General features: G+C 38.3%; 1 long non-coding RNA gene and 1 pseudogene across 1 annotated transcript; one reads left to right on the top strand and one right to left on the bottom strand.

Annotated features, from left to right (window-relative positions):
* Positions 1-15,156: 15,156 nt before the first annotated feature.
* LOC116556790 lies at positions 15,157-28,994 on the bottom strand. Its single transcript, XR_004271159.1, has 3 exons — positions 28,969-28,994; positions 27,915-27,923; positions 15,157-15,271 (listed from the first exon to the last, which is right to left on the bottom strand). It is a non-coding gene; the product is annotated as an uncharacterized LOC116556790 (long non-coding RNA).
* A 779-nt stretch (positions 28,995-29,773) lies between these two features.
* LOC116556543 lies at positions 29,774-30,527 on the top strand (annotated as a pseudogene).
* Positions 30,528-72,089: the final 41,562 nt, after the last annotated feature.

The raw sequence follows: 72,089 nt of genomic DNA, 5'->3' as shown, positions 1-72,089 counted from the left end.
GAACTTTGATTCTTCTACCAGATTCCCACTGCCGAAAGTTACAGCCCCTCTCTTTCCATGCCGAGGAGTGGAGCTGGCAAATTCAAACTAATTTATTTTTATTTCTACCTGGATTGACCAAAAAAAACACTGGAAAGCGTTAAGAGTGACATGAGTGAACTGACAAGATTTTGGACTGAAGGCCAAGGAAGCCAGTAGTACCAAAGCCTGGAAAATCATCAGAGCATAAACCACACAATGCTGGTTTATTTTAGACCAGGGGTCAGCAAACTGTTTTTTCTACAAATGGCCAGAAAGTAAATATTTTAGTAGCCCCTGCAATCTCTATCGCAACTACTCAACTCAGCGATTGTAGTGTGAAACAATACATTAAAAACTATGTTCCAATAAAATAGACACTGAAATTTGAATTTCATATAATTTTCACACATTACGAAAAAATTTTCTTCTTTGGATTTTTTTCCACCATTAAAAAAATATTAAAAACCTTCTTAATTTGCAAGCTGGATTTGATCCACTGACTATACTTTTCTGACCCCTATTTTAGATAAAGAAATAGCAATTATTTAGGTCAGGCTCTGCAGAAGTCGATCCTAAGACAAGAATTCTCATATAAGTAATTTATTAAGGAAGTCCTGCCATGGGAAATGAGTAAAGGAGAAGGGGAAGCAGGAAACAGGAAAGGAAGAGAAACTGTGAGAGTCAGTCCTCAGGATGGCCCCCAATAGTTCCTACCTCCTGTTATTTACACCCTTGTATAGTCTCCTCCCACAATGTATCAGGGTTGATTTCTGTGTGACCCATAGAACATGGCAGAGATGATGGTATATGACTTTCAAGATTAGGCTATTAAAAACTATTGCTTTTACTACCACCTCTTCTTCCTCCTCCTCCTCCTCCTCCTCCTCTTCCGCCTGCCCATTTCCCCTCCTCCTACCCCTTTCCCCTCCACATCCTCATCTTTTTCTCCTCCTTCTCCTCTTCCTCCTCTCCTCCTCCTTTCTCTTTCTCTTTCTTTCTCTCTCCCACTCTCTCTCTTCCCCTACCCACATTAGCTCTGATAGAATCGAGGAGCAATAATTTGAAGATGCTCGACCAGCGCTGTATGAAGGCTGATATGGCAAGGAACTGATTGAGGTCTCCAGCCAACAGCCTTGTGAGTGAGCTTAGAAGCAGATTTTCCAGCTTCAGATGACTAGAGCCCCAGACAACAGCTCAATTACAACTTCTTGAGAGACCCTGAACGAGAACCATCCACCTAAGCCACTCCCAGATTCCTGGCCTTCAGAAACTGTATGGGATAATAATCTTTTCTTAAGCCACTAAATTTTATAATAATTTGTCACACAGCAATCAGAATTCCAAAGCCACAGTGTGCAATCAAGTTAGAACTCAGAATTCAAAAACTAACCCAGAACCGCACAGCTTCATGGAAACTGAACAACTTGCTCTTGAATGTTGACTGGATAAACAATGAAATGAAGACAGAAATAAAGATGTTCTTCGAAACCAGCGAGAATGAAGACACAACATACCAGAATCTCTGGGACACATTTAAAGCAGTCTCTAGAGGAAAATATATAGCAATAAGTGCTCACATGAGAAGCAAAGAGAGATCAAAAATTGACACCCTATCATCAAAACTGAAAGACCTAGGGGAGCAAGATCAAAATAAACTCAAAGCCTAGAAGAAGACAAGAAATAAATAAAAGCAGAACTGAAGGAGATAGAGACACAAAAAAACCCTTCAAAAAATCAATAAATCCAGGAGCTGGTTTTTTGAAAAGATCAACAAAATAGACAGACCACTAGCCAGATTAATAAAAAAGAAGAGAGAGAATAACCAAATTGATGCAATAAAAAAGATAAAGGGGATATCACCACAGATTCCACAGAAATTCAAACCATCATCAGAGATTATTACAAACAACTCTATGCACATAAACTAGTAAACCTGGAAGAAATGGATAAATTCCTGGACACTTGCCTCCTCCGAGCCTAAACCAGGAAGAAGCCGAAACCCTGAACAGACCCACAACAAGGTCTGAAGTTGAGGCAGCAATTAAGAGCTTACCACCCAAAAAAAGCCCAGGTCCAGATGGGTTCACAGCCGAATTCTACCAGACATACAAAGAGGAGCTGGTTCCATTCCTTCTCAAACTATTCCAAACAATACAAAAAGAGGGAATTCTTCCCAAATCATTTTATGAGACCAAAATCATCCTGATTCCATAACCCGGGAGAGACTAAACAAGAAAAGAAAACTTCAGGCCAATATCCATGATGAACATAGATGCAAAAATCTTCAATAAAATACTGGCAAGCCGATTGCAACAGCACATCAAAAAGCTTATCCACCATGATCAAGTAGGCTTCATCCCAGGGATGCAAGGCTGGTTCAACATACGCAAGTCTATAAACGTAATACACCACATAAGTGAAACCAAAGAGAAAAACCACATGATTATCTCAATAGATGCAGAGAAGGCCTTTGACAAAATTCAACAGCCCTTTATGCTAAAAACCCTCAATAAGGTTTGAAACTGATAAGCAAGTTCAGCAAAGTCTCAGGATACAAAATCAATGTGCAAAAATCAAATGCATTCCTATACACCCATAACAGACTTAAAGAGAGCCAAAACAAGAATGAACTGCCATTCACAGTTGCCACAAAGAGAATAAAATACCTAGGAATACAACTAACAAGGAACGTAAAGGACCTCTTCAAGGAGAACTACAAGCCACTGCTCAACGAAATAAGAGAGGACACAAACAGATGGAGAAACATTCCATGTTCATGGTTAGGAAGAATCAATATCATGAAAATGGCCATACTGCCCAAAGTAACTTACAGATTCAACGCTATCCCCATCAAGCTACCAATGACCTTCTTCACAGAACTGGAAAAAAACACCTTAAACTTCATATGGAACCAAAAGAGAGCCCACATAGCCAAGTCAATTCTAAGCAAAAAGAACGAAACGGGAGGCATCACACTACCGGACTTCAAACTATACTACAAGGTTACAGTAATCAAAACAGCATGGTACTGGTACCAAAACAGAGATATAGACAAATGGAACAGAACAGAGGTCTCGGGGGCAACACAACATATCTACAACAATCTGACCTTTGACAAACCAGACAAAAACAAGCAATGGGGAAAGGATTCCCTGCTTAATAAATGGTGTTAGGAAAACTGGCTAGCCATGTGCAGAAAGAAGAAACTGGACCCCTTCCTGACACCTTACACTAAAATTAACTCCAGATGGATTAAAGACTTAAATGTAAGACCTACCACCATAAAAACCCTAGAAGAAAATCTAGGCAAAACCATTCAGGACATAGGTGTAGGCAAGGACTTCATGACCAAAACACCAAAAGCATTGACAACAAAAGCCAAAATAGACAAATGGGACCTAATCAAACTCCACAGCTTCTGCATAGCAAAAGTAACAGTCATTAGAGTGAATCGGCAACCAACAGAATGGGAAAAAATTTTTGCAGTTTACCCATCTGACAAAGGGCTGATATCCAGAATTTACAAAGAGCTAAAACAGATTTACAAGAAAAAAACTAGCAAGCCCATTCAAAAGTGGGCAAAGGATATGAACAGACACTTTACAAAAGAAGACATACATGAGGCCAACAAACATATGAATAAATGCTCATCATCACTGGTCATCAGAGAAATGCAAATCAAAACTACATTGAGATACCATCTCACACCAGTTAGAATGGCGATCATTAAAAAACTAGAGACAACAGATGCTGGAGAGGATGTGGAGAAATAGGAACACTTTTGCACTGTTGGTGGGAGTATAAATTAGTTCAACCATTGTGGAAGACAGTGTGGCGATTCCTCAAGGACCTAGAAATAGAAATTCCATTTGACCCAGCAATCCCATTACTGGATATATATCCAAAGGAGTATAAATCGTTCTACTATAAGGACACGTGCACACGAATGTTCATTGCAGCACTGTTTACAATAGTAAAGACCTGGAACCAACCCAAATGCCCATCGATGATAGACTGGACAGGGAAAATGTGGCACATATACACCATGGAATATTATGCAGCCATCAAAAATGATGAGTTTGTGTCCTTTGTCGGGACATGGATGAACCTGGAAACCATCATTCTCAGCAAACTGACAGAAGAGCAGAAGATCAAACACCACATGTTCTCACTCATAGGCGGGTGTTGAACAATGAGAACACATGGACACAGGGAGGGGAGCACTACACACTGGGGTCAGTTGGGGGCAAATAGGGGAGGGACGATGGGGGGTGGGGAGTTGGGGAGAGATAGCAAGGGGAGAGATGCCAGATGTAGGTGATAGGGAGGAATACAGCAAATCACACTGCCACGATTGTACCTATGCAACAATCTTGCATGTTCTTCACATGTACCCCAAAACCTAAAATGCAATAAAATAAATAAATGGGGACAATAAAAAGAATGTTCACTAGGTAAATCATGCATTGCCACCTTCTAGATAATTCAGCATGAAGACAATCAATAAAATCAGTTTGCCAGTTATAGATGTTAAAATACATGATGAAAAATAGTATAAAGCTTTTTGCAGGGCCACAGATATCAACTTTCCCAGTTTCCGTGTTCTAGGCTCTAAATTCCTAAGTAAACTTAGGTAAGTACTGTAATGTTTAACAGAAATTCAATAAATCAAATAACGCTTAAACTATGGACCTACTCTCTAACCAATATTAAAACTTTTAAATCAAACTTGGAAATTTTCAAAGGGAACTGACATAGTTATGATCTCTAAATCTTAAATCTCTTCCTTTATCTCTGCAAATTATTCCACCTTTCATCTAACTCATAAGGAACTCAAACTGGATCGAAAAACTCAGCACAATTTTGCCATGCATTAATCACATAAGAGTTTGCCTGTTAGAACCAGCCACAAGGGGAAAATGAAAATAGCATAGACTTAGCAGGGCCAGACAGCTGAGCCATCAAACTGCCCATATATGACACTAGTAGGTCACAGCTTAGGTCTCCAGGATTATGCAGAACATAAGGGGATGCTGAAGCACCAGGAAAGAAGCCAGTTCGTATAGACCCCATTGAGATCCTTCTCCATCCTCAAGCATCGCTTGCATCACTTACACACACACACACACACAGCCTGTACTTACCATTTCCTATTCACCCGCAGATTTTTTTCTTGTAGTTGTTCTACTCTGCTCTGTATCGCAGAGGCTGACCCCTACAGGCTGACTTCTACCTGAGTTTTGCAAAGTGGAAGCACAGACAAGGAGAGAGGAAGAAGCCAGGGCACTTCTTATCCATTCTCTCTTGGCTAAAGGGTAGCAACTATGTCTTCATGGCTCCAGCTCCACTAGAAAACTCCTTCCCTCCTAGTTCCTGCCAAATGACCTCAGCTTATGCTCCCTGATAATACTACAGGTTCTCATGCCCTTCAGCTACAGAGTGGTAGAGGCTTCCTAAGGTTTCTAATTTCTGTGTTGCCTCACAATCCTGTTTGGCTTTTCAGCTCATCTACCATGTGTGTAATCAATTCCCTGTATTCATTTCCTTCTATCTGAAATACCTGGAGTGGTGTGTTTCCTAGACGGAGCCCTCATCCAAATACTGGGTGTGTCTGGACACTGATAAGTAGATTTCAGCACTGGTGTGTAGGCTTCAACAGCCAAGGTATTCTTATGAATTCAATTCAATATCTATTGAACAAGGAAGTAACAAGCTGTTTTTGAGCCTCAACTATGTGCCTGTCATTTTGCTGGACATACAGGCCAAAAGTTCTCAAAGACTTTGAGAATCATGTCAGTTACCAAAAAAGTTTTTGAAAATAACTCACTTTGGTGCTTCAGGTTCAGGTCTCCAAGGTCTGCTTTTTTGACCTACTGGAAACTGCAGTTTTCCTGACCTTTGCTCTCAATTTCTCAACATCTAAGCTCTTATTCCTATATTAAATTCCTTTGTTCCTAAATTATTTAGAATGACTCTGTTTTATTCAACAACCCGAGAATGATGTATACCATATAAGTGTGATTTAAGTTCACTGTGTCTAAACCTAGCCAAACAATTTGCCATCTGAAATCTGAGTTGTCCTTATATGGCATTCCTTCTTCTCTCAAAGCAACTAATTAATTTCTGTGTTATTGAAGCATATACTTTTGATTGTCCCGCTCAATACTCATTCCAACCTTTTGTTTCTTATTTCCTTTTACTATAAAGGCAGCACAGCAGAAAACTTGCTTTCACAGACTGCCTCATATCTAGCAGTGGCCAGGTGACTCTGCTCTGTCCAGTGAAATACAAGTAAAAGTCAACTGGTGTTCCTCTCCCCTTCCTTCTTCTTGTCTGGATATTATGTGATACTCAAAGTGAAACAGCCATGGGTTATGATGGTATAGCAAGAAAAGAGGAAAAATTGTATTCCTTGATGGTATCTTTGAGCTGCCTCCTCCCAGACTTTCTGAAGCATTAGACAAATAATCTCATTAGTTTTTAATCCACTGTTTGTCAGCTTTTCTGGGATTTTCTGCCAAATACAATTATGTATAGAGAAGAAAATGTGCTTTTTAAAAAAATCACATTAGCTTGAATTTATTGAGTCTCAAGATACATTTCCTGCTGGGTAAAAGCCATGTGAATCTCTAATTTCTCCTTTGTAATCATTATTTAGAAGAATGTGTCCTTACCAGGCATGAAAATAACTTACTTTGCAGTTGGAGTTTACTTTTCAAAATAGAAATGTTGCTAGTAAAGTCAACCCGAAAATATAATAATGTATTATTTTTTAATTATATTTTAATGAAGACCAGAAAAGTTACTAAAGTGAACTGTTGGAGAACATTTTTTTAATAATGGAAACATTGTGTTTTCTTAAATCCAAAAGTTCAAATATCAGATTAGCTTAACTGAGACCTGACTATATGTCCCTGTTTTACAGGTTTTCACATTAAACTAAGAATTAAATAGAAATATGTTTTCTTTATAAAGGAATACCACACAGGTAAGTATACATAGGGATATCCAAAGTCTATGGCAGAATACATTTTCCTACTGAGAGGCTTCTCAAACTAAGACGGAGTTACGAAGCCACTGGATGCCCCCAACTGCTATTAGGGAGTAATAATTTCTCCTTCCCCTTTGGTTTTACCATCTCAATGAGTCCAGCGAACAAAACTTGCAAGATAGGTCAGACAGGGATGGTGCCATTTACATCTAAGAAAGACATCTTTTTGATCCTCCATCTCTCACATCCTGAGCATTTGTCTGCCTTCTTCTTGATAAAATATCAGCCTGCTCCTTGATAACATCTTTTACACTAAGGACTTTGCCCAAATGATATAATAACCTATCTCACTAATAGGAAGTTCTCTACCAGGCCTTATATGAGGACAGAGAAAAGAAGGAAAAACTAAATGAAAAGTAGACAGTGATATCCTCTGTATTAGTCTGTCTGTTCTCACACTGCTATAAAGAAATACCCGAGACTGGGTAATTTATAAAGGAAAGAGGTTTAACTGACTCACAGTTCCACATGGCTGGGGAGGCCACAGAAAACTTACAATCATGGTGGAAAGCAAAGGGGGAGAAAGGACCTTCTTCACGTGGTGATAGGAGAGAGAAGTGTAAGCAGGAGAAATGCCAGATGTTTATGAAACCCTCAGATCTTGTGAGAATTCACTCACTATCATGAGAACAACAAGGGGGAAACCGCCCCCATGATCCAATCACCTCCCTCCCTCGACACATGAGGATTATAATTCAAGATGAGATTTGTGTGGGGACACAGAGCCAAATCATATCATCCTCTAATACAAAACTGGTCTAGTCCCCAGACCAACCAAACTTTTCAGTTGCTCTTCTTAAATCCAGACTTTTCTACCCTTTATTTTGGCCACCATATCATTCTTAAATGAATCTTATCTAAAATGTTATATTCATCAAAATCAGTTTGTTCAAGACTCTTCTGCAGCTCCCTGTGAGCTACCACACCAAATCTCAAGTCTTCCATCTGGTTTTCAAGTCTCCTAATGACATTCCTCCTTCTGACTTAACCACATTTACTTCCCAGTACAGCCAAATATACACTGGCCTCTGTTACACCATTTTGTATGCTTCATGTTGCAAAATATAGAAAAGAAAAGCCATACAATTCTACTGGCTTTATTAATCAAAGAAGTCTAAAGAGACAAATTATAGTATTGATTAATTCAGTGCCTGTACATAATCAGGCACCCTGCTTTCTTCCTCTTCTCTCTAACATCCAGGACGATCAGTCCATTCTCAGCAGGGAGCTTGTTCTCAGGATCACTCTCCCTCTGCTCAAGGCATCACATGCAACAATGTCCAGAACAACAGAGGAAGGTACTTCTGCCTCTTGTTTTCTTTCCAACAGTGAGAAGACCTTTCCCAGAAGCCCCCTCATTGTCCCTCCCGACTCCCTGGCTACCATATCACAGGTGTAAGCCTAAATCTGACCTACACTTCAGCCATGGTGGAGAGGGACCATCACAGCTGTGTGAAAGAGGATAGACACATGAAAAAACTGGGCTTTCCGACCAAGAAGAAGGAATGACTGTAGGATAGGCAAACACACTATGTGTGATACCTCAGCTTCACAGCCCTACAGATTACCCTCATTCCAATGTCTGTGCCTTTGTTCTTATTTTCAGTATCTAATGCCTTCCCTCTTCCTTTCTATACATACAAATGATTTCCATTCCTAAAGATCTCAAAGATATAAGAAAGAGACTTTGATACTGATATGTCAAATATCCAAGAACATAGCCAGAGTGAGGGCATGCTGGAATAAAAACCTAGAACTTTCTAACTCCAGCTCACATGTGCCTTCTTCCACCCTCTAAGACCTACCTCCTCTGTAAAACTGTCAGTTGTCTTATCATTCTCTTAGTTCTGTTTCAAGACAACACCTTGATCCCATGTCATTCACTTCTTTCTCTCCCAAATTTCCACTATTTAATAACCAAAGATATAGAAATAATGGGAAAATCTACATCAACTCTGTAAAACATGGAAGGGCAGCGTGTTGTATACATGGGACTGGGTTAAGGAAAGGACCTACCAACACACGGGGAATAATGGATGGGATTCCACAGAAGCTCTCAAGGTCAGAGCAGCTCCAGATATGAACAGGTAAGCTACAGGCCACATGGGAAAGAGAAAACTCAAACATTTCTGGAAGTGTGCAAGTACTTACACATGGGGAAGAGTGAGACCAGTGGACATCACTGCCAGACTCAGCTTGCTGAGACAAAGGGGCTAAGGAAGGCAAAGGCATTGACCTAGCAGGCTGTTTATAAGGACAACCAAGACCTTAGAAGAAGTGGGACAAGACTCACCATTTGCTACAACAAACATGGAAGAGAAAATACTTGGCCCAGCAGCTCACTCTCCTGTCCCACGTCTGTCTCCTTTATAAAAGACCCTTTCTATTTCTTCCAATCAAATGAAACCCTTATTTATCAAAGTAAAACAATAGAAAATATAACTTTTCTCATGAAGTCTCTGGCATGTCAATCCCAGGAATGGTTAAGCATAGACATCAGGAAGAACAAATACAGGAAACTTACTGAGTGGAAATAAAGGCAGGTGAGGAAAAGGAGAGGGATAGGAAGAGGAAGCGGAAGAGGGAGAGGAAGAAAGAGATGGATGGGGGAGAGAGAAAGAGTGATTCAACAGTTGAAAATATGGAGACCTTCTGAGGATTCAGAACAAAAAAAGTTTTCAGAAACTTCTTTTAAAAAATAAAGAACAACATAAAAACCCATCATTTGGATTTATAATAAAATGTGAAATGACATTTCATCTCCAAAAACAAAAACACGTAAGGTCAGGAAAGGCTGATTTCAGATTAAAAAAAAAAAAAATACACTGGAGCCAGGTGTGCTGCAGCAGAAAACTCCACTAGAGAATTAGGAGTTTGACAAAACTTCCCCACACTCATAGGAAATGTGTGAAGAGATAAATATCATGGGAAAACGTAGGAGACATGCAGGATAAATCTAGGAGATTAAATACCTTAAATTTAAACCAATGTCAGCTGGGCCTGTTGCTCCTTAGAGATCAGGGTATAACTGGCTGCTTGGACTCTGCTGCTTCCAGCAGCCATGAAAGTCCAATGCAATCCACTCAATTTCTGCTTACTAGGGTTTATGTTTCCAGGGTTCCTCCAGCCCATATTTCCATATTTTATATCTAATTCTTGCCACATCAAACTGGACAGGGGACTCAACCCCTTCACCTCCTCCCACCAGAAGCCCACTTGGTAGGTTAGTATATTTTATACTCATGTTTATATACTCCCCTTTTTTCTTCTGCCACCTCTGCTCCTCCCTGCTTCCTTCAAGATTGCTCTCATTCATTCATTCATTCATTCAGTAAATATCCACTACGCTGACATTACAACAGTGACCAATATAGGCAAATGCCTGTCCTCATACAGTTTATGTTCTAGTGGAGGACACAGAAGATATTTATCAAATATATAATGTCAAGTAGAGTGTTAGTTACCTAGGGCTGCTGTAACAAATTACCACAAACTATGGCTTAAAACAACAGAAATTTTTCCTTGCACAGTTCTGGAAACTGAAAGTCCAAAATCAAGATGTCAGCAGGGCCATGTTCCCTCTGATGGCTCTAAGAAAAATCTTTCCTTGCTGCTTCTAGCATCTGGTGGTGCCTTACAACTTTTTTTTTTGGCATTCTTTGGCTTATGACAGCATAACTACAATCTCTGTCTCTATCTTCACATGGCCTTCGTCCATGTATGTCTCCTCTGTATCACTCTCTCTTCTTAATGACATCAGTCATTGGATTTAGGGCCCACCCTAATCCAGTATAACTTCACCTTAATTTGATTACATCTGCAAAGACCCTATTTCTAAGTAAGATCACATTCACAGGTACCAGAGGTTAGGACTTTATTATGGGGCAAATTCATATGTTGAAATTCTGACCTTCAGTACCTCAGAATATCACCATATTTGAAGACAGTCTTTAAGGAGGCAATTAAGGTTAAAAGAGGCTATTGGGGGTGGGCCCTAATGAAATATGACTGATATTCATTATAAGAAGAGAATAGGGCACAGATAGACACAGGAAGAAGATGGCCATCTATAAGCCATGGAGACAAGTTCAGAAGCAACCAACCTTCCCAAAATCTTGATTTTGACCTTCCTAGTCTCCAGAACTATGAAAAAATTAATTTCTGTTGTTTAAGCTGCCCAGTCTGTGATACTTGTTATGGCAACCTGAGCAAACTGACACATATTTCAACATGTCTTTTAGAGAAGGCACCATTCAACCTCAATAGGCAGTGAGAAGTGCTATGAAAATCAATAAAACAAAGTAGGAAGACAGTAAGAGAAATGGGATGGGCAGAGGAATTCCATTCTCCCCATCTCTAATCCCAGCCTTGCTTACCCAAACTAGCAAAATATGCAGCAGAACAAAGACCTTTTTATATAACTGCATGTATTTTCCATGGAAGATGGCTGGAAAACATAGCAAAAAAATTCTGTTAAATTTTACCTAACATCACACCTAGAGTAACTAGAAAAACAAGAGCAAACCAACCCCAAAGCTAGCAAAAGTAAAGAAATAACCAAATCAGAGCAGAACTGAATGAAATGGAGATGAGAAAAATGATACAAAAGATCAACAAAACCAAAAGTTCATTTTTTGAAAGAATAAATAAGATTGATAGGCTGCTTGCTAGACCAATAAAGAAAAAAAAAAGGAAAAAGAAGATCCAAATAAACACAATGAGAAATGACAAAGGGGACATTACCACTGACACCAAAGAAATGCAAGAAAAAAAACCCCTCCAAGACTATTACAAACACCTCTATACACACAAACTAGAAAACCTGGAAGAAATGAATTAATTCCTAGAAATATACAATCTCCCAAGATTGAACTGGAAAGAAATTGAAACCCTGAACAGACCAAAAATGAGTTCTGAAATTGAATCAGTAATAAAAATAAATAAATAAATAAATAAATACCCACCAACAAGAAAAAATCCTGAACTGGATGGATTCACAGACAAAATCTTCTAGACATACAAAGAAGAGCTAGTACTAATACTATGGAAACTAAATCAAAAAATTGAGGGGGAGGAATTCCTCACTATCTCATTTTATGAGGCCAGCATCATTCTGATACCAAAACCTGGCAGAAACACACAGCAAAAAAGAAAACATCAGGCCAATATCCCTCATGAACATAGATGCAAAAATTCTGAACAACATACTAGCAAACTGAATGCAGCAGCACATCAAAAAGCTAATCTATTATGATCAAGCAGGCTTTATTCCTGGATACAAGATTGGTTCAACATATGCAAGTCAATAAATGCGATTCATTACATAGACAGAATTAAAAATAAAAAACACATGATCATCTCAATAGCTGCAGAAAAAGTTTTTGATAAAATTCAATATCCCTCCATATTAAAAAACAATCAACAAACTAGACATCAGAGGAACACACCTCAAAGTGCTAAGAGCTATCTATGACAAACCCACAGCCAATATCATACTGAATGGGAAAAAAGATGGAAGTATTTCCCTTGAGAGCTGGCACAAGACAAGGATGCCTGCTCTCACTACTCCTATTCAACATAGTACTGGAATTCCCAGCCAGAGCAGTCAGGCAAGAGAAAGAAATAAAAGTCATCCAAATAGGAAGAGACAAAGTCAAACTATCTCTCTTCATTGACAATATGATTCTAAACTAGAAAACCCCATAGTCTCTGCCCAAAGGCTCCAAGATCTGATAAACAGCTTCAGCAAAGTTTCAGGATACAAAATCAGTGCATAAAAATCACTAGCATTTCTATATACCAATAACATCCAAACCAAGAGCCAAATCAAGAACACAATCTTATTCACAGTAGCCACAAAAAGAATAGAATACCTAGGAATACAGCTAACCACGAGGTAAAAGAGCTCTACAATGAGAATTAAAAAGCAGTGCTCACTGTTTACAATAGCAAAGACCCGGAACCAACCCAAATGCCCATCAATGAAAGACTGGACAAAGAAAATGTGGCACATATACACCACGGAATACTATGCAGCCATAAAAAGTGATGAGTTCATGTCCTTTGTAGGAATATGGATGAATCTGGAAACCATCATTCTCAGCAAACTGACACAAGAACAGAAAACTAAACACTGCATGTTCTCACTCATAGGTGGATGTTGAACAATGAGAACACATGGGCACAGGGAGGGAACCATCACACACTGGGGTATGTTGGGGGTTGGGGGGCTAGGGAAGGGACAAGGGGGGGCAGGGAGGTTGGGGAGGGATAACAATGGGATAAATGCCTGATGTAGGTGATGGGGCGATGGAGACAGCAAACCACCATGGCATGTGTATACCTATGCAACAAACCTGCAAGATCTGCACATGTACCCCGGAACTTAAAGTACAATTAAAAAAAGAACATATGGGTGTATGTATATGCATACATACATAAAAATATTAGTTGGGTAGAAAAACAATGATATGTTGAAAATGGTTTTCTCTGATCAATTTTCTGAGTATAAATATATGTCATAAATATACATATCATATATATTTGTCTTATCTTTGATTTCTAAATTTATATTAAGTATTTTACCTGTAAAAAGTACATTTTATTTTTAAAAACAATTTTGTTTTTAATTTTAGGAAAGGCTAAATAGACAAGCATTCTATACTATGCCATTGCTTTATAGGAGGGTACATGCTAACTGAATTACTGTCAACACTTTTGATAATTTTGTAATTTTAATAAAGCATTATTTTAGATAAAAACATGAATTTATTTTTGATGTAAACAGTTAAGAAACTTTACTTTCAAACATCCAAAATGAAAGTAAAAAAAAAAAATTTTTAAGCACTGCTAAAAGAAATCAGAGATGACAAATGGAAAACCATTCCATGTTCATGGATACAAAGAGTCAATATTCTTAAAATGGCCATACTGCCCAAAGCCACATACAGATTCACTGCTGTTCCTATCAAACTACCAATTACATTTTTCAAAGAATTGGAAAAATACTATTCTAAAATCATCTGGAACCAATAAAGATCCCAACTAGTCAAAGCAATTCCAACCAAAAAGAACAAAGCTGGAGGCATCACACTACTCAACTTCAAACTATACTACCAGGCTACTACAGTAAATAAAATAGCATGGTCCTGATATAAAAACATATACATATGCCAATGGAACAGGCCGCAGGACCTAGAAATAAAACCACATACCTACAACCATCTGATCTTCAACAAAGCCAACAGTAACAAGCAATGGGGAAAGGACTCCCCATTTAATAAATGGTGCTGGGATAACTGGCTAGCCATATACAGAAGACTGAAACTGCGTCCCTATCTTTCGGCATATACAAAAATCAACTAAAGATGGATTAAAGACTTACCTGTACAAACTAACACCATAAAAACCCCAGAAGAAAACCTAGGAAATACCATTCTGGACATAGGCTCTGGCAAAGACTTCATGATGAATACTCCAAAGCAACTGCAACAAAAACAAAAATTAACAAGTGGAACCTAATCAGACTAAAGAGCTTTGGCACAACAAAAGAAACTATCAACAGAGTAAACAACATATAAAATGGGAGAAAACAGTAAATAACTTACAGGATGGGAGAAAATATTTTTAAACTATACATCCAACAAAGATCTAATATCCAGCATCTATAAGGAACTTAAATGTATTAGGAAATTTAAAACAGGCAAAGGATGCAGCCATGAAAATGAATGTCATTTGTAGTCACTATCCTAACTGAATTAGTGTAGGAACCAAAAACCAAATACCACATGTTTTCACTTATAAGTGGGAGCTAATCATTGGGTACTCATGGACATAAAGATGGCAACAACAGATATTAGGAAGGGAGCAAGTGGGGCCAGGGTTAAAAAAAACTTACCTACTGGGGTCTATCCTCACTACCTTGGTGACGGGATCCATACCCCAAACCTGAACATCATGCAATATAGCCAGGTTACAAACATGCACACGTATTCCTGAATCTAAAATAAAAGTTGAAAAAATGGTGTATTCATCCATTTTTATGCTGCTGATAAAGACATACCCAAGACTGGGCAATTTACAAAAGAAAGAGGTTTATTGGACTTACAGTTCCACATGCCGAGGAAGCCTCACAATCATGGCAGAAGGCAAGGAGGAGCCAGTCACATCTTACGTGAATGGCAATAGGCAAAGAGAAAGCTTGTGCAGGGAAACTCCCATTTTTAAAACCATCAGATCTCGTAAGACCCATTCACTATCATGAGACCAGAACAGCAAATACCTGCCGCCATGATTCTGTCATCTCCCACTGGTCCCTCCCACAACATGTGAGAATTAACGGGAGCTACAAGATGAGATTTGGGTGGGGACACAGAGCCAAACCAAATCAAACAGAAAAAAAAAAATGGGCAAAGGACATAAACAGACACTTCTCAAAGGAAGACATACATGCAACCAACAAGTAACAAAAATGCTTAACATCACTAATCATTAGAGAAATGCAAATCAAAACTAAAAGGAGATACCATCTTACTCCAGTAAGAATGACTATTATTAAAAAGTCAAAAAATAACAGATGCTGGCAAAATTGTAGAGAAAAGTAAATGCTTATATACTGCTGGTGGGAATGTAAATAGTTCAGCCACTGTGAAAAGCAGTCTTGGGATTTCCCAAAAAACCTAAAATAGAGCTACCATTCGACCCAGCAATCCCATTACTGTGTATATACCCAAAGGAATATAAATTGTTCTACTATAAAGACACATGCACATGTATGTTCACTGAAGCACAATTCACAATAGCAAAGACATGGAATCAACCTACATACCCATCAATGGTGGACTGAATGGATAAAGAAAACATGGTACATATACATCATGAAATACTATGCAGCCATAAAAAAGAATGAGATCATGTCTTCTGCAGCAACATGAATGGAACTGGAGGCCATTATCCTAAGTGAATTAGCACAGAAACAGAAAACCAAATACCACATGTTCTCACTCATAAGTGGGAGCCAAACATAGAATACATATGAACACAAGAAGGGAACAACAGACACCAGGGCCTACATGAGGATGGAGAGTTGGAGGAGGGTGAGGATTGAAGAGCAACCTATTGGGTATTATGCTGATTACCTGGGTGACAATTATCTGTACACCAAACCCCCATAACACACAATTTACCCATGGAACACACCTGCATATATATCCCTTGAACCTAAAATAAAAGCTGGAAAGAAAAAAATAGAACAAATATGTTTTGTTCATAAAAAGCAAGTTCTTAAAAATCTTTATAGTTCTCTCATCATTATTTTTAATTTAATGAAAAAATGATGTATACCATCTGTATTTTCATTTGCTTATTGAAAAAAAATATACTTACTTTCCATCCTAGACAAGGTCACTTCTGTAGAAAATAACCAGTTTATTCTTTCTAGGGGGTGGTCCAGAGGCACCCCCTAGAAATCTGTCCTGGTAAACAGTGTACTCCAGGCCAAACCAGTGACTCTTCTCCATGAAAATCTAAAAGATAACTCCACACATTTAGTGTAAAAAGGAAAAGTCCGATAACCTCATGAAGATTCACAATAGTTGTGAGAAGCTTATGCAGTAATGTCACTAGAAGCAAAGAAATGAGAAAGAAAACCAAGCTGTGCTCTACATAAAATATACCACATGCACATGCCTGGTAGCTCCCTGAGCTATGAAATAAAGTGACTATGAACCTGAAAAAAGTTCTGTTAAATTATATTAACAATTATTAAGCACTTATTGTCAGGCAACATGTATGATCTTTCATTTAATTGCCTGATCTCATTTGATACTTAAAACAACCCTATAAGTTGCACACTATTTTCTCCATTTTAAAGATGAGGAAACACAGGTTTAAGGGAACCAAATGGCTAACCCAAGGCCAAATAGCTAGACCCGAGACCTCTAACTACAAAATCCCCTTCTCATCCACTACGACATACCACCTTTTCTTTATATATACGTTATAAATCAGGACATGCTATGTAGAACTGCCTTTGGGGTCAAGAATTTCTTTCAAATATAAGAGTTTTGTGTCACTGCATAACAGATAACATGTATGACTTGCCACAGCTTTCTTCGCTTTCTATTTTCAAATATAAAATAAATTAATGGAAACACTCAGCGTCCTTTCTTATATCATGAATCTATTTCTTTCAGCCATGGAGAATACCCATGTATTCTCAAAGTCAGACCTTCTCCAAAGCCAAGCTCTTTTATCAGATACTTTGCCTTCCTGTGAAACAAGTGACCTCAAGACATTAGTTCTCACCATAGTCTAAACTCTCTTAGGAGCTATCACATGGAGAAGGCAGATATCTTCAAAGAAAGTAGTTCAATAATCAACCCCATACTCCTAAAGTACATTTATTAAATAGCTTAGACTGAAAGAGAAACTCTAACAATGCAGCCCTCCTGGGAGATTCTTCAGCTGATTACATTACTGTGCTGCTGAGGAGGGCTAAAGCAGATCAGGAAACACTAAAATCCCCAGCTTAGCAGGTGCTCTCCCGAAAGCACAAAGTTGGGTCTTCCAAAGGAAGACAAGTTACTCCAGAAACAAGAGAAAACCGAAGTCCTATATGAAGACCTTGAAAATGTCTCAACCATTGTGAAAAAATAACAGCCATAATTCAACAAAAGGAAAGCAATACATTGGCAGAGAAACCCATGCTGTGAAATGATGGAACACCAGTCGCAGATTCAAACTGGAGACTGGGAAAAAGGACCTCCATCCCCAAAACTTCCCAATGAGTAACATTTACCACTATTACTTTCTTGCTGTTTATAGCCAGCCTTTACAGATGTCTTGAGAATATATCTAATATAAAAAGGCACCTGTTGTTTTGCTTTCTTACTGCTAAGCTACTGATATTTTAGGAGAGTAATTGAACTTCTCAGTACTAACTTGTTTTCCCCATGAACTAGTAACCCCTGAAGATAAGTGAATTTTCAGGGCATACACGAAAGTAACCGTAAATCCAGTGCCTAAATGGCATTTGTAGTTTATCGGCCTTTGGGGGAGAAGGAGGCAGCCTAGCTGTAAAGCATTTCCTCTAGTTTAAATTTGTCCTTGCCTCATCTTATGTACACATGCATGTGCATATCTTGCAACTTGGCATTTTTTTAAGAATGAGGACAAAAAAAGGGGATTTATTTTTGCAAATTAACAAGCAATATTTCTCCAAGAGAACTGCCGTGATCTGTTTGCCTGCATTGAAAAGTTGCTTTCATCCCACACAGTCCAGCTGTTATTCTCAGGTTGCTGAAATAATGAGCAACATTAAATAACAGAGTTGAAATCAGCCACCAAGACTCATGGCCACATTTGGTCCTATGCAAATTAGAGTGCCTCATTCAGAAGGGTGGTTTTCTTTGCCACCAGTGCCCCCCTTTCAGCACTATCAGGTTATTAGAACAGCTGGGGAATACATAGGTCAGCACTCCCTCCAGCACTAGGCACCAGGAGAGAAAAATCCTAGTCTTACCTCTCTTTCATGTTTTCCTTCATGCCTCAGCTGCAAAGTGGCCAGTGTCTGAGTTAATGGAATAGCACCTCGTAAAGATTACACCTTTCATCCAGACATATCACTATTAAGAGTCCCACCCTCCTTCTAGTCATGTGACCAGTTCCCTTGTCACAGTGAGTTCACCGCATTCATTCAGCAACTGTGTATCTTAAGCACCTATTATGTGGCAGGCTCTGTGCTACAGGTTATGGCTAACCATGTTATTATCATTCCTAACCAAGTAGTCCCTGACCTCACAGAGCTTACCTCTTAATTGGGACATGGTAATTTAGACAAGTAACCACAACAACATGGACTATGGTAAAGAAGGTAACAGTGGCCATAGAAGCACATACCTAGGTCACTTAACCTCTTCTCGTTCACTATAGAAGTCAGGCTTTTTAAAGGATGTGGTATCTAAATTGAGACCTGAAGAATGAGTAAGGAATCATAAGATGAATGAGGCAAAAAGAGTGGTCCAGGCAGAGGTAATGACACAGGCAAAAGCTCAGCTAAGAAGGAGCACATGGTAGGTGGTAGTAATTAAAAGAAGTTCAACATGGCTGAAGCATGAAGTTGAAATGTGCCATGGGTTAATATACTTCTTTTAATAGCTCATTCTTCCCTCTCAACAGCAAGTTATTTCCTCAAACTTCAGAGGGTCTTATAATCCAACACCCATTACCCACCCCAACTAACCCTCAGAACGTGACCACAGCTAATAATACCTTATAGACAAAATAGAAGTCACGAGACAAGAGCTCCCTCAACTTCCTGCTACCACACATAGAAACCTATGTGTATCTGTGTCCATCCCAAGTGGTTTCCCCAACCCAACCTTTTACCTAGGGTTGAGGTGAGGTCTGCCTCCCATGTAAAGCTAATCCCTTGATGCTTTGGATCTTATTTTCCCCCAGGCCTCCCTGGGAACTCACTTTTTCATTATTCCTTATATATCCACTCCCACATAGACCATTCTCATGAGTTTAAACATGCTTACGTTTTTCCCATTTAATAAAAACCTCCTTCTATCCCATATCCTCCAAGTAAATAATGACCTATCTCCATCGTCTGCTTCGTAGAAAAACTTCTCCCAAGTGTTATCTATACTTGTACTCCATTTGCTCACATCCTAGTCATTCTTCCATTCATTCTAATCTAGTTACCACATCTCCATTCCACTGTGTGGTTCATACTAAAGTCACCAATGACATCCATGTTACTAAACCCAAACACAAAGAGGACATTTTTTAGTCTTCATCTTCTTTGATGTCTTAGGGAAATTTGACACTGTGATCCAATCAATTTTTTTTAACAATATTTTTCCTTGACTGTCCTTTTCCTAGTTTTCCTCCTACACTTCTGTTCAGTTCTTCTAAGTATCCTTTTCATAGTGCTTCCTTTACCAAGCCATTAAATGCCTGAGTTCTTCAAAACTTGGTTTTAGGCCCCCTTCTCTTCCCAACATAAAATCATTACTCCCTATGTAAAAGCATAACCATGACTTTGTTACCTTTATGTATAAAATTCATAAATTTATATATCCAGCCAAAAGCTCTCATACAGGTTCCAAAGCTGTGTATACATTCATCTGCCTACTTAGTTGTCACAAACGTACTCCAAACTCTGCATGTCCAACACTGAACTCATAACCTTCCATGCCCTTCCTTCCACACACAAACACACACTTAAAAATAGTCCTTTTCAAGCACTTCCTATCTCAACAAATGGTACCTCTACTCATCCACTTTTTCAAATCAGAAATATGGAAATCACCTTTTATATTTCTCATTCATTCCCTGCTTCCAGTTTATCAGAGTCCAATTAATTTTGCCTCCAACATGCCTCTTGAACCTGTACTTTTCTCATCATCTATGCCATTTTCTTAATCCAAGTTATTCATCTGCTAACTAGACTACTACGGTGACCTACACATAAACCTCACTGCATCCCCTCTTATCTTGCTCAACAGATCTGAGTTATCAAAACACAAATCAGGACTTCCAGTGCTGACCAAGATGGAATAAGCCTACTACAGTGTCTCCCTCCCAGTGATTACAATGAAATATTCTAGGTAACTGCCTAAGGACTCTGCAAAGTAAATAATAGTAGGAAAATTTAGGACTGAAGTCATAAAGAAGGTTTAGGATCAATAATAAGCTGTTGCTTAAACTTTCCAAAGAATCAGATCATGATAAACCTATGGAAAGAGTACTTTGGTGAGATCAAAACAATTATAAAACAATGTTTAAATCCTCTCATGGTCTTTCCAAAAGGTGAAAATCAAAAGTAGACTGTTAATCTAACCATAAGAAGTAATGAAGAGAGATGCTGAACACAGTGGCTCACATCTGTAATCCCAGCACTTTGGGAGGCTGAGGCAAGTGGATCACCTAAGGTCAGGAGTTCAAGACCAGCATGGCCAATATGGAGAAACCCCATCTCTACAAAAATACAAAAATTAGTCAGGCATGATGGTGGTTGCCTGTAATCCCAGCTACTCAGGAGGCTAAGGCAGGAGAATCACTTGAACAGAGGAGGTGGAGGTTACAGTGAGCCAAAATCACGCCTTTGCACTCCAGCCTGGGTGACAGAGCGAAACTGCGTCTTAAAAAAAAGAGGGAGATGAAGAGAGAAATCCTAACAGAAGTAGAAATTTTAGTGAGCAAATCCCTAGAGATATGGGTCCCATTTACTGTTTCTTTGGTTACCACTAAAGATTGGTGACAGACATTTGGGAACAGTCAGGTTTGATAGGAAAGACGTGACAAGACAAGATTGAATTTACTTCAGATACAGTTAGGCGGACACTGTCAATTTCATGGTCCTGCCCTTCCTAATCTATGTATTTCACCCATGCACAAATGACTTAAAAGAAAGGTGCATAAAAATTAGCTTCCGTATTGCACCACGAAAAATACTAGACAGCTATAAATTTTCATCTCATCTGGTTTCCCAATATTGCTCCCCCAAGGCACTTTAGAGGATCAATGATTTTTCAATTCCTTAAATCATTTCTGCTAATACTGTTGTTTATGACAACTTGCTAGAAGCCTAAATCTGCCATGTTCCTTTCCTTGATAAAAATGCAAATCTTTCCCAACATATTGATTTTATCATTGTAAAAGCAGAGCACACTGCCTGGCATTCTGCATGGCTCTAAGTCACACTGTGTGATGGGAATTTTAAAAAGAGATGCCACCACTTTGCTCATCATTATCATTTCTTCCTTCTGATGGTCCTGGCCAGTACATCAGATCACACCTGGGAAACACCAAAGGTACCAGCCACTCTTTTAAGATTTCATGATTAGGAGCCCATGTGACAGACAGCACTATGACGCTGTGGACAATTGAATTGTTGAATTTGGGGTGGAATTGAATGTTGATTAGTGTCTGTTTCCTCTTTGGGCGAAGAAAGATGATGCTAAGGTGTTCTTTTTCCTGACTTTCCCAGAAAGATGAGTGAAAAGGCAGCCTTGTCATAGCTAACAACTTTCTCAGCTCCATTACTCCTGGCCTAGCATCTAAGAGAGGTAAATGATTTCACTGATTAGAAAATGAATCTTGAAAATGCAAGAGCTGCACAGAACACTGGCCCAGAATTGCACAGGTATTTGAATTGATGCTGAAAAATAATTTCATGTAAAACTACTACCAGTGAAAATGCACTATTAGTGATGTGTATTTTGATCCAATGATCATCACTGATAATATGATTAGTACTCTTTCACAGTGTTAATTCAAGAATTGTTTAGGTATTTAAATATGCATATTTTTTAAATTAGTAATCTAGCTCCATTCACATCAATCCATAGGGACAGCTATGCCTTATTTCTAAAATCAGGCTCCTTTTTTGGTTGAGGAAGTCGTACCTTAATAGTATAATGAAGTTGAAGAGAAGGTGGAAGAGTGAAATGTTAATAGTGATGGCCATGCTGACATTTCTGTAATATATTAGCTGTGATAATATGGGGCATTAGTTGCTCCCTGGGTATAAGGTAGACATTTTGAGAGGTGTATTAACTTGTTTAGTCTACTGGTGGACCATTTAGTAAATTTCATCTCCAAGGCATTAAATAGCATCATAACGGTCGGGAACAAAGTTAAGGAAATGGGAAATACATTATCTACTGTGCTGAGAGTAGTTCAATCACCCCATGAAATCTGGCCCAATGATCATTTAATCCAGTGTACTGAGAATTACTAATCTGATACATAAAATGCATGCAAGATACCTCTGCCTTTGGTGCACTAGAAGAAATATTTCCTTTAATCTACACTCCCACATAATAGCTAAGAACGACATTAGACCACAAATGCTGAACAAAAGATAGTTAAAACTGACGGATTCTGTTTCTGTCTCCTGTCTCATCTCTACCCCTGTTGTCTTTTGTCTTCCCTCCTTTGTGAAGGATGCTAAAGAACTCTTTCCTCAGGATTTCCTCATTGAGGACCTAGCCCCAAAGGATGAACCATGTGCAAACACCACCAAACAAATATGGACACAAAAACTCAGCAAGATGCCAGGAGCAGTCATGCTGCTTACTCTCATTAAAGCTATTACGTATCCATTGATACAGATGCCAAATCATGGTTATTTCATGGCTTACCATGAATGTCAAATAACATAAAGATAAAATATAACTCAGCTAAATAAAGAAGATGACAGAAAAGAGTAAAATTACAAATAAATTTGTCACAGTTTTGATGCCAAAGTTATATGGATATCCAAAGATAGGGGTTTAGATAAGAAAACCAATGCTAGCAATAGAGTTGTAAAGTCACACTTCTTATATAAGATGAGGCCTCAGGGATCCCCATTTTCAATCCCATCATTTATCAAATGAGGAAACTGAGGCTCAGAGGAGCAGAACAACTTGCTTAACGTCACACTGATTATCAGTTACAGTGATAGGACTACAAACTCATATTAGTTGTCTTTTCCTCTTCAGCATTATATGATAGCAATGAAATGCACAAATTGAGGAAATTCGTTCCTGGCCCTGGAAAAGCTAAGTCTTTCTTCCAACAGAGTTTGAATATGTTGGACTCCTTCAACATCACTGTCCCATACCAGAAAAAGTCATATATTATGTACATAACACATCTCTATTTACATGTAATCTTTAAAATACAATTCCAGTATGTTCGTAAATTCCCAGAAATGAACTCAACTTCCTGTGTGAGATAGTGCAGTTTTATGGCTTTGTTGCTGTACTGTGTATTTAGCCCAGGAAAACAAGCAGAATAATACTGCTCTGTGAAAAGACCCACCAAACTGTATTATTCAATACTCCTGATAGATGATAGTCATTTTTGCAAGTGGCATCTGTCTAAGAATTCAGGTCTCAAAGAGTGTCATAACTGTGCTCAATCATTGCATCTCCCTCCATTAAAAAACTGTATTGAGATTTCTAGAACTACAGCAATCAATCTGCTTGATTAATGAAATGTTTTTAAGCTTTTGTTTTCCTGGCACTGGCTCTCAAAAAAATTAGACGCTCATTTCCTCCTCCATTTGTGGTTGCTAGGAAAGTGAGAGATTTGGTGATAAATATTTATTATCTTCCAATTCCTGTCTCCCTTATGGTGGGGTTATTGCTTTATTCAGTTCCAAAGCTAAGGGAAATGTCTGCCATGTCATTAATAATAAACAAAGCTGTAGTGTGTGTGCAATAATGAATTAAGCTCATCCCAGCCCATCTGTGCATCATCATTTACAGGCATCTTGTCAAGCAAAGGTTCTGCAGAATCCACAGGTCCTTGGTCTTCTCATTATGGAAGTAATCTGTGAGAGGAGGTCGGTTAAGTTGTAAAATACTATTATATAAAGTGAGCAATCTCTTTTCCCAAAGAAGTTTCTGGAAATGAAGCAAAAGTCTAGCCATTCTTGCCCCAAGGTTTCTGGGGCAGGGAGAGAGAAAAATCACTAAGGCTCATCTGATATTGGAGAATCAATGGAGCAGCCTCCCTATAGAAATTAAGCAGCTGGAGAGGGAGCAAGCCTCAGTCTGGACTTGTCCACCTTTTTATTTATTGGACAATTCAGAATGGCTCCTTCAGTGTGCCAGTGAGCCTTTTCCAAACTGCTTCATAAAAATTTCACTCACACTATTTCTACTGTTTCCCTTCATTAATCTAGTAAACAGCATTCAGATGATAAACCTCTGTTTCCTTCTAGACAAAGGTCTCCACATTTCCTTAACCTATTGCTAACATAACGAATACCCCAAATCGGAGCTTCTCAAATTTTAATAAGCATTTGAACCACCTACAGATGTCGTTACAATGCAGATTCCGATTCAGTAGGTCTGAGATGGGGACTGAAATTCTGCATTTCTAGCAAGCCTCAAGTAATGCCCATGCTGTTGCCTACAGACTTTCCTTTGAGTAGCAAGATCTTAAGTGAGTCATTTTTTCACTTGGAATTTCAAATAGTCATGCAAAGATAATAAACTTAAAAGCCTATGTATTTCAAAAGAGGAGAGAAAAACAAGTTTTAAAAATTTTAAATCCTACATAACAAAGAAAATATTTTATGTATTTTAAAACAGATGAATTTGACACTTTTATCCAAGGTTACCTCTCAAATATTGTTTCTCTTTAAATTATAACATCCTGTAACCCCCACATACCTGTAAGTTCTATAAACTAGTGTAGTAGATATCAAAATGATCTTACGACCAGTAATGCCATTAAAGTTTTCCTAGTATTTATTGCTAGTATGCCTTCTGCCCATCTAGATCATAAACTCCCTAAAGCTACAAGAGACATCTTACCAGTTCATCCTAACAGTCCCTCACTCAGGATACTGTCTAATCCAATCCAACCAACATGATTGCATACCTACTGTACCATCAACACCATGCTGAGCACTGGAGATTTTGGAAAGAATAAGAAAAAATGAACTTGCTCTCACGGAGTTTAGCAGAAAATGTAATATTTTTTTTCCTGAATCACTTAAGTATAGCACATGTTAGAAAGCTAAATAATGTCAACACTAGACAGGCAAGATCATCTTATGACATAAAGTTAAGTATATTAATTTTTTATTCTAATATTTTAAATCCAAATCTTCTCCTATGTAAATGCCATGTAACTTCTTGAACTCTTTCAAAACTATAAACTTCAAGGATCATAACTCTTTTGTGAATCCAATGCTTTGGCATGTCTATTATATACCAATAAGTAATAGCATTTCAACTGACCAGAGGTAAACAAATGAGAAATAACAAAATTGTATTCTTAATACTTGAGATTTGACAGCTCTAATACAGATGAATTCTATACCACTGGAGCAGAAAACTGTCACAAACCATCAAAAGAAAGATATTTTATCCTACTTGTTACTTAGCAGTCCAGTCACACCAAGGTTAAAAAGTATAATTTCCATATTCCTTATCTAAGAGGACTCAATCAAGCAAGACTCCTTTCAACTCTCATTGGGACAAGAAGGAACAGATGTAAAAACATCTGCCCTGCTTCAAAATGATGAAAACACCAACGTGATATCAAAGACAGCTCTGGGTCACTCCACAAGTCTCTAGTCTCAACATGAAAGTATTTCATTGACTGTCATGGTGAAAATCAAGAATGATACAGACTAACATTTTAATTATCAACCCAGAAACCTTGCTATTGGTCTTCTCTATTCCATCTCACAGCTTTGTCACTGATATTCCTAACTGAAGCTTTCTTATGTGCCTTTTGGGGGACTGAAAAAATGCTCAAATACTTGACATTTTTGGTGCAGCAACAGTGACATCCAGTGGGTAGCAAGATTAACCCCAAAATTCTGTGTTAAATTCAGTGAGGGAGGGTTAGGATATCCCAAAAACTGTTTCTGGCTACCCATGGTCACTTCCGATGAGAATCATGCATTTTTAACTCTCTTGGGATAACAATCTAGTTATTATAGTAGCTAATAGACACAGCAAAACCTGCATCTTGTCTCACTGACCAAGACATTGCTACAATTTCTTCTCATGTCAATGCCAGTCATTGCAACAAAATAAACTATTAGCAAGAAAAGTCTTATTAATTTAACAAATAACATTCTTTCAACATTTGCCTAGCTTCTCATTAAGTTGTTTAACCTGGTTGATCCCCTCAAATGCTGCCAATCCCCAAAAACTTTCTAAAGTTCAAGTGAAGAAATATACTTACTAGGTTTTCTTTATGTATACTTCTTTATCTTTATGAATATTTATAAATATATGTATTTAATATATAATGCATATTTAAAATGTATTTAGAATAAATCTACATTTCATGTTGAGTGGCTAATAGAATCATAAGACATAAATACAATGTTCATGGATTTCCACTTTGTTTCAATAATCCATTTCTATTACTACCGCATGCCATTTCTCTCATTTCAGTTTTAAGTCACTAAGAGTGCTTCAGTCTAACTTCTGGCAAATAGGCACCACAGAAATGTAACAGCTTTGGAGAAAATAATTGTTCCACAGATAAGAATCCCTCAAGCTTAGTGATAAAAAGTTAATTATGTAGACCCTGAGAACCTATCAAGAGAGATACGGATATTGCTGAAATTCCTCTGAAAGTAGAATTAGATTTTAAGGTGTTTTGTAGAAGAAAAGAAAGCAACTATTGAATTCAGCTCATTAGCCCAAATGGGCTCCTTTTGCAAGAAAGAAAGCAGACGCTCTTAAAACAAAATAAAGAGTACTCAGTGATTCATCTGCCTATACTCTAAAAGTATGATGCATTTTTAAAAAACAACAACAAACAGATCAGATTCACTGTATAGAAAAATCAAAATTTATACAATTTCAAAACCAGCAGGAAGCCCAGAAGTCCTGAACTCTGCTATTAACACAACAGGCTTCATAAGGCATTGGAATAGGCCCATCTAATCTCTTAGCCAAACTAAATGACAGCGTATGATGCACATGCAAAAAAAGGCAAAGAAACTCTAAAAATGCATGGAAACATAAAAAATAAGGTCACTCCTAAGACGTTTAGTCTGCTGAGCCTGTGCTGTCCAATATGACAGCCATGAGCTATGGCCACCAACATGTGGCTATGAAGCACATGAAATGTGGCCAGTCTGAATTGAGATGTACTTTAAGCATAAAATACACACCATATTTTGAAGACTTAGTATGAAGAATATAACTCATTAATAATTTGTGTATTGATTACATGTTATAATATTTTTGATGCATGTGGTTAAATAAGACATATTATCAAATTATTTCACCTATTTCTTTTTTAATGTGGTTACTACAAAATTTAAATTACATATGTGCTTTGCATTATATTTCTATTAGACAGTGCTGCTCTAAGCAATACACAAGGATGAACACAAGTTATTTCACATAAACACCTCTACCATTGTTTTATATACAATACTGTCTTAATATATTTATTTACTCTTCAACTGTGCTTCTTGCCTTTTCAAATTCACATACATGATTTAAATATATTTTGAATTAAAATTAGTGATTACAGTTTCTGCAACTACCCATTCATTATTTAGGCACAAAATGGATAGAGGCCTAATTCAGAGGTTAAACTTACAGGTTCTGAAGCCATACCGGCCAAATTCAAATCCCAGGTCTTCTCCTTACTAGATGTGTAACCATAGGCAAGTTATTCAAATCTGTGTCTCAGTTTCCTCAAATGTAAAATGAGAATAACAATAGAATCATTGAGGGGATAAAAATCAGTTATTAAATCACTCACAACAATCCCTGGCAATTAGAAAACATTATTATTAAATATGCAGTTGATTTACTCTTTATTATTGACAGCTAAAAAAAACAATAAACATCTGATACCTTCAGATATTCTGGAACTTTAAAAAGCACTGAGTATACATGCATTTATAATTTCACCCTTCAAACAATATGATTCATACAATAAACTTTCCTAAAGAAATTAGTCACAATATTGACTATTTCTTCATTTTTTCTTTTCTAAAAAAAAAGCCATAATATATTTTCTTCAGGCACACTAATATTTTTTCTATTAAATCCTGCTTTCCCTTTCCTTTGGTTAATCTTTTATAACCATGTTTTCCCTTCTCATTACCCAGAACTCAAAGCTCACTCATTTGGACTCTTCATCTAAGTCTAGCAAGTCGTTTCCTCCCATTCCTTCCATTCCAGTCTTCAAAATCGCTCCTTCCTAAGCACATTAGCCATCTTTCAGACCTGGTCCAAGTTCCATCTCTCCTTCAGGCCTTCTCTATCCACTTCAGCCTGCACTGTTTTCCTCCCTAAACTCTCACATTGTTGCCTGCTTATTCAACTATTTATTGCCTGCCAACATCAGAGAGGCACGCTCAGAAGATACCAAGAAAAATGAGATACACGACCGAGCACAGTGGCTCACGCCTGTAATCCCAGCACTTTGGAAGGCCGAGGCGGGCAGATCACTTGAAGTCAGAAGTTCAAGACCAGCCTGGCCATTATCGTGAAACCCTGTCTCTAAAAAATAAATAAATACATTTAAAAATTAGATACACATATATCCCATTCTCAGGGAATACAGTCTTCATGGGAAGACATACATCAAATAAGTCCTCACAAGATAGATGAGTGTCCTGAGATGTGAGCCAGATAGCTAGGGGTCTAGTTTACTCACATGCCCACGCTTTGCTTCCTTATTTGGCCTGCAAACTACTACATATGTCTTTTATTTCCTTCATAACCACTCCGGCATCCAGCACAATACTAGGCACACAGTAGGGATATATTGATTGAACAGGCAAATATAAACAATATATTTTTATTTAGACCCCATTTCTTTCTTTCATATTACCCGTCATTTTTGCCCACCACAATTTGACTTTCACTCTTCATTATTGCATGGCATAGAAGAAAGATCACTCTACTCAGATGACTTAAGCTAGGCTGCCGCTCCCAAACCCACCAGCTGTATATTTAATCTGTTGGTCAAAGTGTTGTACAAATATAGAACACTGGTGCTTTTGGTCCATTCCTGAAACATCTTCACCTCTTTAGAATTCAGCAACTATCTCCTAAGTCCTTATTTTATACAGCTTTTTAAAAAGTAACTGCAATTCAGCTGCCATCTTGTGCCCCATGTGTGTGCACCTAATCTCAGCTGGTCCACCTGAGACCCCCTGAGCACCAACCCTAGTCCCCTGAGCAGCTCCTTATCCGCTCCGAAAAGATGAAAAAACCAATCATGAACCAGGAAAAACTCACCAAACTGCAGACACAAGTGTACGTCGGTGGGAAAGGAACTGCTCACAGAAAGAAGAAAGTGGTTCACAGAACAGTCACCGCAGATGATAAAAACACTTCGGCTCTCCTTAAAGAAGTTGCGGGTAAACAATATCCCTGGTATTGAAGAGGTGAATATGTTTACAAACCAGGGAACAGTGACCCACTTTCACAACCCTAAAGTTCAGGCATCTCTGGCAGCGAACACTTTCACCATTACAGGTCATGCTGAGACAAAGCAGCTGACAGAAGTGCTACCCAGCATCTTAAACCAGCTTGGTGCAGGTAGTCTGACTAGTTTCGGGAGATTAGCTGAGGCTTTGCCCAAACAATCTGTGGATGGAAAAGCACCACTTGTTACTGGAGAGGAGGAGGATGATGAAGTTCCAGATCTTGCGGAGAATTTTGATGAGGCTTCCAAGAATGAGGCAAACTGAATTGAGTCAACTTCTGAAGATAAAACTTGAAGAAGTTACTGGGAGCTCCTATTTTACATTATTACCATTTTTTAAGACATTTTTGTTTATGGATCTGATAAAACCTAGATCTCTAATATTTTTAATCCCAAGCCCCTTGGATACTGCAGCGCTTTTCAGTTTTTGCTTATACACAATTCATTCTTTACAGCTAATCAAGCCAAAGAAGCCTGGAAATCAAGTTTGAAAGAAAGGTTAATAAAGTTGTTTGCCTAGTTAAAATGAAAATTAACTGCAATTCAAAAACCCAAATACAAGCACTACTGACATTTTCAGGTAGATTTTTCTAATCTTTTCTCCATGTACATATATACATATATTTTGCTTTCTAAAATTGGGGTCCTATGGTAGATACATTCTTATAATCTGATTTTTGTTTGATATACAATGAATGTTTTCCCACACCATTGATTCTTAATCTATACAATGACTTTTTTAAAGTACCATCATCTTTATTCTACATATCAAAAATCAAGGGCCAGAATGGAGAAGTGACTTGCACAAGGTCACATGGAAAGCAAGTGGTGGGACTGAGGTACAAATCTTTTGATTTTTGCTTTATTTGTTTGCTTGTTTTCAACTCTACTGAGGTATTATTGCAAATAAAATTGTATACATTCAAAGTATACAACATGATGGTTTGTTGTGAGTACCATGATCAACTTAATATATCCATCACCTCATATAGTTGCCTTTTTTGTGAGAATGCTTACTGTCTACTCTCCTACAAAATTTCAAGTATACAATAGTGCTATTAACTATTAATATAATTAATATCTGTACTTTAGATACCCAGAAGTTACTCATCTTATAACTGAAATTGTGTATTCTTTGGCCAACATAGCTCTATTTCTCCCACCCCAGACCCTGGCAACCACCATTCTGCTTTCTGTTTCTATGAGTTCAACTCTTATTTTTTAGAGTTCACATATAACTGATACCATACAGTATTTGTCTTTCTCTACCTGGCTTATTTCTCTTAGGATAATGCCCTCCAGGTTCATTCTGTGTTGGCACAAATGACAGGATTTCCTTTTTTTTATGTGGCTGAATATTACCTTATAAACATCTGTGTGTGTGTGTGTGTGTGTGTGTATGTGTGTGTGTATATATATATATGGACTTCAGAAAGTTCATGGAAATGGAATTTAAAGATAATAACTAAAAATATAAACTTTATTTCTCAACATAAGCTCCATCAAGTTAAAGATACTTTTGTAAGTGTTGATACCAGTCATTTAGTCCATCTCTTAGAAACCGATTATCCTGGGGACTTAACCAGGTCAATGCAGTCTTATTTACATTTTTAACTGAACAAAAATGGTGGCCCTTTACAGATTTTTTAAGATTAGGAAACAAAAAGAAGTCACTAGGAAAGTCAGCCAAATCATGACTGTAAAATGACACCTAATGATTTCTCATAAAAACTTGCGTCAGGCTGGTGCAGTGGCTCATGCCTATAATCCCAGCACTTTGGGAGGCCAAAGTGGGCAGATCACCTGAGATCGGGAGTTCGACATCAGCCTGACCAAAATGGAGAGACCCCATCTCTACTAAAAATGCAAAATTAGCCGGGCGTGGTGGCACATGCCTATAATCCCAGCTACTCCGTAGGCTGAGGCAGGAGAATCACTTGAACCCAGGAGGTGGAGGTTGCAGTGAGCTGAGATCGCGCCATTGCACTCCAGCCTGGGCAACAAGAGCAAAACTCCATCTAAAAAAAAAAATGCACAAAATTGCCCTTGTTTAATGAGAGGAATGAGCAGGAGCATTGTCATGGTGGAAAACTCTCTGATGAAGTTTACCTGGGCATTTGTCCGTTCATGCTATGGCTAACTTTCTCAAAATACCCTCATAATAAGCAGATGTTATCATTCTTTGGCCCTCCAGAAAGTCAACAAGGGAAATACATGGAGCATTCCCAAAAAAACTAATCCCATGACCTTTGCTTTTGACTAGTCTGCTTTTGCTTTAACTGGACCACTTCCCCCTTTCAGTAGCCATTGTTTTGAATGCACTTTCAGGATCATTTTGGTAAAGCCATGTTTCATCTACTATTACAATTCTAAGAAATGCTTCAGTATCTTGATCCCACTTAGTTAAAATTTCCATTGAAAGCTCTTTTCTTCTTTGTAGCCAGCCAATCTGGGTGCAATGGTTTTGGCACCCACCAAATGGGTGCCATTTACTCAACTTTAATTTTTCAGTCAGAATTGTGTAAGCTGAAACAATTGCACTGTACTGTTGGCTATTGTTTCTGTTATTAATCATCAGTTCTCTTCAATAAGTACATGAACAAGATTAACTTTTTCCTCACAAATTAATGTGGATAGTCGGCTGTGGTAGTCTTCAACATTGTCTCATTCTGAAAGCAAGTTATCCATTTGTAAACTGCTGAATTCTTCGGGGCATTGTCCTCATAAAATTTTGTAAAACATCAGTGATTTCACCATTCTTCTACTCAAGCTTTACCATAAATTTAATGCTTCTTCCTGCTTAATTTTAGCAGAATTGGTGTTACTCTGATAGGGGTTCTTTTCAAACTGATGTCTTATCCTTCTTAGTGCTTCAAACTAGATCCTGTTCAGATATGTTATAACAAGTTATTATGAGTTTATTTGGGTGCAAAAAAATTGAAATATATGCATAGTCTTTTCATAATATGCATTTTCCATGAACTTTTTGAAATTCCTTTCATGTGCATGTATCACAATTTCTTTATCCATTCATATACTGACAGGCACTGAGGTTTTTTTTCTACTTCTTGGCTATTATGCATAATGCTGCAATGAACATGCAAATGCAGATATCTCTCTGAGATACTAATTTTGTTTCCTTCAGAGATATACCAAGAAGTAGGAACACTGGATCATATGGTATCTGGTATCTCTATTTTTAATAGAGGACTCTCCATACTGTTTTCCATAATGACCGTACCAATTCACATCCCCTCCAACAGTTTACAAGAGTTTCCTTTTCTCCACATCTTCACCAACACTTGTTTTGGCTTTTTGATACTACCCATTCTAACAGGTGTGAGGTGATACGTCACTGTGACTTAATTTGCATTTCCTTGTTGATTAGTGATGTTGAGTATTTTTTCATATACCTCTTGGTCATTTGGATGTCTTCTTTTCAAAAATGTCTATTCAAATCTTTTGCCCATTTTTTCATTGGGTCGTTTTCTTGCTATTGAGTCATGTGAATTCCTTATGTATTTTAGTTATTAACCCCTTATCAGATATAAGATTTGCAAATATTTTCTCCCACTCTGTTAGTTGTCTCCTCACTCGGTGTATTGTTTCCTTGGCTGTGTAGAAGCTATTTAGTTGTATGTAATACCATTTATCTATTTTTTATTTTGTTGCCTGTACTTATGGGATCAGATCCAAACTGCCCAGATCAATGTCATGGAGCTTTTCCTCTGTTTTTTGTTTGTTTGTTTGTTTTTGTTTTTGTTTTTTTTCTACCAATTTTACAGTTTCATGTCTTATAACTAAGTCTTTAATCCATTTTGAGTTGATTTTTACATATGGCATAAGAGTCTAATTTCATTCTTCTGCATGTGGATACCCAGTTGTCCCAACACAATTTATTGAAAAACTAACCTTTTTTCATTGTGTGTTCTTGGCACTGTTGTCAAAGATTAGTCCCTTGAATACATGTGGTTTATTTCTGGGATATCTATTTTCTCCCACTGGTCTGTTTTTTGCAGGGACCATACTGTTTTCATTACTATGGCTTTATAAAATAATTAGAAAGCAGGAAATATGGTGCCTCCACATTTGTTCTTTCTCAAGATTGCTTTGACTATTAGGAACTTTACTGGTTTCATACAAATTTTAGGGGTTTACCTTGAGTATGATGTTAGCTGTCGTCACTTTGTAAAGTACTTCTCATATATCACTTTTATTATGTCCAGGTCCATTCCTTCTGTATTTAATTTGTTAAGAGTCTGTATTATGAAAGGATGTGGAATTCTGTCAGATGCTTTTTCTGCATCTATTGAGTGTTCATATGATTTTAATCCTTTGTTCTATTAATATGGTGTGTCACATTTATTGATTTGTGTAAATTAAACCATCCTTGCAACATGACTCTCATGATGTACTGTTAATTTGATTTGCTAGTATGTGACTCTTTTAATGTACTGTTGAATTTGATTTGCTAGTATTTTGTTGAGGATCTACAACATTATACATAATTTTTCATGGCCATATAATATGAATGTAAAGTAATAAATGAGCATCAGGATTCTTTTTTTTTTTTTTTTTTTTTTGAGATACAGTTGCTCTGTCACCAGGCTGGAGTGCAGTGGTGCAATCTCAGCTCACTACAACCTCAGACTCCCTGGTTCAAGCAATTCTCCTGCCTCAGCCTCCTGAGTAACCGGGATTACAGGCACACACCCCCATGCCCAGCTAATTTTTGTATTTTTAGTAGAGATGGGTTTTCACCATGTTGGCCAGGATGGTCTCGATCTCCTGAGCTCATGATTTGCCTGCCTTGGCCTCCCAAAGTGCTGGAATTAGAGGTGTGAGTCACCATGCCTGGCCAGGATTCTTTTTACTCCACAATCTTCTATGTTTCTATCATGTTGGGCTCCCCACCAGCTAATTCTCAAGCTTTAGGATAAGGGAGGGAAAAGAGAATAGTAAATAAAGATTAAATTCTATCCCCTAGTCTTCAGTTTAACCCAAGTAGTGAACAAATATTTATTCCCTAAAACTTTATTCCCCAAATGAGCGCAAACAAGCTACATGCCACTCTTCTCTAGCTATCTTCATTCATGTCCCTTCGTTATCAAATAAGATAATGGCTATGGAAGCACTTTGTAAAGTACTTAATGAATCTCAATTAGAAGCATAAATAATTGATTTTTCTGAGTTAAAAATAATGGCATGTTTAAGATGAAGTATTAAAAATAAGAACATGTTACAAAGCCAATGTGTATAACATAATCCTATTTGGGGGGAAAATATCCATTTTCCATAGAAATGCTAGCAGGCTATTCCATAAAATTTAACAGTAATTATCCCTGGGTTTAGAAAATGTGGTGATCTTTAGTTTCTTCTTTTATTCCTGTTTCTTTCTTTTTTTGCTTTGCTTATCTTCAATTCTACCAATAATAGCTATGTATTATCTGTGTAAAGAAAAAGACTATTTTGAAATATTGTCTAAATATTATTTTTGTGATGATGCTGCTTTATAACTCTAGGTATTAATTTCCTTATCTTTGTTCTTATACCCTTAAATATTAAATATTGATGGTCTGACCTTCCCAGGCCTGCCATAAAAAATTACCACAAACTGGGTTACTTAAAACAATAGATATTTATTGCTTCACAATTCTGGAGGGAAGAAGTCCAAAAATCAGGGTGTCAGCAAGACCATGCTCTCTCAAATGCTCTAAGGGAGAATCTGTTCCATGTTTTTCTCTTGAGCTTCTGATGTCATCAGGGGTGAGATTATATCTCATTGTAGTTTCAATTTGCTTTTCTTTGATGATCAGTTATATTGAGTACCTTTTCATATGTCTGTTTGCCATTTGTATGTCTTCTTTTGAAAAATGTCTATTTAGATCTTTTGCCCATTTTTATATCGGCTTATTAGGGTTTTTTTCATCTAGAGCTGTTTAAGGTCCTTATATAGTTTGGTTATTAGTCCCTTGTCACATGGGTAGTTTGCAAACATTTTCTTCCATTCTGTGGGTTGTCTCTTTACTTTGTTGACTGTATCCTTTGCTGCGCAGAAGCTTTTTAACTTGATGTGATCCCATTTGTCCATTTTTGCTTTGGTTGCCTATGCTTGTGGGTTATTGCTCAAGAAATTTTTGCCCAGACCAACGTCCTGAAGATTTTCCTCAAGGTTTTCTTGTAGGCATTTCATAGTTTGAGGTCTTAGATTTAATTCTTTAAATCACTTTTATTTGATTTTTTTACATGGTGAGAGACAGGGGTCTAGTTTCATTCTTTTGCATATGAATATCCTGTTTTCCCAGCACCATTTATTGAAGAGATTGTCTTTTCCCCAGCGTAAGTTCCTGGCACTTTTGTCAAAAATAAGTTCACTGCAGGTGTGTGGATTTCTTTCTGGTTCTCTATTCTGTCCATTTTATCTATGTGTCTATTTTATGCCAGTACTATGCTGTTTGGGTTACTATAGCTCTGTAGTATAACTTGAAGTCAGGTAATGTGATTCCTCAAGTTTCATTCTTTTTGCTTAGGATAGCTTTAGCTATTCTGGGTCTTCTATAGTCCACATAAATTTTAAAGTTGTTTTTTCTATTTCTGTGAAGAATGTCACTGGTACTTTGATAGGTTTTGCATTGAATCTGTATATTACTTTGGGTAGTGGACATTTTAACAATATTGATTCTTCCAACCCATGAACATGGAATTCTTTCCTTCTTTTTTTTTTTTTTTTTTTTTTGATCTCTTCTTCAATTTCTTTAATCAGTGTTTTACAGTTTTCACTGTAGAGAACTTTCACTTCTTTGGTTAATTCCTACTTTTTTATTTCTCTTATTTTTCAGATCTTTGACTGTTGACATACAGAAATGCTACTGATTTTTGTACGGCACCTAAAGTGCAAGACAAAGTCCTCTTTACTTTTCCCTCTGCTTTTCTCAGACAGAAGGAGTCTTTCACCATAGCCACCATAGCTGGGAATGCGCTGGGTCACACCTTTACTCAGCACATCTCAGAACCCAAGGCCCATGATGTACTACCTGCTTATCACTGCTGGTTATTCATGTCCCAAGAGCTCTTTAGTCACAGGTGATGAATCCTGCCAGGACCAGGTCCTTCTCTTCATGGCAATAGGTTCCCTGGCAGAGTTTATCTAGATATGTAGTATGGGAGCTGGGGCCTGGAATGGGGGACTCATGACCCTGTCCAGTGCCCTATTCTATTGTGGCTGAGCTGGTATCCAAGATGCAAAACAAAGGCCTCTTTACTCTTCACTCTCCTCCCCTTAAACAGATGGAAGGAGACACTTTTTGCTGTGAGCTGCACTGCTGGGGGTTGGGGTAGGATGATACAAAGACTCCTTTAGCCTCCCTGGCTGGTGTCTTTCCAGGTCATGTGCCACCCTAGTTTTCTGGCTCTGAGCGCAGCCCAGAACTAAGAGTTGCCTAGGAAATTCAGTCCTTGTGTTGTAGACTGCCTTTCAAGTTTACCTAGGACCCCAGGGCACTTTAGTCTGCGATGGCAAGGCTTGCTGAGAAACTCGAGTCCAAGCAATGGAATGGGCAATTCCCCTCTGGCTAGGCCTAAACCAAATGTTCATTTCATGTGTGGACACTGGCTGAGCAGCATGGCTTTGCTGTCCGCTATGACAGGGCATCACTGAGTACAATGCAACGTCCCCTAGTCACTGTGGTCTCTCTTTCAAGTGCACAGACTCCTCTCTCTCGATGCCACACAGTTTCTGCTGGAGAGGGGTTGGGGGTACACTGGTGACTCAAGACTGTCTCCCTGACCCTCCTCAATGCCTCTTTCAATAATAGGAAGTTAAAATGAGCTACTGAGGGGGAGGATCAAAGATGGCCGTTTAGGAACAGCTCAGGATTGCAGCTCCCAGTGAAAGCACAGAGGGTGAGTGGACGCCATGTTTTTATTGCCCACAGACTAGGAAATTCCCGGGCAGAGGAGCGCCACAGCTCACCAGCACAGCTGTTTCGGCCAGCGCAGCTGTGCCGGCCGGCACCGCTGCTTTGCCCCGCACGGCTGCTTTGCCGGTGCCCCGGAGCAGCGGTTCTCCGTACAAAATACACTGGTCCGGGTGCCCTTTTGGCTGGCGATTGGAGCCGCAGGAAGTTGCCCATTCATCTGTTTAAAAAGGGGACTGAGCAGGGAGCCAGGACAGTAGATTCCAGGGCAAAAAAAGGGCCACGAATCTCAGTGCCACTGTTTAAGCCAGCACAGTGAGTTGTCGCACGGGAAAAAACACACACTGTGGCGCCTCTTCAACAGGCGACTGGAACACCAACTTAAAAAAAAAAAAAAAGGCTCTGAGGCAGGGAGCCAGGCGATCATGCTCGGCTTGTCCCACCCCCACAAAAGAACACCAACCAGAAACTCTGGATTGAGAGTTTCACAGCAAGCACAGCTGAGCCTGGGATAGTCCAGCTCTGTGGGGGAGGGGCGTCCGTCATTGCCGAGGCAGCCCACCACTACGGAGGTAGTCAGCCAATGCTGAGGCAGCCCACCGTTGCCAAGGCAACCCGCCATTGCTGAGGCAGCCCACCGTTGCCAAGGCAACCTACCACAGCAGAGAGACTCCGCCTTAACAGGGGCAGGCCACCCTTGCCCAGGCAGTTCTAACCACACCCATATAAACAGGACTGCAGGGAAGTTCACTCGGCAGCTGGGCGGAGCCCACAACAGCTCAGCAAAGCCTCTACAGGCAGACAGTGACTAGGCTGCCTCCTTGCTGGGCAGGGCAGCTCTGAAGGAAAAAAAAAAAAAAAAGAGAGAAGGCAGCAGCATAACCGAAACTTCTAAAGCCCTGAATCCCTGGGACAGAGCACCTGGGAATAAAAAGCAGTTTATGAGTTCTGCTGCAGCAGACCTAAACGTACCTGCCCAGCAGCTCTGAATGAACAACAGAGCTCATAGCTCACCATTTGAGCTCCTATAAAGAAGAGACCATCTCCTCAAGCAGCTCCCTGACCCCTATATATCCAAAGAGCCACCTCATAAAGGAGAGATCAGATTGACACTTGGTGGGTATCCTTCTGGGACAAAGATAGCAGAAGAAGAAAACTGGTAACAACCCTTACTGTTCAGCAGCTGCTTCAGCTGAACCCCAGGCAAGCAGGGCCTGGAGTGGACCTTAGCAGACCTACAGCAGAGGGCCCAGACTGTCAGAAGGAAAATCCAAGAAACAGAAATAACCTCATCATCAACAAACAGAACATCAATCTGAAAGATTGAGACCCAATCTGAAAGCCAGCAACTACAAAGTCAACAGGTGGATAAATCCTTAAAGATGGGAAGAAACCAGCACAAAAAGGATGAAAACACCCGAAACCAGAACACCTCTCCTCCTACAAGGGATCACAACTCCTCACCAGCAAGGGAAAAAGGTTGGAGGGAGAACGAGTGTGATGAAATGACAGAATCAGACTTCAGAAGGTAGGTAGTAAGAAACTTCTGTGAACTTAAAGAACATGTTCTAACCAAAGGCAAAGAAACTAAGAACCTTGAAAAAAGATTTCACGAAATGCTAACGAGAATGGACAAAACAGAAAGGAATATAAGTGAATTGATGGAGCTGAAAAACGCAACACGAGAACTTCGCAAAGCATGCACAAGTATCAACAGCCGAATTGACCAAGCAGAAGAATGGATATCAGAGGTCGAAGATCAACTCAATGAAATAAAACGGGAAGGCAAGACTGGAGAAAAAAGGGTAAAAAGGAATGAACAAAGTCTCCAAGAAATGTGGGACTATGTGAAAAGACCTAATCTACGTTTGATAGGTGTACCTGAATGTGACGAAGAGAATGAATCCAAGCTGGAAAATACTCTTTAGGATATTATCCAGGAAAACTTCCCCAACCTAGCAAGGCAGGCAAACATTCAAGTCCAGGAAATACAGAGAACCCCGCAAGGATATTCGTCAAGAAGAGCAACCCCAAGGCACATAATCGTCAGATTCACCAGGGTCGAAATGAAGGAGAAAATACTAAGGTCAGCCAGAGAGAAAGGTCGGGTTACCCACAAAGGGAAGCCCATCAGACTCACAGCAGGTCTCTCAGCAGAAACCCTACAAGCCAGAAGAGACTGGGGGCAATATTCAACATCCTTAAAGAAAAGAACTTTCAACCCAGAATCTCCTATCCAGCCAAACTAAGCTTCATAAGTGAAGGAAAAATAAAATCCTTTGGGAACATGCAAGTACTCAGAGATTTCGTCACCACCAGGCCAGCTTTACAAGAGCTCCTGAGAGAGGCTCTACACATATAAAGGAACAACCAGTACCAGCCACTCCAAAAACATGCCAAAAGATAAAGGAAATAAACACAATGATTAATCTGCATCAACTAATGGGCAAAACAGCCAGCTAGCACCAAAATGGCAGTATCAAATTCACACATAACAATATCAACCCTAAATGTAAATGGACTAAATGCCCCAATCAAAAGACACAGACTGGCAAATTGGATAAAAAGACAAAACCCGTCGGTGTGCTGTATCCAGGAAACCCATCTCACATGCAAGGATACACAAAGGCTCAAAATAAAGGGATGGAGGAAGATTTACCAAGCAAATGGAGAGCAAAAAAAAGCAGGAGTTGCAATTCTCATCTCTGATAAATTAGACTTTAAAGCAACAAAGATCAAAAGAGACAAAGAAGGACATTACATAATGGTAAAAAGATCAATGCAACAAGAAGAGCTAACGATCCTAAATATATATGCACCCAATACAGGAGCACCCAGATACATAAGACAAGTTCTTAATGACTTACAAAGAGACTTAGAATCCCACACAGTTATAGTGGGAGACTTTAACACCCCATTGTCAACATTAGACAGATCAACCAGACACAAAATTAACAAGGATATCCAGGACTTGAACGCAGACCTGGACCAAGCAAACCTAATAGGCATTTACAGAACTCTCCACCCCAAATCCACAGAATATACACTCTTCTCAGCACCACATCACACCTACTCTAAAATTGACCACATAATTGGGAGTAAATCACTCCTCAGCAAATGCAAAAGAACGGAAATCATAACACACAGTCTCTCAGACCACAGTGCAATCAAGTTAGAACTCAGAATTCAAAAACTAACCCAGAACCACACAGCTTCATGGAAACTGAACAACTTGCTCTTGAATGTTGACTGGATAAACAATGAAATGAAGACAGAAATAAAGATGTTCTTCAAAACCAACAAGAATGAAAACACAACATACCAGAATCTCTGGGACACATTTAAAGCAGTCTCTAGAGGAAAATATATAGCAATAAGTGCCCACATGAGAAGCAAGGAGAGATCAAAAATTGACACCCTATTGTCAAAACTGAAAGAGCTAGAGGATCAAGATCAAAAAACCTCAAAGTCTAGCAGAAGACAAGAAATAGCTAAGATCAGAGCAGAACTGAAGGAGATAGAGACACAAAAAACCCTTCAAAAAATCAATAAATCCAGGAGCTGGTTTTTTGAAAAGATCAACAAAATAGACAGACCACTAGCCAGATTAATAAAAAAGAAAAGAGAGAATAACCAAATTGATGCAATAAAAAACGATAAAGGGGATATCACCACAGATTCCACAGAAATTCAAACCATCACCAGAGATTATTACAAACAACTCTATGCACATAAACTAGTAAACCTGGAAGAAATGGATAAATTCCTGGACCTTGCCTCTTCCCAAGCCTAAACCAGGAAGAAGCCAAAACCCTGAACAGACCCATAACAAGGTCTGAAGTTGAGGCAGCAATTAAGAGCTTACCACCCAAAAAAAGCCCAGGTCCAGATGGGTTCACAGCCGAATTCTACCAGACATACAAAGAGGAGCTGGTACCATTCCTTCTGAAGCTATTCCAAACAATGCAGAAAGAGGGAATTCTTCCCAAATCATTTTATGAGAGCAACATCATCCTGATTCCAAAACCCGGCAGAGACACAACAAGAAAAGAAAACTTCAGGCCAATATCCATGATGAACATAGATGCAAAAATCTTCAATAAAATACTGACAAGCCGATTGCAAGAGCACATCAAAAACATTATCCACCATGATCAAGTAGGCTTCATCCCGGGGATGCAAGGCTGGTTCAACATACACAAATCTATAAACGTAATTCACCACATAAACAGAACCAAAGACAAAAACCACATGATTATCTCAATTGATGCAGAGAAGGCCTTTGACAGAATTCAACAGCCCTTTATGCTAAAAAAACCCTCAATAAGCTAGGTATTGATGAAACGTATCTCAAAATAATAAAAGCTATTTATGACAAACGAACAGCCAATATAATACTGAATGGGCAAAAACTGGAAGCATTCCCCTTGAAATGTGGCACCAGACAACGATGCCCTCTGTCACCATTCCTATTCAATATAGTATTAGAAGTTCTAGCCAGAGCAATCAGGCAAGAAAAAGAAATAAAGGGTATTCAAATAGGAAAGAAGGAAGTCAAATTGTCTCTATTTGCAGGTGACATGATTGTATATCTAGAAGACCCCATCGTCTCAGCCCAAAATCTCCTGAAACTGATAAGCAACTTCAGCAAAGTCTCAGGATACAAAATCAATCTGCAAAAATCACATGCATTCCTATACACCAATAACAGACTTAAAGAGAGCCAAATCAAGAATGAACTGCCATTCACAATTGCCACAAAGAGAATAAAATACCTAGGAATACAACAAGGAACGTATAGGACCTCTTCAAGGAGAACTACAAGCCACTGCTCAACGAAATAAGAGAGGACACAAACAGATGGAGAAACATTCCATGTTCATGGTTAGGAAGAATCAATATTGTGAAAATGGCCATACTCCCCAAAGTAATTTACAGATTCAATGCTATCCCCATCAAGCTACCAATGACCTTCTTCGCAGAACTGGAAAAATCACCTTAAAGTTCATATGGAACCAAAAGAGAGCCCGCATAGCCAAGTCAATTCTAAGCAAAAAGAACAAAGCGGGCCAGGCGCGGTGGCTCACACCTGTAATCCCAGCACTTTGGGAGGCCGAGGCAGGTGGATCACGAGGTCAAGAGATCAAGACCATCCTGCTCAACATGGTGAAACCCTGTCTCTACTAAAAATACAAAAAATTAGCTGGTCATGGTGGCGCGTGCATGTAGTCCCAGCTGCTCGGGAGGCTGAGGCAGGAGAATTGCCTGAACCCAGGAGGCGGAGGTTGCGGAGAGCCGAGATCGCGCCATTGCACTCCAGCCTGGGTAACAAGAGCGAAACTCTGTCTCAAAAAAAAAAAAAAAGAACAAAGCGGGAGGCATCACACTACTGGACTTCAAACTATACTACAAGGCTACAGTAATCAAAACAGCATGGTACTGGTACCAAAACAGAGATATAGACCAATGGAACAGAACAGAGGTCTCGGGGGCAACACAACATATCTACAACCATCTGATCTTTGACAAACCAGACAAAAACAAGCAATGGGGAAAGGATTCCCTGTTCAATAAATGGTGTTGGGAAAGCTGGCTAGCCATGTGCAGAAAGCAGAAACTGGACCCCTTCCTGACACCTTACACTAAAATTAACTCCAGATGGATTAAAGACTTAAACATAAGACCTAACACCATAAAAACCCTAGAAGAAAATCTAGGCAAAACGATTCAGGACATAGGTGTAGGCAAGGACTTCACGACCAAAACACCAAAAGCATTGACAACAAAAGCCAAAATAGACAAATGGGACCTAATCAAACTCCACAGCTTCTGCACAGCAAAAGAAACAGTCATTAGAGCAAATCGGCAACCAACAGAATAGGAAAAAACTTCTGCATTTTGCCCATCTGACAAAGGGCTGATATCCAGAATTTACAAAGAACTAAAACAGATTTACAAGAAAAAAACTAGCAAGCCCATTCAAAAGTGGGCAAAGGATATGAACAGACACTTTACAGAAGAAGACATATATGAGGCCAACAAACATATGAAAAAATTCTCATCATCACTGGTCATCAGAGAAATGCAAATCAAAACTACATTGAGATACCATCTCACACCAGTTAGAATGGTGATCATTAAAAATCTGGAGACAACAGATGCTGGAGAGGATGTGGAGAAATAGGAACACTTTTGCACTGTTGGTGGGAGTGTAAATTAGTTCAACCATTGTGGAAGACAGTGTGGCGATTCCTCAAGGACCTAGAAATAGAAATTCCATTTGACCCAGCAATCCCATTACTGGGTATATATACAAAGGATTACAAATTGTTCTACTATAAGGACACGTGCACACAAATGTTCATTGCAGCACTGTTTACAATAGCAAAGATCTGGAACCAACCGAAATGCCCCTCGACGATAGACTGGATAGGGAAAATGTGGCACACATACACCATGGAATATTATGCAGCCATCAAAAATGATGAGTTTGGGTCCTTTGTAGGGACATGGATGAACCTGGAAACCATCATTCTCAGCAAACTGACACAAGAGCAGAAGATCAAACACCACATGTTCTCACTCATAGGTGGGTGTTGAACAATGAGAACACATGGACACAGGGAGGGGAGCACTACACACTGGGGTCAGTTGGGAGCAAATAGGGGAGGGACGGTGGGGGGTGGGGAGTTGGGGAGAGATAGCAAGGGGAGAGATGCCAGATGTAGGTGATGGGGAGGAAGGCAGCAAATCACACTGCCACGTGTGTACCTATGCAACAATCTTGCATGTTCTTCACATGTACCCCAAAACCTAAAATGCAATAATATAAATAAATGGGGAAAAAAATGAGCTACTGTGATTGCTCACCTGATTTTTGGTCCTTGTGATGATGGTTTTCTGTATGCAGATGGTTGTTAAAATTTGGTGTGCCCGCAGGGGTATGAAGAGTGTAGGCTTCTATTCTGCTATCTTGCTCCACCCTCCTGTCTTTCATTTTTATTTTAAAGCTTACACATATGAAATAAATTATACCATTAGTTCTTTATAGGTCTTGTTTTCAAAAATTGATATAGTAAATGTAATATCACTTGAATAAGTTTAAATTACTTAGAACATTATTCCAGAAGTGTTGCTATAACAGTGTAATTCATCATTTCTACATAATACATAGAAAATTATCATCTATACAGAATGAGTTTGAAAACTAAAAACGCCATGTATTTGAACCATGTATCAATGCCCTGCCAGAAACGGATACAGCTCTTCTCTCACTTGAAAGAATGTACATTTCATAATGCAACTCCTTGTGAATTTGAAATAGATTAACAAAATATTTTTCTTCTTTTACCAAGATTAAAATTTGTTGTTCAAATTCATACTAAAGGATCACAGGAAATAAGACCCATTTTTCCTTCATTTTATACCCTACTCAGAAACCATTTCTTGTAAAGAAAAAGGATAGAACCACAACTCTTAAGTAATCAAGATGAGCTCTTGAAGAACAAAAAGCTACTGAAGTCTAAAAAGCAGTGGATCTACCATACTGTGAACAACTCCCAAGTATATTCAAGCAATCTTTTGAAAACATAGCTTCTCGTGTACATCTGATGATGATAACTCTCGGAAAAAGTGAAACCCCTATTAAAGAGACACCATTGGAAAAAGTATACAAACCAGAATTTTAAAAGTCATAGTATTGTTTCAAAAAGTGAAGTCTTACCATTCCCTTTACCCCAAAGGGAAAGTTATCTCATGATCACCATGGTGACTTATAAATGACATCAAGTTGTTGAGAAGTTCAATTATATAGCAGGTCTAATTCATAAGACTTCAGCTTTTCAGATTGTTTCAATGAGAAATATAATCACTAAAGGCTTAAGTACTCTGCAGTAATAGCGTATCACTTAGCCACTGTCATAAAAATGCTATATAACAAACGCCTGCACAAATCTCAATGTCATTCAACAATAAGCACATATTTCTTGCTCATGCATCTATAGGGCAACTGCATTTTACTAATAGAGAATGGGTTCAGATGTGCTTGACTCAAGGCTATGAATTAGGTCCAGGTCTGCTCCACATGTCCCTCCTTCCTTGTTGGACAGGAGCTATCCAAAACATACTCTTGTCATGGTGAAAGGCAGCATTTTGAGGGAGCCAAGTTAATTACAAAAGCACATTTCAAATCTTTGCTTGCATCACATCCACTAACATCTGTAGAGGAGGGAAAATAACTTTTATTTTACCCTCTCATGTTTAGTGGTTAGAGCCTGCCAGTTAAACTGACAATATACAGATTAAGAACAAAAAAGGAATACATGTTTTATGAATATGTTTAATTTTAGGTGCACAGGAACTTCACAGAAAAGAAGTGATAACTCAAACAAGTGTTTAGACTTGGCAGCATATATACCATTATAACAGAGCAAAAAAATTAGAGAGAAGTAATTAGATAAACTAAAGGGTGTTTGGACTTCTCAGGTCAATAAATTGTGGGAATAAATTAGGGGACATCTAATGGAACAAAAGGGTTAATTAGTTAGGTTTGTTTGTGCAGACTTATTTCAGTGTCAGCTCTCCAGTGACAAGGGTCACTCTCCTCATCCTGATGCAGGAGACAGAGGGACATTTACACCACCTTCACAAAGGAAATTTTTGCCCTGACTTTAGGCAGCTAAGGGGAGGGCAGAGAACTTTTCCTATATTTGTTGATTCTCAATTGTCTACTGGCTCAAAATAACCCTTATGCCAAAGTGGCATGTTTTATGGTGGCATATTCCAGACTCATTCATATCCCATTCACCTAAACAAGTCATAGAGCCAAGCCCAAAGGCAAGAAGCAGATAATAATTCTGTCTCCTATAAGGCCATGGCAAAGAGATTAAAGAATTAAAACCAATGATTCAATGTGCCACAAAGAGCATAGGAATTTCATAGTTATACAAATATATATATTCTCTTCAGAATATATGGAATAAAGAACTACCACTTAAAAGCATTCTGTCCTTCAGGAAGCCGAAAGATCAGAATAACCTGTACTATACTTTTTTTTCTTTTTCTTTTTCTTTTGAGATGGAGTCTCACTCTGTCGCCAGGCTGGAGTGCAGTGGCACAATCTCAGCTCACTGCAACCTCCACCTACCAGGTTCAAGCAATTCTCCTGCCTCAGCCTCCTCAGTAACTTGGACTACAGGTGCCAGCCACCACATCTGGCTAATTTTTGTATTTTTAGTATATAGGGGTTTCACCATGTTGGCCAGGATGGTCTCAATCTCTTGACCTCGTGATCCATGCACCTCAGCCTCCCAAAGTGCTGGGATTACAGGCATGAGCCACTGTCCCCAGCCAGAATAACCTATACCATTCTTAAAGATTTTTTGGGGGGTGTTATAAATGTTAGCATCCCCAAAAACTCAATAAAGATTATCTCTATTATTTGCTTTGTATCTTTATTTACATGTTTAGAAATTCTGTTGGCCCAGAACAGAGAGCCCAGAAATAAGGCTGCACATCTATGACCATCTAATCTTCGACAAAGCTGACAAAAAAAAAAAAATGGGAAAAGAGTCCCTGTTCAATAAATGTTGCTGGAATAACTGGCCATATGCAGAAGATTGAAGCTGGACTCCTTCCTTACATCATACACAAAAATCAACTCAAGATGGATTAAAGACATAAATGTAAAACGCAACACTATAAAAATCCTGGAAGGCAATCTAGGCAGTACCATCCTGGATAGAGGAATGGGTAAAGATTTGTATGACAAAGAGACCAAAAGCAATCACAACAAAAGCAAAAATTGACAAGTGGGATCTAATTAAACTTAAGACCTTCTGCACAGCAACAGAAACTATCTACAGAGTAAGCAGACAACCTACAGAATAGGAGAAAATATCTGCAAACTATGCATCTAAGAAAGGTCTAATATCCAGCATCTGTAAGGAACTTAAATTTACAAAAAAAAAAAAAACAAAAATTAAAAGTGGGTGAAGGACGTGGACAAACACTTCTCAAAAGAAGATGTATATGCAGCCAACAAGCATATGAAGAAAAGCTCAACATCACTCATCATTAAAGAAATGCAGATCAAAACCACAATGAGACACCATCTCACACCAGTCAGAATGGCTACTACTAAAAAGCCAAAAAATAGCAGATGCTGGTGAGGTTGCAGAGAAAAGGGAACCCTTATAGATTGTTGGTGGGAGTGTAAATGAGTGCAGTCATTGTGGAAAGCAGAGTGGCAATTCCTCAAAGAGCTAAAACCAGAACTACCATTCAACCCAGCAATCCCCTTACTCGGTATATACACAGAGGAATATAAATCATTGTACCATAAAGACACATGCGAATGTTCACTGCAGCACTATCTACAATAGCAAAGACATGGAAAAAACATAAACAGCCATCAATGACAGACTGGGTAAAGAAAATGTGATATATATACACCGTGGAATACTATGCAGCCATAAAAAGAACATGCAGCCATAAAATGGAATATGCAGCCATAAAAAAAATTATGTCTTTTGCAGGAATATGGATGGAGCAGGAGGTATTATCCTTAACAAACTAATACAGGAACAGAAAACCAAATATGCATGTTGTCACTTATAAGTGGGAGCTAAACGGTAAGAACTTATGAACACAAAGAAGGAAATAACAGACACTGGGGTCTACTTGAGGGGGATGATGGAAGGAGGGAGAGAAGCAGAAAAGATAGCTATCAGGTACTGAGCTTAATACCTGGGAGATGAAATAATACGTACAACAAACCCCCATGACACATGTTTACCTATGTGACAAACCTTCACATGTACCCTCAAACCTAAAATAAAAGTTTGAAAAAAAGAAATTACGTTGGTCCAAAAAGTATTTAATGATCTTTCTAAAGTTATCTGGCTGGCACACTCTTACTATTCATATTATCTGTTAATATCCCTATTTAAATATTTGAAAGATCTTAATTGGTTTGTATAAAAATTAATCATTTACATCCGTCAGTAATTACTTAGCACCTTTCTCTTGCAATACCAAATATACATTTAAGCGTCAACTGATGACATAATTTAAATATATCAATATATCTGTTATAGGTTCAATTAGACCCTTTAAAAAATATATTAAGGTCCTAACCTCCAAGACCTACGAATATGAGAATATTTGGAAACATGATATTTCCATATGATCATGTTAAGATGAGGCCATCAGGGGCAAGGCATGGTGACTCACCCCTGAAATCCCAGCACTTTGGGAGGCCCAGGTGGGCAGATCTCATGAAGTCAGGAGTTCAAGACCAGCCTGGCCAACATGGTCAAACCCTGTCTCTACCAAAAATATAAAAAATTAGCCGGGTGTGGTGATGAATGCCTGTAATCCCAGCTACTCGGGAAGCTGAGGCAGGAGAATCACTTGAACCCAGGAGGCAAAGTTGCAGTGAGCCAAGATCATGCCATTGCACTCCAGCCTGGGTGACAGAACGAGACTCAGTTTCAAAAAAAAAAAAAAAAAAAAAAGGTGAGGACATTAGGGTAAGTCCTAATTCAATACAATTTGTATTCTCATAAAAAGACTGCACTCCAGCCTGGGTGACAGAGCGAGACTTGGTTTCGAAAAAAAAAAAAAAAAGGTGAGGCCATTAGGGTAAGTCCTAATTCATATTCTCATAAAAAGGGAACATCTGGACACAAGGACAGACACCTAAAGAGGGAAGATGATGTAAAGACACTGGGAAAATGACATTTCCAAGCCAAGGAACACCTGATGCTACTGGAAGCTAGAAGTGAAGCTAGAAATGGAACAGATATTTCCTCACAGCTCTCAGAAGAAACTAACCCTAAAAACACCTTGATTTTGAACTTCTAGACCCCAGAACTGTGAGAAAATAGATTTCTGTTGTGTTACAGCAGTATGAGATACTTTGTTACAGCAGCCTCAGGGCTCTAAAACAATATCAAATATAAAAAGTTTTTATACTCTAAGTCTCCTGGAACACTGTATATTAATAAGTCCAAATGATACGCCTTTTTGATTTTATTGTTATTTATGTTCATTCTATTTAATGATAACCTATATGATCACATGACCAGTAGTCTCACATATGTTCAGGGGTGCCAGAAATGACACTGAAGCAAGCATTTGGCTATCTGGATTTCAAAATGCCAAAGACAAAGCCAATTTGGAACAAGCAGTGAAGGAAAAGCTAAATGCTGGCACATTCCTATTTATCACCATCTAACATACTACATAGTTTTACTTTGTGTATAATCTGTCTTCCTGCTATTCCTATTAGAATGTAAGCACCATGAGCCTGCCTCAGCCTCCTGAGTAGCTAGGATTACAGGTACCCAGAGGGCAGGAACTTTTTTCTCTGTTTTGCTCACCACTGTATTCACAGTGCTAGAACTATGCCTGATACATAATAGGTATTTGTGATGGTTAATATTATGTGTCAGCTTGACTGGATCAAGGGATGCATAAATGGCTAATGAAGTATAGTTCTGGGTGTGTCTGTGAGGGTGTTGCCGTAGGAGACTGACACTTGAGTTAGTGGACTGGGTGAGGAAGACCCATTCTCAATGTCAGGGGGTACCATTCCATCAGCTGCCAGCGTGGCTAGAACAAAGCAAGAAGAGGGGATAAGCAGTTTGCTGAGTCTTCTCGCTCTCTCTTTCCCCACGCCATGCATGACACTTAGCTTCCACTCCTCCTGCCCTTGGACATCAGACTGCAGGTTCTTTGGCCTTTGGACTCTGGGACTTGTACCAGCAGCTTCCCAGGGGCTCTTGGGCCTTCAGTCTCAGACAAGGGCTGCACTGTCAGCCTCCCTGGTTTTCAGGCTTGTAGACTTGGACCAAGCCACACTGCCAGCTTCTCTCTTTCCCCTGCTTGCAGACAGCATATTATAGGACTTCACCTTGTAATCATGTGAGTCAATTCTCCCTAATAAACTCCCATATATATATATATATGGGAGATATATATATATATCTCCTATTAGTTCTGTCTCTCTGAAGAACCCTGACTAAATACAATATTTAATAATTATTTGTTCAAAGAATCAAATAAATCTCCAAGCAAGAGTCTAAAAACTGAAAATCCTTTTAATCACGCTCTAGCTATTTTTTGCCATGTCTTCATTTCTTCCCTTGATATACATGGACATGGTTATTGTCCTTTTCAGAGGAAACAGGGAAATCCTGTAACAAAAACACTCACTCATTTGCCAATTCCCCAACCATAAACTGCAGAACTAGGTCCACCATACGGAAACTCCCAAAAGAGTCAATTATTTAATACTGTTCTCAGCCTGCAATATTCCCGGATGAGAAATTCTTTCAGATGGACAGCACAAGCTGCAAGGTAGAGCGGGAAGTGCACAGGCCTTGAAGCCAGGCTGAACTTGGTTAGGAACTCACTGACAGCCCTAAAAATCTCTGAGTCACAGGTTCCTCCCATAAAATGAAGGAAATAATGCTTCCTTCATAAGTTGTTGTACTGTTAAACAAGATGTATATAAAGCCCTTGCCTTTATGTCTGGTAAGATGAAAAATCCAGGCACAAATCTAAGGAGTGATGCTATTATAGCCAGTTGAAGGGAAGCCAGTTCTGTCAAGAGAACATATACACCATCAACGAATTCCTAAAAGTTTACTGTGTGATTTCTGGCTTTACCTAAAACTGTTGTACATAAAATCTTTGTAGTCTTCACAGTGAGGGCTATTTGCCTCAGAGGTTGGAGGGGGATTAGGGTTTTTTTTCCTGCAGTTTCCAGAGACTGCATAGAGATTGCTCTATGTTGAATGGTGACATTAGCTGAAGCAGCATTTAGCAGTTCAACACATGGTTGAGTAAAGCCTGGGGGAGAATTAGATGATAGCATTTCAAGAGGAAACTGCCAATGGACAAAAATAGCAAGGAGGCAGGGCAGCCTAGGGTTTAGCAGTAGAATTTTTAAAGAGACAAAGCCACACAGTCCTGTTCTTTTCAACAAGTATTCTCCTGGGAGCCAGCTCTTTACCTCCAATCAGTGCTGTAACAGCTAAAGGTTTTAGCCTTTGAAAGCTAAAGCAATTGCTGTGAAGAAGGCTGAACTAACTAACATTTAATGCTGCACTTGTCATTTCTTCCACTCAGACTCTATGGTGCAAACCCTGCCTAATGCCAGAACCAGGGATTACCAAAAGCTACATTTGTAGATGCGGTATTGACTGCCATAGAGGCTCCAAGAGGAAAAAGGTCTATAAACCGCAGCTCCCACTTTTGCCACCAAGAAAATAAATTCTATAAACTAACAATAACTTGATTATCAAATCTGAAGATGATCCAAGCATCCCCACTGCTCACTTTTGGCCCTTTAATAGTTTAGCAAGGCTTCACAGAGGTTATGCATTAGCCAAAAAATATGAAATTCAAATGAATACATTCTGCCATTTATCAGCAGCTCCAAAGAGGTTTTTAATAGAGGTCATTTCTTGAGTTCTTCTTTGCTCCATTTATGAATGGAGACATGACTGTTATCCCCAAAAGTCAGATGCCGCAATTTTACATTTGACTTTCCCTTGACCCTTAGCTTTTGGAAATAGTTTTAGGGCCAAGCATTAAAGTATGAGCTATCACCAGCAAGATAAATTTATTAAGTATCTTAAGACAAGTGCCTTTTGTATTCTTTCCCTCTAGTACCTCATTAAAAGAAACAGCCTATGCAAAGTCTCTAGCATTGATGTGGCATCTAGCAAGTACTAAATGAGTATTAGTTCACGTTCCCAAGCGCATTTTGTGTTTCCCTCCCCAAGCCTATAATCTTATTTTGTTCTCCGCGTCTATCCCTTCCAATAACTGTCCTTATTGCTAGAACATCTAGAAGGGCCTAATACTGGGACCACTACTTTCTCATTTCCAATCCGACTGAAACTTACCTGGCTTATATGCCATTTATTGAGAACAGGGTCTTTGCTTTCTAGAGTACCAACAAGTTAATCTGACAAATTGTATTACAGTTATCCAGAGAAACAGTACCAACAGTATATATAGAGGTGTCCCTGTGTCTGCAAAGGATTAGTCCCAAGACCCTCTCCACCCTCTACAGATACCAAAATCTACAAATGCTCAAGTCCCTTATATAAAATGACATGGTATTTGCATATAATCTAAGTATATTCTCCCGTATACTTTAAGTCATCTCTGGGTTAAATATAATACCTAATACAATGTAAATGCTATGTAAATAGTTTTTATACTGTTTAAAATTTGTGTTATTTTTTATTGTCATATTGCTATTTTATTGTTTTTCTGCAAATATTTTTGACCTACAACTGGTTGAATCCACGAATGTAGAACCTTCGGATATGGAGAGTCAACTGTGTAAATATGTAAGAGAAGATTTATTATGGGAATTGGCTCCTGCAATTATGGAAGCCAAGAAGTTCCATGATATGTCATCTGCAAGCTGAAGACAAGGAAAAGCTAGTGGTGTATATTGGTCCATTCTCACATTACTATAAAGAAATACCTGACAGTGGGTAGTTTATAAAGAAAAGAGGTTTAATTGGTTCATGATTCCACAAGCTGCACAGGAAGCACGATGCTGGCATTTGCTTGGCTTTGGGGGAGGCCTTGGGAAATTTACAATCATGTCACAGGGTGAAGGGAGAGCCAGCATTTCACAAGGCCAGAGCAAAAGGAAAAGGTGCCACACACTTTCAAATGACTGGATCTCAGGAGATGTCATTCACTATCATGAGAACAATACCTAGGGGGAAAACTGCTGCCATGATCCAATCCCCTCCCACCAGGCCCCAGCTCCAACACTGGGGATTACAATTCAACTTAAGATTTGGGTGAGTACACAGATCCAAACCATATCATGGTGTAATTCAGTCTAAGTCTGAAGACCTGTGAACCAGGGGACTTCCAGTCTGAGGCTGAAGGCCTGAGAATCAGGAGTTCTAATGTCCAAAGGCAAGAAAATATGGATATTTCCACTCACAAAGAGAAATAATTTTTTCTGTCTTTTTCACTTATCTGAGCCCTCAGTGCACTGGATGATGCCCACTCACATTGTTGAGGATGGATCTTCTTTACTTAGTCTACTGATTCAAATGCTAATCTCTTCCAGATACACCCTCACAGACACACACAGAAATCATGTTTTACCAGCTATCCAGGCATCGCTTAGCCCAGTCAAGTTGACACATTAAAATTATCCATCATATAAATTATCTGTATTAAGAGGAAAATAGTGAAATCCTAGAAGCAGGCAGAGAGGGTGTTAGTATCTCTTAATGAGGGATAACATGCCTAGTAGGTAAGAGTTTCTTTGAATATAAGGAAAGGAGAACTGAAAAGAACTTGGGTTAACTGAACTCACCAAGGGTTAAAGAATTATGTATAATAATATCTTAGAAATTAAATATAGATTCCTTGGTATATCACCAATACTTTATACTAAGAGAATATAAATATCAAAGTAGGACTTCGTGTTTTCAATAATGGTGTATAAAAGTTTATTTAGATAAAACTATCTTTTGAAAACAGAAATAAAAACCCTGGATAAAATTGTTTTAATCACCTTAAACGCATCAAAATAGCTAAACTTGAAGACTAAATTTTAAGTGAAAGATCCAAAGAGATAAGAGTACTACTAGGCTGGGCTAAATGGCTCACACCTGTAAATCCAGCACTTTGGGAGGCCAAGGTGGGCAGATCACTTGAGGTCAGGAGTTTGGGACCATCCTGGCCAACAAGTGGAAACCCTGTCTCTACTAAAAATAGAAAAATTAGTCAGGCATGGTGGCGCACACCTGTAGTTCCAGCTACTCAGGAGGCTGAGGCAGGAGAGTCACTTGAACCTGGGAGATGGAGGTTGCAGTGAGCCGAGATTGAACTACTGCACTCCAGCCTGGGCGACAGAGCACAACTCCCTCTCGAAAAAAAAAGCAAAAAAGAGTACTACCAGAGCACCAAAGCCACTTATGCCCGCAGGGCATCTGCTTATACCACACTTGGATATTGGTTGAGAAGGAATAAAAACCAGGGTCAGCCAAGAGTGAGAAGCTCTACAGTACAGCCTCCACATATTAAACTATGATCACAAAGGGTCACATACTCAGATCCAAAATCCCTGGCTCCCAAGACTGGAAGGAGAAAGTGAGGAGAAGGAGGAAGGGAAGAAAAAGGGAATGGAGGGAAGAAAAGAGGAGAAGGAAAGAAGGGAGAGATGGAGGGAAGTGAAGAAAAGGAAAGAAGGAAGAAAGAGAAAGCCAGTCAGCCAAAGGGAAAAATGGAATGCAGAGGAAATAAAGGCAATGCAAAGAACAGAAGAAAATCTCAAACAGATATAATTAATATCCTCAGAGAGATAAGACGAGCTATATAACCACAAAACAAAAAGAGAATGGCATTTTAAAAGAACAGCCAGCAAGAATAAACCTCTCAGAAATTAAAATTGTACATCCACAATTTTAAAAGTTGAATGTTTAGAAGATAAATTTAGGAAAATCTCCCCCAGAAAGTAGAAGTTACAAAGAGATGGAAAATAGGAGGGAAAAGACCAAGAAACCTAAGAAGACCAACCAGAAGACTCACTATTCAATCAACTGTGATTTCAGAAAAAGAGAACAAAATTGGAGGGGGAGAAATTATCAAAGTACTCATATAAGCAATCATCCCAGAAAGGGCACATAAGTCTCAGAATAAAAAAGGCCTCCAAGAATTCAGCACAACAATTTTTAAAAAGCCATATACCAAGGCTTAGTATATAAAAATTCAGAACAACAGGAAAAAGACAAGATTCTAACAGGATTAGAATAAGAATAGCACAATATTTCTTAAGGAGAGATTCTAGCAGACAATGGAGTGATGCCTTCACAATTAGGAAAAATGACTTCTAAAGTAGAATTCTAAGCCCAGACAAATTAAAAATTAAGTGTGTGGTTAGAATTGTAGATCTTTTCAGACATTTATCTCCCATGCATCCTTTCTTAGATAGTTACAGGGGGAAAAATGAGTTCCAACAGAAAAGGGGATCCATGAAACAAAAGCTGCAACACAGAGGAAGACTCGAGAGGACAACTGTGCTAGTGGCCTAAAATTTCATCAACTAGAAGAGGATGGAGGCCTCCAAGAATGAGATCCTCAGGAGAAAAAATTCAATAGTTTAGTATTTCATTTGGAATACAATTTTGATAAGTATATAACAGATCTGATGGAGCATGTAAAAAAAAATTATGTTTAAAGATAAGGTGATAAAAATGAGTAAATTATTGACCTCAAGATAAACAAGTTACACAACAAATGAAAGGTAATCATGGATAAAAATTTGGCTCCGTGATAAATAATATTTATATAATCATGATATTGTAAATGTTGACTCGAGTTATAAAAAAAATAGTGACAAAACTATATGATAAATGAAAGAGGGGAAGTGTAGACAGCATTTTTATGTGTATGGATAATATAACAAAATTCTCATTTACCGTAGCAGGAAGTCAACAAACTTATAAAATTAATGAATCAAAAATATCTCTAAGTATATCATTTGGAAATATGAAGGAATATCAGAAACAGCTGTAATTGTTCAAAGTGATTGTCTGTCTCTGAGTATCACACCTGTGAGGAGAGAAAGGGTAAAGTAGGCTAGTGCTTTTTTATTGCAAATCTTTTCATACCTTTTGCTTTTTAAACTATGTACATTGATACAAACAGAAATTTAATTTTAAAATAATTGTAACAGAGGGGAAAAAAACCATGCTTCATTTCAATTTATTTCCTTAAGAAAGAAAAAAATTATATTCAACATGTCCCAGAACAGATTAACTTCCAGGGTTTTGGGGGTTGGTTTGTTTGTTTGGTTTGGTTTTGGACAGGCAATAGTAGCAGAGCAGTTTTGAGGTATAAAGTATTTCCCATTCTCCTAGGTGATTTCTATAAATTATTACATAGAATCCTCACAATAACCCTATAGGTAAATATTATCATTTCCTACCAACATAGGAGGAAGCTGAGACTCAGATTAAGTGACTTGTCCATGGCTGTGAAACTGGGAAATGGTAGAGCCAAGATTGAATTCAGATCTGTCTGTCTCTAAAATCTGTGCCCTTAACCACCATGCTATCCTGGCTCTCAGGGGAACAACTCCACCTCTTCCACATCATCTAGCAACTCATTTGGATCCATTTTTCTTACTAAATCCTGTAATTTCTTCCGGGTGGAAGTTGAAAGTTTAGCAGGAGAAACTGCCAAATGTTTTTCATTTTTCAGCCAAATTTTAAGGAAACAAAATAACTCATTATCCCATAATGAAGAAAGACTGTCAGAGTGTTAGGTTTTATCTGTACTTCCCCAAGAGTTCCATCTGCCCTGGCAGATAGTATTGCTACAAGACCACACTGTCAAGATAGAAATGGCTAGAGGAAGGCAGAGACAACAATTTAGGAAAAGAGGCCAGCCTCAAACTATCAGTTTATCTCTCAGCTTCATGGCTTTTCTCTCATTGTCCCTTCCCTTCCTTCTGCCAGCAACCCACATTCTAGCTGCATTAAACAAATTTTAGCTCCCTGACCACCACAAATTATGGTGCCTCTGGAGCCTTTGGACGAGCTCATTCTCTCCTTCCTGCCTGCTTAGCTCATGGCATCTCCTTGATGATGCATTTCCTGGCCCACCCAGGTAAAAAATGACCACTCCTCCTTTGGCCTCTACTGAATCCTGTGCACTCTTCTATCAATAGACCTATAACACTTTATTGCACATATTTATAAACTTGCATGTTTCTGACTTAATAAGCTACAAGCTCCCTAACAGTAGAGAACATGTGTTTATCTCTGCATCACTAAATATTTGTGTGTGTGCAACTATGATCCTTCATTCATAAAGGAAATGTCATGCCACATATATATGCCATTTAAAAATGATCAAATGATGTGCTAACCATGGTTGTCTTTGGGTGATATCATTATGTGATATTCATTCTTTCCGTATTTCTAAAGTTTCTATGATAAACACATATAACTTTGGAAAGAAGAAGACCAAAAAAACTGACTACAAAGCAAAAGATCAATAAACCTGACAACATTAAAAATAAGAACGTCTGTTCAACAGAGATAAAATTAAAACCGTTAAAAGGCTAGCCACAAAATGGAAGACAATATTTTTGCAGCACGCATAACAGGAACTTCCATGAAACAATAAGGAAAAGGCAAACAAACCAATAGAAAAAATGAGTTCTGATTTTTAAAAAATGAAATCAAGTCCTTTGCTGCAACATGGATGGATCTGGAGGCCATTATCCTAAGTGAACTAAATTAAAAACAAAATCAATACTGTATGTTCTCACTTATAAGTAGGAGCTAAACTATGGGTATACATGGACATAAAGATGGAAATAATAGATACTGGGAACTCCAAAAGCAGGGCAGATAGGCAGGACAAGGGTTAAAAATTTATCTATCAGGCACAATGTTCACTATTTGGGTAATGGGTACATTTGAAGCCCAATCCCCACCAATATGCAATATATCTATGTAGCAAACATGTGCATACACATACCTCCTGAATCCAAAATTTAAAATGTTTTAAATGGGCTTAAACAGCCACGTCAGAGGAACTGAAATGACCAAAGAATGTATGTATATGCATATGTATGTATACATGTGTAATATATTTTTACATATACATATATGCACATACTTTAGATTTAAATGAAAATGTGGTTAAAGTCACTAGTAATTCAAGAAAATGCAAATTAAAACCATAGTGAAATATCACATCAATTTGACAAAAAATTTTAAGCACTACAATACCAAGTGTTGCAAGGATATAGAGTAAGAAGATCACTTACACACTGCTGGTGAAAGTATAAATTGGTTCAACCACTTTGGAAAACAGTTTAGCATCATCTATTAATAGCAACATGAAGAAATGTATGCTTCTTTAATCAGGACATATACACAAGAATGCTCATTGTTCCTAATTGCCCCAAGCTAGAAATAACTGTCCACCAACAATAGAATGGATAAATTGTGATGTAATCATACAATGGAATGTTACACACAGCAATAACAATTTACAAATTAGAGTTATACACAAGAACATGAAGCTTGGAAATACAATGTTGATCAGAGAAAGCAAGACAGAAAAAAATACATAGAATATGATTTCATTAAAATAAAGTTCAAAAACAGGTAAAATATGGTTTAGGGACATGTACACAGATAATAAAATTATAAAGAAAATCCACAAAGTTATTCCTATAAAAAAGCAGGATGGTGATTATATCTGCTAGGGAGAGGGATGAAGTGATTGATGGAAAGGACATTTGGGAGGTTTCTAGGGTACTGGTAATGTTTTATTTCTTTGTGTAGGTAGCAATTAAGATGGGTGTCTGCTTTTTCAAAGTATAAGTATAAAAATCTAACTAGAAAAGTATAAATTGTACATAATTTCTCTAACATGCTTTTTTAAAATGACCAAAGGTCTTACATGCTGGCAAAAAATAACCATTTAAATTTAGGGTCCTGATGCCCCAGGGGCCTTATGTTAAATATAAAATTAATCCAAACACAAGTGATATGAACCTAAGTGAGCTGAAAACTGTACTCAGCACTTCTCCCCATTACTGCTCTTTAATCTTTATCTCCTCAAAGAAGCCTTTGTCATTGTTCTTGCAATTGCTAATTTCTTGCTTTAGAACATTTCAGCTAAAGTTTGAACTCACCTTTGCTTAGTCCTAGTTTCCTGGGTGTAATAAGCAAACAGACCCTAATAGATTAAATTTCCAATTTTAGAATCTTTTACCTATTGCCCGAGGTGCCAGAAAATCTAGCCATAAGTTATTTGGAATATCACAGGCATGACAAGGCCCAGTCCCTTTTGTATTATGTGAGTGGCCATAGTGATGGGAGTAAGAGGTTTGGAGATTTGTTTATTTATAATATTGTAAAATTGGGATTGTGTACATATATACATATATATATATATATATATACACACACACACACACACACACACACACACACACATATATACACACACATAGTAAAGCTGGGATCGTGTGTGTGTGTGTGTGTGTGTGTGTGTAAAATAAAGTTGGGGTTGATAAAAATTTTGTTTAAATTTTTTCCAAGTTGTGGCCATGAAATGTGGCTCATAGAATCTCCAAAAATCTTTGTGTCAAACTACCTCTGTCTCATCATATTAGCCTTTAGCTTAAAGGGCCCCATCCAATAGACTGGCTAGATTCCACTTGCTTGACCTTAGCAATAAACTTCCCCAAATCTTTTCCACTAAGACTCAAAAGTTGCAGAAATTAACCAAGCAGTCTGTGGACCCATTTAGTTTTGTCAGCATAGAATACTACAAGCAATTGAATTGTATTGCCTTTAGCCAAAGCTCACCCTCTTGAATTCCCCATTTGAACCACCCTCCTCTATAATATGAATCAACAATGTGTGCCTTCTTGGCCCCTTTAGGGGCTGTTGATCTAGCTAACCTTCTACTGAGAAAAAAGAAAGGGATGGGGGCTTATTAGCTTCCTGTACCTGCTGTAACATATTGTTACAAACTTAGTGGCTTTATGCAACAGAAAGCTGCTCATTCACTGATAGTTCTGGAAGCCAGAAGTCTGAAACTAGCATCAGGTACTAAAATCATGGTGTCAGCAGGACTGCCCTCCCTCCAGGGGCTTTAGGGGAGAGTCTGTTCCTTGCTTCCTCCAGGTTCTGGTGGCTGCCAGCATTCCTTGACTTGTGGCTGGATCACTCCAATCTCTGCCTCTGTCTTCACATCACCTTCTCCTCTACGTGTATGTCAAATCTCCCCTGATTTTCTCTTATGAGGACACTTGAGGTGACATTTTGGGACAACCCAGATGATCCATGATTTTCTCATCTTAAGATCCTTAATGCAAACACATCTACAAAGATCCTTTTGTCAATGGGTTCCAGAAATTAAGACCTGATAGCTTTGGAGCCACCATTCAGCCCACTTCAAGGTCCAAATGTTAAATTCCACCCCACCCCCTGGTGGTACTTCCTTGCCATTCACTCTGCCAAGAACAACTCAGCCAGTCTTCCTACAATTTACTGATGAATCATCTACACTGCGCCCATGAATCTTTTTTTTTAATAATTTCAACTTTTACTTTAGATTCAAGGGGTATACATGCAGGTTACATGGGTATATTGCATGATGCTGAGGTTTGGGGTATGACTGATCCCATCACCCAGGTACTGAGCATAGTACCCAACAGTTTTTCAATCCTTTCCTCCTCTCTCCTTCCACTATTAGTCTGCAGTGTCTATTGTTTCCATCTGTACGTCCATGAGTACCCAATACTTAGCACCCACTTATAAGCGAGAACCTGCAGTATTTGGTTTTCTGTTCCTGCATTAATTTTCTTAGGATAATGATCTCCAGCTGCATCCACGTTGCTGCAAAGGACATGATCTCATTCTTTGTTATGGCTGCGTAGTATTTCCTGGTGTGTATGTACCACGTTTTCTTTATCCAACCCACCATTAATTAATGGCACCTAGGTTGATTCAATGCCTTTGCTACTATGAATAGTCCTGCACCATGAATCATCCTAGACCAAGTATCCAAATACTCTTGATAGTATGTTTTTATCAGAAAATAAATTAAGTTTGGAAACAACTATTAAAATTTGAAATGCACCTAACAAAATAATAAAGAAAATATAATAAGCATGCTCTCCCAATATATGTTGTTTATTTATAAATTATGTGTGCCAATATATCACTGGATTTTATGTTATTATGTATATAAAAACAGAAATTTTTAAGATGAAAGAAAAATCAATATAAATACAATTACTAACACTTTTTTCCAACACACAAATAAATGATCTTGTCAGCTCTCTGGGGTACACACAACCTACTACCCAAAACACTCGTTATATATCCCTGTTCCCCAAAATTCCAAGAAAGAGCTTCAAGGACTGTTGCTTATGATAGGAAAGCTGAATGAGTTCTGGACTCCCCATTGTAGCTTTATACACAGCAAGTCATCTTGCATCTTTGTGATATATTTTGGGATTCTGAAAATGACTTCAATGGGAAAAATGTTCCTCTGCAAAAAAAAAAAATTACAAAAAAATAATAATAATAGGTTTGAAACCCACTTCTCTGGAGCACTCTCTTTTGGTGTGAGCCTCTGGGCGGCCTTTCATGCAGGTGGCACATGACATCACTCGGCCCCAGCTGTTCCTTATTAACTCAGCCTCTCAGTGAAAGATACAGCCTTTTACAATTTGACGTTTTTAAGGAGACAGCCCATTTTGCAAATCAACCAAACACATTAAGCACAGTTAGACCGCCACATTCCATAAATATAAATTTGACAGATAAATCCTGTGTTTTCACAGCCTCTGCTAAGACATGGATCAATCTGAAGTTCTGAAGGACACCAGGCTTGGCAAAAAAAAAAAAAAAAAAAAAAAAAGCATCCCTGTCTTGTCACTCTAAAGGAAATGCAGCCAAGTCAACTGCACCCAGAGGGTCAAAGCTCAAGAATCATCCAGGAGCCTGTAACCCTCACTGAGGCCTCTAAACCATTTCCCACATGAAAGGACTTTGTAAAAATGTTCTTTGCCTGCTTATAATGCCTAATTAGGCCCTGACCATGAGGCTAAGAGGTGGAGAAGAAAAGCCAGGACGCCTGCAGGCTGCCACTTGAGTTCACAGCAAAATGACAGGCAGCCTGCGTGATCCAAGGGGAAGAATCTGACAGTCACACTTCAGTCTTTCAGCTACATTTGTTTTTTACGTGGGGAGGTTGTGGCATCAATAGTGTCATCTTCTAATAGAAAGGACAACTACATATAATGCATAATTGCCGGTCTGAATGACTTGTTATTTTGACTGCCTATTCTAAAATGTCTATAATTGCTTCCAATGAGACTTGGAATAAATGATAAGTCAGCACAGGCAATCACTGGTGGAGGCATAGCATGGCTGTGGAAAACTTAGTACAAATTATTTTGTCATGTGTCAATTTCTACCAATTCCTGATTATGATCACAAGGCATTTGTACCGCTTTATTGGGTATTTCTTCCAACTGTGTCCCACTTAAGCAACAGGAGGAGTATCACGTGTAGGTGTATAAAAGGCAAAAGGCATGGCAGTTCATTTTCAAGGGCAATAAGCAGAAGTTGGCTGAGCCTGATAAATTCGTTTTACAGAATTTTAACTTGTGCCAAATCCTGGCCCTTTTTGTAAAACAAAACAAAGTAAGGTAGAAGCACACCTCACCAAGAGTTATTGCCATCTCTCCAAATGAACTTTTTCCCCCTTATATGCTTGTTTGCCAAGTCCTAAAATAACAAATCACTTCTTTATAACAAAATTGTCTCCCTGGAATAATAGGCTTCAGTGTGAGTTCTGATAGAGCAATAGCTCCTCTAAATGACAGCAAAGGCTTGCAGCAGGGATGCAAGGCACATCTATTTCAGGGCTTCCCATTAGAGAGAAAAGCAGTTCAGTAAGAAATGAAGTCATTTCCTGACTCATTGGGATGCCATGTTTAAACCACAGTTTTCTGCCTGAGGATACAAAGGTTGGAAAAATGTGGCTGAGCCTAAAAGAGGTGAATCATCCCTTCAGGATTCAGGAACCCAACTCTTTAAGGTCTTTCACTCATTACTAGAACGTATTAGATAGGGAAAAGGCTTAGCAAGAGCCTCCATCTATTCCTTCATAGGAAGAATAAGGTTCTCCATTCTATACCCTTTGTTAAAGCCAGTTTCATAAATGACCAATTTGCACATGATTAAATGTTTAAGTGTAGGAGCAATAGATGCATGTCAATGTTTAGGCATTATAAACATCAGGAGGAGCTGGAGGAAAACATAAATACAAAGCTTATTTGATTTTTGTATGTTTCTAAGTTAGTCAAAGTACCAAAAAAAAGTATTTTTGTGAAATGATACTTATAAAGCCATCACATCATATACTTTAAATTTATACTATTTCATTTGTCAATTATATCTCAAGAAAACTGGAAAAACCAAAATTAAAATTAAACTATTTTAAGGGATTTTTTTATTGTACTTTATGAATCTGGAAACCATCATTCTCAGCAAACTGACACAAGAACAGAAAATCAAACACCGCGTGTTCTCACTCATAGGTGGGTGTTGAACAATGAGAACACATGGACACAGGGAGGGGAGCATCACACACTGGGATTTTTAAACTATTTTGAGGAAACCATAGATCACTGCCCTTTGTGCATTTTCCTCTTTCTTTGCTATGACATTTCTTAGCCCTTCATCAATTTGCTTCTTTCTCTGGATTTGGTCTGTTTTTGCATATCTCTCTTTGATACTTCTCCTCCTATCTCCATCTAATATTTAATATTTTATAAGACTGAGACACAACCATTTATTAGGTTGGTGCAAAAGTAATTGCAGTTTTTGCCATTACTTTTAGTGGCAAAAACCACAATTTACTTTTCTACCAACCTAATAGTAAGGATTCCAAGGATTTATTTTACCGAAAAAATGTTCAATGTTGAGTCTCACTAGTAACCAAAGATAATTTTTATAATTTACAATAACAATGAGATACCATTTTAACTTATCAAATCAGCAACAGTTGATGAAATTCACAGGGAGGCGCATAATACTCAGAGCTGGTAAGGAACTACAGATTGGTTCAACTTTCCAGAAGGTAATTGGGTAATACATATCAAAAGTTTAAAAAATGTTCTCACCCTTTAATCCAGTAATTCAGCTTCTAGGAATCTATCCTAAAGCAAAAATATGATATTTGGCCAAAGATATATTCACAAAAATGTAATCCCAGTCTTGTTTAGAGTGAAAAATTTCAAAAAGCCACTTAAATGACCAACAATAGGAAAAAAAATATTGTGGAATACTAAAACAATGGAGCATCATACAATAAATTTCAACTATTTTTAGGGGTTACCTTTAATAATAACGAATCATACCAATGAAAAGAGCAGTGTGAAAAATTATATATATAGGAAGAAAAAATACGCAAAGAAATCCCTAATTCGGTATCACTCTGGAGAATGGGCAGAAGAATCTTCCACATCTTAAATGTATCTCATCATTATCAATGTCATATTAATGTATTCACACAATAAACCTTTGAAATCCTTGTGGTACTTCTTGATGAACTTGAATCTATAAGTATCAGCATAAATTTCTCAAAGAACACTAGACTGAGTTGTCTCTGCTGGTTGACCCTGCCTCCAGGCTTCTGGAAGCCTACATTCAATGAGAAGAAGACAGGGTTAGGAGCAGCAGCCAGCCTGAAGACTGGCCAATGGATCCCTCTCAGGAATACTTTGACTGACCTTGGGTATTGCCATAGATGCCAAAACTCAACTGAAAGGATGCTTATTGAATCTTGGCTTTTATAAAACATTAAATATTAGATGGAGATAGGAGGAAAAGTATCAAAGAAAGATATCCAAAAAGAGACCAAATCCAGAGAAAGAAGCAAATTGATGAAGGGCTGAGAAATGTAGTAGAAAAAGAAAGAGGAAAATGCACAGAGGGCAGTGAACTATGGTTTCCTCAAAATTATTGGATTATAGCAAGTTATTTTACCAATCTTTTAAAATGAAGTTAATATTTCAAAACAACTCTAGAAATTGTATTCCTTAACAATGATTTACTGACTGCTTTCCCTGTGTCAGGCACTGGTAAATGAGTCAATGCACATAGTGAGATATTTGGATTAATTCATTTAATCCTTACAATTGCTTTATGGGATAAGTATTTCTATTATCCCCTTTTACAGAAGAGAAGAAGCAAGGCCCAGAGAGGTTAAATAGCTTGCACAAGCTCTCACAGCTTTTAGGATGAAGAGGAGGGAAATGATTCCAAGGCCTTCTGGCTCTCGGTCTTCATTGCTACATATATGGCCTCTACCTACGCAAGTCACAATGGTTCCATCTTTTGAAGTCCTATAGCTCTTACCATCAGTCATGTATATCTAAGATCAAACATTTACAGTTTTGCATGTTTGTTGCATTTTCATGTTAGTACAGCATGTCTTCCCAACTAGACTGTAAAACATTGAATGTAAGAACTGTAAATAATACTTCTCCATAATCCCCACAGTACTTAGCACTATTCCCCACTCATTAAATAAGATTTAATTGGACCTTCGGCAAAGAGATAACGTTCAAAACAACTATTCCGATCATTTTGCAATCAAATAAACTCTACTAATGTTCTTTGCTAAGAAGCAGTCATCTTTTGAGATTGCTGGAATTTTCAGTTTAGAAAAAAATAAGTTAACGCTTTTTCTCTCATTCTATTCCTTTTGACTGATGAAACCAAAAATAATCACTTTGCATCTCCAAAGTGCTCCACCCCCATGAAGGCAGGGGAAGAGTGAGCCATTGCTAGGACACAAATGTGTTGTGCTCAAGGCAATCAAATAAATCAAGCAACCCCCAAAATGTAGTTAAAGCAAAGTGACTCAGACACAGTTCATGTTTTTTGTCACTTACAATCCAAAGTTACTCTGAAACAGGAATAGTTTTGAAAGCATTATTCACTTTGCTTTATCTGATAAAACTAAAATAATCCAATACAATTATCTGAATGGTTATAATTTAAAGATTTAAAATATACACTGAAAGCCTAACATTTCAAATTAGTGCTACTCTTTAGGACAAACTCTCACTAATAAAAATGATCTGGTATAAAAGTATCCTGCAGAAACTAATTTCCTACCATTTTCTTTTTATTAAGCTAATCTGAAAAAAAAAAATAAAAAAAGGGCATTCTTCCATGGACTGTCCTAGAGAAAGTATAGCACTATAGAAACCATATACCTAAAAAAATCATTACTCAAAATTGAAAGCCATTTTCCTTTCTCACCTAAGAAAGCATTTATTCTCCTGCTGGAAGATTAAACATGGTTCAAGACCTTTATTTAGAAATAATTGGGTTTCACCAAATCAATATACTAAAACAATTTCTAAGTGATCTTATCAGTAGCTCAAGGATGACGAATAGGTTTAATCATACATGCCAACTCCTACTGGTTAGCAGTAAAGACCCGGATGCTATGATGAGAAAGATTCTGAGGCCATATCCAAGAGAAAATATGTTTAGATCAACTAGCCATATCAGCAATGCAAGTGGGAAAAGAAATACCAGTACCAAAAATTTGTACTAACTACTGTAATTTAGAAGTAAAATACATACTCTTAATTTGAAATGAGAGGTGTGGGCCAGGGATTTCAAAGGTGTTATTGGATTGTTTGGTTCATTTTAAGAGAAGGAGTACATGGCTGAGATGTAACCCAGGTTTATGATGCTCTAATTCAATAGCAATAAATGAATAGGAAAGAAATTGAACACATATTGACAGCCTACTACATGTCAAGCACTAAATTTGTTGCCTTACCTTAACCACACACTCCCATGACCATACCTAAGGTTTTTGTCATTACTAATAACAGTCCTCCTCCATTATCTTAATTTCAATCATTCTATTCCCCAAATACCACTTCCTATCTTTCTGGCTTATTCCCTCAAGTACTCAGTCTCCCAATAATTTCTCTACCCCACTGACATGTCCAACCCCTGGGTCCCACCACCTTTTCACTGTTCCTCATCTTCCTACCATCTCCTCACTTTCCTCCTTACCCATCGTAAACTCCATAGGCCATTATAAATCACTCCCTGCACCATTGTCCACCCTATTGCACCTTTTTTTCTTCATCATAATTGCCTAGCAAAATCACACATTTTGTTAAATCCTGATCTCTGCTGACTCCAGACCCGCATCCATACAACCTATACATTATCAGAGGAAAAACTCACAACCATAATGACTGGTCTCACTCTACATTTATAATTACCTCAAGCAGGTCCTTAGTAAGTGGCAGTCCCACTGCATTTCCTTCAGACACTCACTTTCCTTCTAGACATTTATCTCATACCTTCTCCTCTTTCTTCTCTCTCTCCTCCTCTCTCCTCCTCTCTCAATATCTTTCCTCCTTTACTTATTCTCCAATGATGGCCTTGTTTCTTCCTTCATGCAAAGCGCAGAAAAAATCAGAAGAGAATTCTCATAGGCTCTCACTACCCCATCAACCCACCTACCTGCAGCTAGTTCTGTATACGCTATCCTGTTTTCTAGTGTCATGGATAAGCTGTCATTGCTCTGATCAAAAGCCAAGTCCTCCACTTGCACACCAAATCCCACCTCACTTCTTTAATCAAGAACATCTATGGAGCAATTCTCCCCTCTATCCTTGTATTATCTATTTTTCAAATCATTCCAACCTACATTCAAACATTCTGTAAAATAAAAATCTTAAAATCTTGTCTTGAACCCACACCCCTCCAGGTGCTGTCCCATTTTTCTGCTCCATTTTATAGAAAAAGACATTGGAAAATTTCTTACTTTCCATTTTTCCTGCCTGTCCTTCTTGAATATGCCTTTATCAGGCTTTCCTTCTCATTCCCACTCTACATGTACCAATGAAAGTGTCCTTGCCCAGGTCACAAATTACCCTTTTATTGCTAAATCCAATGATTGATTCTCAGAACTCATCTCTTTCAACCTATCAATAGCATTTAACACAGCTGGGAGTCCTCTTCCTTGAAAAGAAAAATTATCTTCATCAGCTTCCAGAATACCAAACACTCCTGGTTTTTTTCCTAACTCACTAACTACAATTTCTTAATATCCTTTGCTGGTATCTTCTCACCTCCCTAATCTCTAAATATTGGAGTGCTCCAGGATCTCATCTTTTCTCTATCTAAATATACTCCTCTGATATTCTTATTTAGTTTCATTGCTTCAAATGCTATCTTTATGTAAGTGATTTCTGAACATGATCTCCAACCCAGACCTCTTGAACTTCAGACTATTTGTTCAACTGCCAATCCAGTAACTGCATTGAAATATTAAACATGCATTACAAACTTTTCATGTCCAGAACTGAACTCCTGATATTCCCTCAAAAAAATCCACTTACCCACAGGCTTCCCTAACTCAGTAAATAGTAGCTTCCATCAGTCTAACTGCTCATTCAAAAAAAAAAAAAAAAGAAAGAAAGAAAAGTCAAGGTTGGGATTATCCTTGAATCATCTCCTCTCCAGCCCCTCATATCCAATCCAACAGCAAATCCTCTTGACTCTACTTCTAAATCTGGCCACTCTGCGTCTGACCACTTCTCACCACTTCATGGGCCAAGCCACCATTACCTCTTGCCAGGTCTCCTTGATGTGTCCTTGTCCCACTACAGTGTATTCTCAACATAGCAGCCAGAGAGATCTTTTTTATGGAGTAAGTCAAGTCACATCATTCTTCTGCTGGAGACCCTCCAATGGCTTTCTGTCTCACTTGGAAGAAAAGCCAAAGCTCTTTTGGAAGCCAAGACCTTACAATACAGTCCCTGTAGATACCTCTCTGACTTCAGCTCTCACTAGTCCCCCCATTCACCCCACCTGAATCCCATTAGCTTCCTTATTCTTTGAACACAGCATTCATCCTTCCACCTCAAGGCCTTTGCACTTGATCCCCTCTTCATGAGATACTCTTTATATAGATATACACGCTTTGCCTCTTTACCCTTGTAAAGTCTTTGCTCGAATGTCATCTTCTCAATGAATTTTGAAAAAATTCTGGCATGCCCTTTGACCCTACATTGTTTTACTTTTCCCCCAGAGCATTTTCACCATCAGGTATACCATCTATTTTATATATGCATTTCTTTGTCTTTCTACCTCAATCAGAATGAAAACTCCATGATTACAGAGCATTTGAACTGTTCATTGATGTTTATCCAGAGCCCAGAACAGTACCCATTACAGAATAGACAGGAAATATGTATTGAACTGATGAAGGAATAAATGTTTACCTCATTTTATCTTCACTTAAACCCTATAAGGCAGATATTATCCCTACTTTGCTGATGCAGAAAGTGAAGTTCAAATAGCTTGAATAATTTGTCCAATATTATACATCTAGTGAATACAATAATCAAAATTTGACCCCCACACCTACTTTCAAACCTTGTCCTTTTTCTCATGACACTGAAGACTCAAGTATTTATCCTGCCTCTCTTATATGAACTGTATCACTGAGTAACCAAATGTAGACAAAGGGAAGGGTCGTTTATTGAAGTATTCCAACTAACAAATGAAGTAGAAATTAGAGAATTAAAATGTAACTATTTTGCAGCCGCTAATCTAAGCATTGAGCATCAAAGGCTGCTAACATCACAAAAATAGAGACATTCAGACATATGTGCTTGCTGATGAATCATATCATCCTCAGTCTTGTCACAAAAAAAAATACTGAATGTGAATCTGAACAAACCTCTAGATTGAGGATTTTCAACCTCGGCACTAATGACATTGAGAGCAGGCTAATGCTTTTCCGTGGGAAAGCTGTCTTGAGCATCATAGGATGTTTAACACTATCCCTGTCCTCTACCCACTAGATACCAGTAGCATCACCCATTCCTTTTCAAAAATCAAAAATGTCTCCAAACATTGCCAAATGTCTCCTGAAAATCACCCCTGGTTGAAAACCACTGCTCTAGATACAACTAGCATTCCACAGGCAAAACAGAAGAACATGTTAAACTAAACTGCATGGATGCAATCAGCAAAATATGGACTATGGGAAACGTCACATATCAAATGGCCCAGTTTCTTCAACAAATAAATTTCCAGGAAAAGAGGCAGGGATGGAAGTAGAACTCTTAGATCAAAATATGTATAGAAGACATTTTTTTAACCAGGCAAAACTAAACTATAGGGTTTACAGGTACACAATTGGGTGATAAAGTTATCAAGAAATACAAGAAAGTGCCACAAAAGTCCAATAGGGAGAGGTGGGGTGGTTGAAATTGGAATGGGACACTTGGTTGGCCTTGGGACTTCTTAGATGACATGAGATTCTATTTCTTGACTTCTTGACTTGGGTGGTATTTGAAAGTGTGTTGACCTTATAATAATTCATTAAGTTTTATATTCATGTTATCCTGTTCTCTGTTCTCTTTTTCCAGTTAAACACATAAATAAGTGAAAACTATAATAAATAAACAGAATAATCTGCCTTCTCCTTCAGTTGAGTTCAAGTTCTGTGGGAACTGTCTTTGAGAGGAGAACTTTGAATTTATTGAGTTCGGGTCAATGTTTATGTGCCCTCAGCCCAGAGGTGTAAATCCTCATTAGTGCTTCAGAAATGACTTTGGAAATCTTAGCAGGACTTATTACAAATCTCCACAAGCCATATGTGTGATGTCCATATCTTGGAGTTGAAGGAACAACTCGCATCAAAACAGCAAATACCTACCAGAAAGCCTGTTGTGATCCAGGCGGCCTGTCAGGCACTGTGAGGGAAGCAAAATGCAAAGCAGTGAAGTCTTGGCAGATGTGAGCAAGGCTCATGAGAACTGTGTGGGCTGAGTAGGGATTTGTAGGACGATGACTTTAAGAAGGATTTGCAGGCCCAATAGAGAGACACTCCACAGGTGTACCTCCTTTCTTGCAAAAGACACGCTCCTGAAGAGTTCTGTGGTGATTAAATTTTTATAAATTTAATTATATTTTCTCATTGACTTACATTATAATCAGAAAGTGGCTTTATCTACATTTTGGATTAATCTTCAACTGGCGGTGGCTCCCAACAGTTTAAGTTTCCCTGCTTCTCTGTCAAGTAGTTAATAGTTTATAAACAAACATTTAAAGGCACTATTTAAAGGAACCCTTGAGTGAATCCTTTTGAACAACAAAGGATTCTTTGGTAAGATTAATAAATAATCATTAGATTGGAGGCTCATCAAGCTTTCTTAAAGTACAGCATATCTATACACAAGACTCCAGTGTCCTTTGATAGGATTTCATTGCAATTATCTCTTTACCTAAGAGTCAGAATCTATTTTATGTGTGTTTTCGGACAACATCTTGCATTTCTGGTCTTCCCACTTTTTCCGATAGCATTTGGAAGAACATTTTGGCCAGAGACTCATGAGAAACATTGCTAAATGTAGCTCATATTACCGAGTTGCCTGATGCAATAGGACCTTAACTTTCAGGCTGCAGTTTAAAATTGCACAGTAAAAACAAAATGCTTCTAAGTCCAGGAAAGAGGTAATTTGAAATGACTGGCCCACCGGTTGGATTCTCTGGGACAAA

The sequence above is a fragment of the Sapajus apella genome, unplaced genomic scaffold, assembly GCF_009761245.1.
Source record: "Sapajus apella isolate SASKATOON/1434 unplaced genomic scaffold, GSC_monkey_1.0 scaffold17, whole genome shotgun sequence".
Classification (NCBI taxonomy): Eukaryota; Metazoa; Chordata; class Mammalia; order Primates; family Cebidae; genus Sapajus; species Sapajus apella.
Note: the sequence above shows the minus strand (reverse complement) of the source record. Positions and strands in the feature narration are given on the sequence as shown.